The 71052-nt window shown below is 42.1% G+C and overlaps 2 protein-coding genes, 1 non-coding gene and 1 pseudogene across 7 annotated transcripts; 3 read left to right on the forward strand and 1 right to left on the reverse strand.

Annotated features, from left to right (window-relative positions):
- Nucleotides 1-6193: 6193 nt before the first annotated feature.
- TRNAN-GUU (transfer RNA asparagine (anticodon GUU)) lies at nucleotides 6194-6267 on the forward strand. Its single transcript has one exon. It is a non-coding gene; the product is annotated as a tRNA-Asn (tRNA).
- Nucleotides 6268-7641: 1374 nt separating this feature from the next.
- Nucleotides 7642-16051, reverse strand: LOC106831116 (low affinity immunoglobulin gamma Fc region receptor III-A-like). 2 transcript variants are annotated; one of them, XM_014841127.3, is made up of 5 exons: nucleotides 15589-16051; nucleotides 14902-14922; nucleotides 14299-14556; nucleotides 11121-11378; nucleotides 7642-9131 (listed from the first exon to the last, which is right to left on the reverse strand). In XM_014841127.3, exons 1-5 carry the CDS (start codon nucleotides 15626-15628, stop codon nucleotides 8953-8955), a joined length of 756 nt encoding a protein of 251 aa, XP_014696613.1. In that variant the 5' UTR covers nucleotides 15629-16051; the 3' UTR covers nucleotides 7642-8952. The 2 variants fall into 2 exon arrangements, with proteins under 2 accessions (XP_014696613.1, XP_070353318.1); XM_070497217.1 differs by having other exon boundaries at nucleotides 14299-14553; nucleotides 15589-15735.
- Nucleotides 16052-40626: 24575 nt separating this feature from the next.
- On the forward strand, nucleotides 40627-56913 carry LOC106831114 (low affinity immunoglobulin gamma Fc region receptor II-b). 4 transcript variants are annotated; one of them, XM_014841117.3, is made up of 8 exons: nucleotides 40627-40956; nucleotides 44993-45013; nucleotides 46260-46517; nucleotides 51507-51785; nucleotides 52510-52626; nucleotides 54268-54324; nucleotides 56262-56299; nucleotides 56413-56913. In XM_014841117.3, exons 1-8 carry the CDS (start codon nucleotides 40845-40847, stop codon nucleotides 56497-56499), a joined length of 969 nt encoding a protein of 322 aa, XP_014696603.3. In that variant the 5' UTR covers nucleotides 40627-40844; the 3' UTR covers nucleotides 56500-56913. The 4 variants fall into 4 exon arrangements, with proteins under 4 accessions (XP_014696603.3, XP_014696604.3, XP_014696605.3 ...); XM_014841118.3 differs by having other exon boundaries at nucleotides 51507-51761; XM_014841119.3 differs by lacking the exon at nucleotides 54268-54324.
- On the forward strand, nucleotides 47530-50178 carry LOC106831117 (polyhomeotic-like protein 1; annotated as a pseudogene).
- Nucleotides 56914-71052: the final 14139 nt, after the last annotated feature.

Genomic DNA, 71052 nt, shown 5'->3' on the forward strand with positions numbered 1-71052 from the left:
GCGGCAGGGCAAATCCTCGGGCCGAGTGAGGCGTCAGCTTTCCCGCCCGGCTCCGCGCATCCCGGCCGCCTCGCTCCCGGAACCGGATGGTCTTTGCTTTCTTGGCTCCGAGTCGTTAGCTGGCGGAATCGTATAAGAGGAGGAAGGACGGGATCCATCCTCACCTAGAGAAGGCTCCATGTGCCTCGGGATGGTAGATACAGAACTCAGCTAAAAGCGGTCGATAAAGCCACAGCTTCTACTTGTCTTATACACAAAATTCCAAAAGCTGGAGCGTCTGGCGTTGGTGGTATAGTGGTGAGCATAGCTGCCTTCCAAGCTGTTGACCCGGGTTCGATTCCCGGCCAACGCAGGCTTTTCCTTCTCGCGCTTACCCAGTCCCCGATGAGAATGACGGAAAACGCGCGGTGTTTTTTTAAGCCTGAAGGAAACCAGGAATTACCTGCAAACCACACTTTCTCTCCCGGTTTACTATATCTCGCCAGGGCCTCTTTCTCTGCCCAGCGACATTTTGGCGGCATAAGGCTGTGAAGGTTTTCTTCCTTCCTCTCTTTCCCTCCTGCCTTCCTTTTTAAACTTCCAGCTAGAGAAATCTTGGGGATCTTCTGGATTCTGGGATATCCTGCCTGAAGCTCAGCCTCGAAAGGGGCCATTGTGTGTATATCTGCGAGATTCATGTGGTAACCACGAGCTGCCGGGCACCTGAAATGGGAGAGTGCTCTGAGCAACTGCAGTTTCAAGTCTATTTAATTTAAATTAATTAATTGAAATAAATAATTGGAACATTTTAAACAGATACTCAATTCAGCTATTGGAGAACGTTTGATGATTACATTAGGAACAACTTGGGTATAGGAATCCATTTTTTCAGTTTTCAGTTTTATGAAATAAGTACTGATCAAGTTTTTCAGATGAAAATTTAAGGTCTGAGTTGAAGTGTGCTATCTGTAGTGTCGATACGACCCTAAATACGAAAAAAACCTGATTAATATTTTTATATTAGTTACACGTTGAAATAATATTTTGGATATATTGGGTTAAATAAGATAAATATTAAAATTATCACCTGTTTCTTCTTACTTTTGAATGCGGCTATTAGAAAATTTAAGTTACATGTAGGGCTCCTGTGATGTTTCAGCTGTAACGCGCTAAGATAGTAAAGGTACGACTTTGCCGGCAACCAGCAAGGCTTTACAGAGTAAGTTTGCTCTGACAGCTTGGCAGTTACTTCCTAAGCAGCAATTTTCAAGCCAGAGCTGCGGTTTTCCTCGTTAGTATAGTGGTGAGTATCCCCGCCTGTCACGCGGGAGACCGGGGTTCGATTCCCCGACGGGGAGACACTACTCGTTTTCCCTCTCTTCCCTTCTTCTAAGTTCTCTCTTACTGCCGAAACAGAAATTCTTAAATAACTTAAGGCTCTCTCCGAGAGTGTGTCTATCACATGCCAATTTCGGGGATGGCAGGCAAGAGTACTAGTAGGTGAAGTTTTTTTAACCCTAGTTCTGCGCTAAACGTTGTATCATTAATCCTGCAAAAAAGTTTCCTCGTGATCTGTCGTTGCACGCACCTATTACTGGGTGTATCTTCTCGTATCCCCATAAATCTCTGTCCACTGGAAGAGAATACTAGGATCCAGGCTCTGCCTTAAACCCTGTAATCCAAATTTCACCTTTCCTTCTTGCCATCTCCTGTACCGACGGCTCACTAGGCGCTCCTTCTTTTCTTTCTCCCGTGTTATTGCTATTCGGCCGTGGCCTGACTGTTCTCAAGCGCGCACTCTTTCCATTGCCGTGCTACACGAAGGTGTGCAAACTCGTGAAACAACCTCCTCTACAACAGGTGATGAGGATAAACTAAGATTTTATGTCTATACCAGATACGGAGAATTGAACACTGGTCCGACAAGCAGAAGACCTGTTTTTTGTCTCTTACGAAAGGTTTGTTTCTGCGCAAGTCATTTCACTTCTCTCGGCTTCCGTTTCTTCATTGTAATGCGCAAGAGCCAAACTCTGGTTTTTGAGACCCTTTTCGACTCCAAAGTCCTTGGAAGTAGGCACATAGTACCTGGCACATAGTATATGCTCATTTTTTAAAAGGATAATATTTTTCCTGAATATAAGAGTAACATATAGTCCTTGTAGAAAATGTGGAGAATAAACAAATCACAAAGAAATAAAAGGCACCCATTTTCCACCATCCAGGAAATCCCTATTAATATTTTGCATTTTATTAATATTTTGCATTAATATTTTTGGCATTTTTTGATGCAAAGTTGGAATCATACTGTGCATTTTGTTTTTTAACCTACTTGAATGTTTACTTAAAAATGTGACTATTTCCATATTCATTAAATATTAGCCTAAAACATTATTTTAATGACTTCATTGTGTTATGCTATACATCATAATTTCTTTAACAAATCTACTTTTGAACACTTACGTCGTTTCCAGTGTTTTTCTGTCTCCTCTGGTGAGACAGCTCTTGAAAACTCTGCTTAGTACCCGAGCCTTCCAGCTGTTATTTCCGCTCTGGCTTCCCTGGAATCTTTGCTCAGTGCATACCCAGCTCAAGGGAGAGCCAAAGACAGAGATTTATTTGCAAATTTGGTTTTCCCAAATGAGACCCCCACCTTTCTAAAATTTACTCTTTCATTCAATTTCCAGCCAACCTGGTAGCTCTAACCTCTACCTTGATGCATGAGGTACAGGACTGATTTTCTGCATGAGTTTATGTGCCTGAGTCTGATGGACTTGGGAGTGCCTTCAGAATGAGGATCCTACCCATTGTGGTTCCTTCTTCCAAGGCTTGAATCCTCTTTGTTTTCTGTCTAATTTAATTGTTCTCCAGTGCCTTTGAGCAGATATTTTTAAAAAACATTTTGTGGAGTTTACAATTATCTGTAAAGTAGTTAGTCCCATGCAAGCTACTGCACTGTTATGGAAACCAGAATTGCTTTTTAATTTTATTCATAGTGTTTTTGAAATTTGGAAGTTTCTAATTTCCATGTTGTCAAATATTTTCCCTGGTAGTTTCTGTCTTAACTTTTGTTATATGTAGAAAATTCTCTCCCACCCCAATAGCTGATCAGTTTTTACCTTTATTTTCTTTCATTTTATGTTTGATTTTGCTTTTTGGCGTTCTGTCTTCAATTCTTTTTGAAATTATTTTGAGATATAACATGAGGTAAGTCTATAACTCTGTTCCCATCCCTCCACCCAATGGTTCTCCAGTTTATTGAACAGCCCATCTCTCAATTGCTGGTATGAAATGGCATCATTCATGGGTACTAACCCATCCACCCCTCTCAAACAAAGCCAGACAAAAGCAGTGGGACATTCTTGGCTCCATTCCCAGCTTGGATCCATAAGATAATGGTGAAAGCAGACGATATCAAGCTTCCTCTTGGATATTGTGGCTGATGGGGAATCAACGGCTTACACTCTTTTACTCTACCGTCCCTTGTGTCATTTCCTGCCCAGGTTTTTTGATATTCAGCTATGTGAGTGATGCCCCACTCTGATTTCCAAGACAGTTTTGACTCCTTAACCACCTTGGATCATGAGATGTTATTCATGAACCCAGGAGACTAGCAAGCTTTCTCTTAGATATTATGGATGACTGGGATGGTATAAACATTTCTCTCTTACATTGGTTGGATCTTTTCCACAGGAATTTGGGAGGAGGAGTCCAACACAAGGACTTGGAGCCCCTCCCCTGCCAGCCCAGGTTGTCATTTAAGAACAAATGCATGAACAGACCCTTGCCACAGTTTATCACAATATACGCACATCCGTAGCCCCCTGCTGCCTAGTTCTTTAGACCTTTTCATCCCCTCATTCCCTAACAGCCCTATATTGGGGGTGGAGGTGGGAAGGTTATTTTCTTTTGTTTTAATTTGCCTTTGGTTTCATTTTATTTTTATTTTTAAGTTTACTCATTGCCGTGAATGTGTGAATTGGCTTGCTCTACCCCCCATTCCAATATATTCTGGTCCGCTTTCCTGTGCTGCAGAAACTGGAAAGCCTAAAACTACATTTTCTAGATTCCTCTGCAGCTGGGGCTCCGGTTATGATTTAGGTTTCACCAACCAGATGTACTGTAGTGAGATTTTGATTTGGGACTGAGTGACATGGGACAGAGGCAGGAATACAATTTTGCTGGTAAAAATAGTGGCCAGTGGAGCTTTGTTCTAGAGCTGGAGGTTGTGGAAGCTTTTTAATTCATTTTGTAGCAGGTATAATGTATACTGTGGTAGCCCAGGATACAGGCTGGAGTTTTGGAGGTTATTCCTGGAAGTCAGCCTGGAGTCTGTTTCTTCAGTTTTCCCAATGCCTCATCAATTATCTGTACCTCTCAATAAATCCTTTTGTATTTAAACAAGCTAGAATAGATTCTCTTGTTTGCAATTAAGAACCCTACTGTGCTCATCCTTGAATGAGAAGTAATCTAAATCATCTATCAAGATCTGGCGTTTGTCCTTAAACATAGAGATAGATTCCTTCTGCTTCTCCCTCGTTGTCCACTTAAATGCTATAATTTTCCTCCCGATCTTAAGCAAGAGGGCTAGTTTGCAATAACAAAGAATAAATTTTAACAAAACAATTCACACAGGTGTAAGCACATCATAAATATAAAATGTGGAAAATAATAAAATGAGCATCCTAGTATTTCAATACTCTGGTTAAGAAGGAAACAGAACAGAAGCCTCCTCTGTTCTTCTCTCTGATACATTCCTCTCCCTCCCAATAATGAGTAACCCTTATTCTGGCTTTTATAGTTATTACTCCTTTGGCTTTTACAGTAGTTTTACTACATGTGTATGTGTTATCGAACAATATATTATTTGGATTTTCATGCTTTTAAAGTTTATATAACTGGTATCCAGCAGGATGTATTCTATTGCAACTAGCATTTTCGTCACTAAATGTTATTTTTATGGGATTCATTCATGTTGAAACGCATAGCCAGGAATGATATTCAGAAGATTTAAAACAGTTACAGGAATATATATTTCAAATATTTCCTATTAGTCTTTAACTGTATATGTAGATATGTGTTTATGTAACTTATAAAACTGATTTCCAGGTAATGTAAGTTGTAGTGCAAATACAATGTCAAATCTTTCTAATCATGCCCCAAATTATTTGATTTTTAAGAATTGTTGGTTTTGTTTGATACAGCTGTCACTAGCTAAATGATCTCTCTACCTGAGCCTTGGTTTAAAGTGGGGAACTGCATCAAATTCCTCTACTTTCTTTCTAGCAAATTGATCGTCATTAGGTGACTTGTCTCAATAAGCGGAAATTTTTTCCCTAAAATTAGGAAAGGATAAGTGTTAATGATACTGAGTCCTTTGTCATCGTCTGTTGAACTAACAGCAATTGTATTAAAATTTTTTTCCAGCTTTTAAAAGATTGTCTGGGTTTTATATACCTGTTTTGTCTATTACACAAAAGTCATTTATTGGAATGACATGTAATTAGGTTGACCTCGGCCATTCAGGCTGCACGAGGCAAGGTAATGTGGTGGCTAAGTGCATGGGCTCTGTTGGGCTTCCTATGTTTGAATCTTGGCTTTCTTTATCTCGGTTTCCTCATCCGTAAAAGAGGATAATGATGATAATTATAATTCTCAAATGAGTTAATAAATGTTTAGAATGGTGTCTGGCAATGGACAAGCATAAATTATCCTTCTTATTACTAAAACAAATGTTAATGTCCATGGTGGGAGGATGTTTGGTGTTCAAAAAAAAAACTTGTCCCATGAAATGAAGATGAAATACAATACAGATGGGAAAAAGGGACGCTTGCACCTCAGTCATCTTTTAGCCCCAAATTTCCCCTATGCTCCAGTCCAACTCACAGCCTTCATCCTGTCACAGGATGGCCAGCAGTGCCAGCAAAGTCCACAACACCTGGCTGATGCCTTCAGTGTGACGCGTTACTGACTGCCTACTGTTTCTGTTATTCCCTGACTCTCTTGGTACCAAGGTTGGGTGAAGGCTGCAGTTCCCACAAGTGGCCACATGCTGTCATCTTCTGGGTTCTGCTTTGGCTCTCCTTAGACACCCTAGAGCCAGCGCCCACAGCACTGGTTCTTACGCCGGCTTCAACTACAGTTTTTAGCAGAAGTTGAGAGCACTGAGAACTTATTCTTCAGTGAACCGACTTGCCGGAAAAACTGCCCTATGCCTGTCTCTGTGGCGCAATCGGTTAGCGCGTTCGGCTGTTAACCGAAAGGTTGGTGGTTCGAGCCCACCCAGGGACGGGAGCTAACCATTTTGAACAGCTGGTTGTCTATCTTGAGACCTGTTAATCTCTCCGGAAGCGTCTTGCCCTACACTGTGAGGTTTTCGATTTCCCCACTTAGCCAGCATCCGGGGTCTTTTGCTAGCAAGTTTGAATCAGTTGCTCTGCGTCATTAGGGTTACAATTAGTAGTAAAGATTTTAGTTTCTTGATTTGAGTTCTACTGAAATGCATCATGAAACTGATAGTTTAAAAATATTTACTGACCAAAGGAAGTAAGTACTAATAATCCAAAGATGAATTCTTTTGTCAAACCTATGCCTGCCTCGCCTTTGTACTTGTATTTCCTAACTCCGGAAACGGGGATGTCCAGAACGTGGGCCCTGAGTCATGCGACATCCTACTGGTTCCAATTTTTGGAGAGTCCGGCTTCAATATACCTAATAGGCACCTTCCTCTGCAGCCTCGCTGCCATTTACTTCCTCATTACTTAGCCCTTGGGTACTGGAATAACCACCTAGCCACCTAGTCGGCCTTTCTGTCTTCAGTTCTCCTCTCCCTTCTATCCTCTAAGCAGCTGCCACAGAGGCTTTCTAAAATGCAAACCTGTGATGCTTAAAATCCCTCAGTGGCTTGCAGGGTTGGCTACAGTCTCCTTAGTTTGGAAGGCAGTGCCTTTCATGATCTGGCCCCTGAGCTCTGTCGGCTCCCTCACTAACTCTTTAGACTCAAGCAGAACCAACTACTTTCTTGGACCCCTACTCTGGCTTTTGAATCTTTTTCTCCCAAACCTTCAGCCTCTCCTCTTTGACTGGCAAACTCCTACTCATCCTTCACCACCATGCCAAAAATTAAGCCTCTTCTCTGCAGTTTTCTTCACTCTCTTCTTATTTACAGGTTATTCTCACTAGAATGAAAGCTCCTCCGATGAATGACCTTGTGTTGTTCATCTCCATATCGGTACCTAAACTCAAGCTTGCCACGTTGCAGGTACCAAATAAATGTGAGTTGAATGTTCAAAGTTTCCAAATGCACTTGTCTCAAGTCTGAATCTCATCTAATATTCATATACCAAGCTTGAATTGTCTTGGCATATAGCGCATAATTGACACAATTAGGCTGACCCTTTACCTTTGCTCAGCCCCCTCCCTCCTTCCTAGCTGAGCCTTCTCCTACCTGGCCCACGGTCTAAACTACTTGAATTTCCATTCACCCTCCTTTCCCATACCATCTCGAAACGTCCCCCTTTGACCAGTTGCTCAGTAAGATTTGGTGAATTAGCAAGCTGACTAATTCATGTGAGTTGTGGTGAGAAGGTTGGTGAGAGGAGAAGGGTTTTTCATCAACCCAAACCAATCCCTGATAGACTTTTAGATAACAAGAGGAAAAGAGGATTTTGTCATTCATGTTTTATTACCATGGTTTTTCCATCTTCTGAGAGTACCATGCAAAATCTTGTAAAATGCTTTATTGGAATCAAGAAATGATCTGTTTAAAGCTTCTGAAACAGAAAGAGATAGCTAAAGTATTCTTCCATAAGCAACGAGTGGCTTCTCCATTCCTGCTCCATTGTTACTGACATGCTGAAGGATTTCAAAGTTTCATAATTTAACTCGGCGGAGTTTAGTACATTTAGTGTTGGTTAGCCAACATTTGTTTAATGAATAACGTGAACAAAGCTATACCTGAATTTAATACTGAAGCTGAAAAGCAGGTTTTATAGTCCCTGCCCCTCCTTTCTCTAATTCTTACTGTCCTGGCGACAAAAGCATCCTTACCTCCTGCCCATTCCTTCCTGTGCAGTTGTAGTTGACTCTTTCTTGTTGTGCTTTCTCAGTTCAGACGCTGACATATCTCTGTTCACTGAGCTTAATCTGGGACAGCAATGCTGCTTTCCTTCATGTGGACACAGGCTTTGTTCCGTGTTTTCTTATCCAAATACCCCCAACCCCCAGCCCTCTTCCTAGGACCGTTTTCTACTCATGACATTAAAAAAGTTCATCATTATATACTCCCAGACTATCCCAATTCTGACAGGGCCTCCCCTGAAAAACTCCATTCTCCATCACCACTGTGATTTTCTGTTACCTCCCCCATGGCTCGTGTTCTAGGAAGACAGCCTCTGCGGGGATCTCCTCTGGTCTGTCCTGGACTACCCTGTCCTTTCTCAGCCACCCCCTTCATTGGTTCTGCTGTCTCTCCTAGACCCCCAGCAATCCCCACAGTCTGTCCGGAAGGAGTTTTAAGGTGCCTTGAAGGCAACTTGTCCTGCAGCAACAGATGCAGACCACTCCCCAGCTGGCCCTCACCATTGATTCTCTTACCTACTTATCCAATTACTTAAGAACAATGTTCATAATCAAGGGTCACCATCTGGAGGCTGTATTGTTGCGTTGCTGGGATGAACGGTTGGGACAGAGAAAGTATCTGTGTAGCTCTGAGACTTCAATTCCTGGTAATGTAGCTACTCCCTAGGGCTTCACTGTTGGCTCTTTAAGATCACAGACCTTTCCTTTCCATTGGAGACTAAGAGAAAATGCAGTGGGGTGAAGGACCTTCAGGCTATACTATGAGGTGTAGTTTTCCTTCTGCTCCCAGAGATGCCTGTTGGGGATGATAGGGTTGTGAATCTAGAGAGAGGTTCAGAGATGCTGCTTTATTACCCATTTGGGATGGGGATGCTTCTTTTATTACCCCCATTTGTCCTAAGAGCCCCGGCTCCATGTGACTTTGACATTTTTCTGGTCTCTCATTGAATTTCGAAGGTCTCTCTGCACAGAGACATACAGCCCCGTGCCCACTGCAAACAGGAGTCCCATCACCAGGCAGAAAGCGACTTGGATCCAAGATGGAAAAAGTGGTGAGTCGGGTGGAATTGTAGGACCTAACAGAAGAAGCAGAGGGATGAGAAAAATGACAGTTGTTAAGGCAGAAATTTGGATTAACAGTGAGGTCATCGGTGGAGTGTCTTTTTTTTTTTTCTTTTGAGGAAGATTAGCCCTGAGCTAACTGCTGCCAATCCTCCTCCTTCTGCTGAGGAACCCTGGCCCTGAGCTAACATCCATGCCCATCTTCCTCTACTTTATATGTGGGATGCCTACCACAGCATGGTGTGCCAAGCGGTGCCATGTCCACACCCAGGATCCGAACTGGCGAACCCCGGGTTGCCAAGAAGCAGAACATACGAACTTAACTGCTGCATCACCAGGCTGGCCCTGGAGTGTCTTTCTGACGCCTGGCAAGAGGCAGGTTCTAAGGAATGGTGGGGGAGTTGGTGGAAAAGCTTTACTTCCTCCCGCTGAGTCCTAATCATAGAGCTACAGAGCAGAGCACAGCTCATCAAACACAGCGAAACCGTCTTCATGTTTGATGGAGGTATATGACAGGGGGTGTTCAGCAAGTTACATTGTAGCTGAGTTTTGTATGAAATTATGAAATTTGTCAAAGTTTAAGCTGGTGTGAGAACATTATTTCTTAACTCAGCCACTTTCTCTTGTGTCTCAAAATTATGCTTATTGTTTTCGCCTCATATTGTTCTTTAACACTAAAGGAAATATGAAAAAAAAAGGTGAACCATTGAAATTTGCTGCTTATTGGGAGAAAAGTGCCACTATTTCTCTGTTGAGGCCCAGTAACTAATAACCCAAAAGGGAAAGAGGTAGAATTTGTTTGTTCTCAACCTCTTAGCCCTTAAAATTGTTAATTTACGGTCATTCTTTGCTGTGGTCTATAAGCTGGTAACATTAGAGTAAAGTTTTAGTTTCAATTTTTTAACTCTTAATTTTGATTTAATTTCAAATTTTAAAAAAAATGTTACCAGAACAGTGTACATAACTCTCATATATTTTTTCCTATATTTACTGTTTGCATTTTGCCCCCTTTGCTTCATTATTTGCTCTCTTTTTCCCCTGTTTGAGAGTATTTACTTTCAATTTAAATGGTAATGAAATTATTTTTTATACAAATTATGGCAGTTTTGTTAAAATCTCAAAAGGTAAGTGTCTATCTTGCTGTCTTACTACATGTAAATTGCTTCCAAGGTGTGTCTTCGTCTGATCACAGGTGGGAGCTTTGTGAAATCAGGAAGTCCACGAGTGCCTCGGTGGGGGGACCCTGGCCGTGGAGGATGGCGCTGCATAAACTGGAGATGTTTTCTACGTGACTTAATGAGATTCAAAATTCTACTGTAGGACATTGGTGCCTGTTCAATTTGTTCATTTTGTCTAGTGGTTAAATATACAGGCTTTGAATCTTTGGAGTGACCTAAGGAACAAATTAATTCCCTTCTTTTTTTTTTTTTCACTTCGGTTACTTCATCTGTAGAGTCAATATTTCATATGTTGTTGTGAAGGGTCACTCTGGTCATGAAACCAGGTGCGTTTAAAGAAGCACTTAGCACACTGTCCAGCACACTGAAAGGTGCCAATAAATGTCAGCTTGTGTTTGTTACAGAGGACGAAATTGAGGTTCAGAGACACTGAGTGTCTTACCTCTAATCACACAGTTATTTAGCAGCAAAGCCAGAACCCAGGTTCTAGGCCCTTTTTGTGAGGGGCTCCTTCCAGTTTGTCTGTTGGCTAAGATTCAAGGCTTGGAGAGGAGAGTAGGGCAGGTAAAGACAGGCCAGCACTATAGGGACACATAACAGTGTCGGTGTGGTTTCAATGAGATAAATAAGAACAGACATATTTATGGGAGAGGAAATGTGACTTCTGCTCCTGCTGTCACATTGCAGAGTGATGACACCTCTCAGAACCCCACGTAAAGAAATCTGTGGCACAGTCAGAAATCTCCTCCCAACGAATCTTCCCAGTGGGAAGGCATACTCCACACACAGGGGGCTCTGAACCTTCTAGGGCTGTTCATCTCTCACCTTTAACAATGACGTTCATAGCCTCTGAAGACTCGTTTCTACTAGGCCCGATAAGCGCCCTGCAAAAGTAGGAGCCACTGTCTTCTTGTCTTGCTTTTGGAATGTGGAACTCAGAATTCTGATAAGAAAACTTCCTGCCTCTGCCATCCTTGAAATATTGGACCTTGTGCACATGCGTGTTCTTCCAGCTGTGGCACCTCAGCACAATGGGATCCCCCTCCTCGTACACCCACCGAGAGGCCTGGAGCAACAGCCAGTCTGAAAGACACAAAGAGACCAGAGGCCCAGGAGGCCTCAGCAACCAGTGTAAAGCTTTTGTGAAAGGGACACTCACCACCCGGATCCTAGGACATAACAGAAAGCCAGACTGGGAGCCATCCCCACATAGCTCCCTTTGGGAGCTGCAAGAGAACTCAAGTCACCTCAAGACCTTTTGTCTAATGAGGAAGAGGGACAGACACACACATGATTGAAACATAAGGTTAGAGCGGAGTTACCGAGTGGTGAGGTAGGTGAGAAGCAATCTGCAGAATCCTTAAGTGCTGCACTTAGGTTTGCTATGGCGGGTAATAAGGAGCCACAGTAAGTTCTAGATCGAAGAGTAAAAATTGCACTTGAAAATGATAATTTGCTCCGTTAAAGGAAAGATAGACTTCAGAAGGAATAGGCAGTTGTAGGAATATTGATAGACTCTTGCAGCCAGGCAGGAGCAAGGTCATTGGGTGGGCGCAGGGCTGCCTACAGAACTCGTGAAGGAGAGCTCAATACAAAAGTCAAGGATGGGAAAGAAAGGCATGCCCGCAGTGCTCGTGGTAACTGATTTCTGAAGGGCTGCAGCGCCTCAGTGAGGCCATCTTCATTACCGAGCATTGCTTTCAAGAGAGAAAATTCTTGTGTCACCAGGATACTTCTCACAACTGTCTCGCCAAGTAACCAGACTCCGCACAGACAGAACATGAAGTCATGGTCAGGAGGTTGACCTGAATAATTAAAAATGATATTGCACGTAGGGGCCAGCCCGGTGGCGTAGTGGTTAAGTTCCCACGCTCCACTTCAGCAGCCTGGGGTTTGCACATTTAGATCTGGGGCACACACTGCTTGTCAAGCCATGCTGTGGCAGCAACCCACACACTCTCACACACAAAATAGAGGAAGATTGACACAGATGTCAGCTCAGGGACAATCTTCCCCAAGCAAAAAGAGGAAGACTCTATTGCCAATCTTCCTCACCGAAAAAAAGTAAAGAGACTGAAAAATGTCAAGCCCATTAACCAAAAAGGAAAAAAGGTTAAAGATAGTGCAGATAAGTTTTAAAACGACATGAGAAAAGACATTCATGAGACAATGTTAAGTTAAAAAGACAGGATACAAAAAGTATATATGCACAGAACAAAAAAGAAATATATATATGTAGTCTGGTAGCCTTTGGGGGAACACCTTCGTTTCAGTCTGTCCTGTCATGGACTTGATGTATGTCCATGGGTACGTCCATTCAATAAATATTTTATTTTATTTTTATTTTTTTTTAACGATATGCTTTATTATTATTATTATTTTTTGGTGAGGAAGATTGGCCCTGAGCTAACATCCGTTGCCAATCTTCCTCTTTTTTTTCTCCCCAAAGCCCCCCAGTACATAGTTGTAAATCCTAGTTGTAGGTCCTTCTAGTTCTTCTATGTGGGATGCTGCCTCAGCATGGCCTGATGAGTGGTGCTAGGTCTGTGCTCAGGATCTGAACTGGCGAACCCCAGGCCCCAAAGCAGAACACAGGAGCTTAACCACTTGGCCATGGGGCCAGCCCCAATAAATATTTTATTGAGCACTCACTATGTACCAGGTGTTGTGCAGAATGCGGATACCCAGATGGCTAAGACACATAAGCCCTAACCTCAAAGAATCTGTAGTCTAGACATAGAAACACACATACTCAGAAATAATTACAATACAATGTGACAAGTACTACAACAGGCTAAGAACAAAGGACTACAGGACCAAAGAGAACGGAACAAAGAAATGCTGCCTGAAGCAAGTAAAGAAGCCTTCTCAGAGGAGAAGATAAGTGAAATGGGTCCTGAAGGATGATCAGGAGTTTGCCTGGTGAAGTTAATCGTCATGGTCGCGGTTTAATACAGTCCTCATTGACTGGACTTCTAAAGCCAGTTTCTAGAGACAAGTTCAAGGCAAACTAATAACTCTTAGACTCGATTTTTCTATTGCTTCCTGTTGGTAATTCCCCATTTTATTTGGTCTTAGGTGGCCATCTCTCACCTACGTAGATAATAGACTTTCCTCCTTGTAGCTCTGTAGACTGGGGACCATGTCAGCTAAGTGGCCCGATCAGAGGCAAAGGAGCCACAGAAAAGTCAAGTCCAGAGGCCCAATTCTATGAAACTCTGCTGCAGGTCTGCCTCCGTTAGACCCTCCTTTCCCTCTAGGCTTGCTCTACCCATGTACATTGTACAAATGGGGCAGCCATGGAAGTCGACTCAGGCTTGCAAGGTGACACTGCAGGTACCAGGCCGTGTCGTGTGATTCCAGGGGCACCAGGAAAGATCCTTGCCTCCAAAATACTTCTCCTACCTGTGTCTGATGCCTGGATTCTCTTAACAATACCTGGAGACTTTCATGCCACGATTAATGTACAGGCTGAACATGTATATATTGTATATATCTCTATTAGGGAGATATCACATTGCCAAATTTATGCTGAAGTGTAAGTTTGAGTGTGGCATTGACGAGAAGAGAGAGATCAGTATGATACTAGACAGTTAGGGATAGTTAGGTGGGCAGCTTAGGGCATTGCGTTTCTGAGAGTGAGAAAGAGATTGAGGTCCTAAGAACAGATTTATTGATTTATTCAATAAATATTATTGAACATCAATGTCATACCCTGACCTTCAGATGACACCATTGGTGTTGCATGTATTCTATGTGAGTGGTGCTTCCTGAAATTATGCAGTGCAGCAGTCCTGTATCTGTTATATGTCAGGCTTTGGCATTTTCCCTAGGGCTTACTTGTGACTAGGACTACAACTTTGATATAATACACTGGGACCAAAGATCATCTCATCTCAGTTTTAACCCCCAAGCACCTCATCTTCTGGCTCTGCCCAAGCCTTTCAGGGTCCCTTGTTTCACCTTGTATTGGTGATTTCTCTCTTCCCCTTCACCTACTCACCTGTGTGGACTTCTAGTTGCACTGGGTCACTGAGTGGTGAGAGGGCTGTCTTGCACTGGTACACTCCACTGTCTTCAACTCTGGCAGCCGCGATGGAGTAGCTGGAGGATTGGTTTTCTATGACGGTCCCGTTGTGAAACCACTGTGTAAAATGGTCCTCTGAGGAGTAGGATCCCTGGCACCTCAGAACCACCTCGTCGTCCTTGAGCACCCTGTTCCATTGAGGGTCTAGGGTCACCTTAGCCTTGGGGTGATCTTCTGAGGAACCAAGAGAATGTGGATGAGGACAAGGAGATGAGCAGGCCCTAAGCTGGCATTCCCGGGGAGGCTCAAAGCCAGGGTGAACCCATTGCAAACCCACAGTTGGTGACTCAGCCTTAGAGCATCTTGGCTTGGAGGCACTTGGCCCTATTTTTGGCCTCTCTTTCTCTTGAGAAAAACTGGCCAGAGAAACAGAGGGCCAAGATCCACTGTGTTGGAGGAACTGCCCCTGAAAAACCCCCCATCAGCAGTTTCCCATGCAACTGACATTTCCCAACCCCCTGCGGCTGCTGCACCCTGTGTGCCTCACTCGGCCAATACAAGACCATGAAGCAAACTCACCTGCTTGTGTGCCAGCTGAAACTGCAAGAAAAAAGAGTGAAACCAATATTGAGCAGAAGCAGAGATCCGGGTAAGCGTGGAGTGAGTTTAAACTTCCCTGCCCACCACTGCGCTGAGAGTCCACTGTTTCCAAGAATCAAGATACAAGGAGTGGACAGCTCTCCTGCTGCCTGACCTCTGGTCTCCCATGTCTGTGCCTCTTGCCCAACTGTCCACCCAAATCCCTGCTTTCAACACCATTCTCCTACCCCTTGGTCCCTGTTCAAACTCCAAAATTAAGGGTACAGATTGAATTTCCCTGAATCAAACCATAGAAGCAACCTCAGCCCAAGTCATCCAGAAAGGGTAGAAATCAAAAGTCTTAGAAGGGAACCCTGGAATGCCAGACCTTGGGGAACACCTAGTCCATACTTTTCAATTTACAGATAGGGAAACTGAGACCCGGAAGGGTGAAGTAACAGAGACCTCACAGTCCCCCTTCACCTCCCCCTTATGCCCAAATCAGAGCCAGCGTTTTCCTTATCTCTAGTCCCCCAATGGTTTGTCCTAGAAGCTAAATCTAGGGCTATAGACGTGATAAGGGGTCTTAACCCCTGGTAGAGGGACCCGTCCTTGGCCTTAAAAGGGTACCCTGCTGAACCCAGGGCATCTTGAGCTTCTCCTTCAGCCAGGGTGATTCTGACTTACCCAGAAGTAGCAAAGCCGTTGGTGATAGCATCTGCCACATTCTGCAGCATTAGAGTAGACAAGTCACCACAGATGCCCGGAGCCCTGAATGGACCCAGCTGACGTGAAGAGAGGAAGTCAACAGCCTTTCCTTTAACACCCCAGCCCATTAAACACCAGGTTCCTTTTCCGGAACATCATCTGATTCCTGAAACTGAACTCTGACAAGTGAGCCCCGTGATAGGGTGGGAAGAGGAGGGAAAGAGCCTGAAGAGAAGCTGAGGTGTACATGCCCCCTTTGCTCCATGTAGGTATGCAGCGGAGCGTCTACTGACAAAGTCTGTCAGGAGCACCCTCTGAAATCTCAGGATCTCTTCCTCCACCTCCTGAGTTTGGATCCACCCAGTGCTGAGAATGGAATAGCACGACCCTGGGGATGAGACTCAAGAGGGAGGGCATTCCCTGAGGGGTCTCTTGTTCTACCTCAGAACTTCTCACTCTCCTGCTCAGCCCAGCCCTGTCTCTATCCAGCCAGGGCTTGCCTACGTACAAAAAGTAGTCATTTAAATCTTCAGGCCCCTAGAAGTGTCTCTCACCCCAATATTATCTCCACCAACATTTTCTTTCAAAATTCAAAATGCATACGCCCCGGCATTTGTAATCTCAGGAGCTACTATCTTCTTAGTGTGAATTTGGTCATGAGATTCACATCCTCTGTTAAAACAACCCCAAGCAATGGGAGAGAAGTGAGCCCTAGGAGGAGGAGATACCACTGTAAGGTTCAAAGGAATGGAGAAAAGGTGGGGTGGAGGGGAGGGGGCCACAGCCAGGTGAGGACAGCTGCTCTTTACCTTCATCCCAGTGTTACCAGGGCTGTGCTGAGCCACAGTAGCTCAGGTTAGCTTGGGTTCCTCAGGGACCCTTTGGGCCTGGGCTGGTCTGTGAACCTAGCAGCCAGAGTTCCAGGGCTCCTTGCCGGAAAAGGTGGAGGTGCAGTGGCCAGGAAGTGGTGAGACTGTTAACCTCTTCTTCTTTCTCTAGATGCCCCTTCTCCCACCAACACATGCTCACACTTACCCATCCCCACCGTCTCACGTCACTCTCATGTCAGTCCAGTTCTCAGACAGAAAAATCAAATGGGTCTGCTTGGCAATGCCACTCCCCCAGCAGGTTCCTGGACTCCTGGGACAGGTCTCAAGTGGAAAAGCCTTGGAAAAGCCCAGGAACTAAGCAGTAGACAGATGTGGGCAAGTGACATTTGGCAGGGGTAAAGTGGAGGCAGGGGCTGGCACAGGTGCCTGCTGACCACTGCTTTGGACTGATGCCCTGTTCCACTCCAGAGTCGTGTGAAAACCACTTCTCAGGTTTCTTTCTTTTTTCTTTTTTTTCTTTTTCTTTTCTGCTTTATCTCCCCTGTACACAGCTGTATATCTTAGTTGCACGTCCTTCTAGTTGTGGGATTCAGGTTTCAATTTTTGTTTTGTTTTGCTCCTGGGCAGAGTTAATTGATCCTCCCCTATTCCCACCCGTCCTCGCCCAACACACGTTCTTGCAGCAGCCCTTCCCCCACAGGCCCTTGGATTAGATGTCTGATTAGGATGGACAATGGAAACAAACCAGGCAGCCATTCTCCAGAACTGTGAGAAAACAAATTTCTTTTGCTTAAGCCACCCTGTCTGTGGTACTTTGTTATAGCAGCCTGAGCAGACTCATACAGGAAGCCAAAGAGTGGGCTGTGATCTAGGCTTGACCAATTCATCTCTTCTGGGATGCTGAATCCTGAATAAGTGACACTTATTCACTTATAAGGTAGGGAGATGGTTGGGTCCCAGGCATCACGGCAGTGGGATAGGCTGACCTGCCTCCAGTTTCCACCCAATAAATTCCTTTCCTTTACTTAATATATCCAGATCCCGATACAGTTGCTTGTCATCAAGAGCCCTGAGAGATACAGTAGGAAAGGGGACCAGAAGTTGGTAACTAGAGGCGATCAAGGAAAGAAAGGGAGATTTTGTTTTGTTTTAAGTGAAAGTCACTGAATTTGTTTAATGGCCATTAGGATGAATGGCTTCACTTTCCACTGAACTCTACTCATCAGACAGTTATAAGCTCACCCAGATTCAAGGGCAGGGGATATAGATCCAATCTCTTGATGGAGAGAGTGTCAAAGAATTTGTAGCCATGTTTTAATACTGCTGTAGCTGCCACTCTAATAAGTTTTTGAAGATTTCCTCATGTTTTGATTAAAGTGATTAAAGTGAAACCCTTAAAATAGAGAGGGCCTGTTAGACATGGATGGGAGACTGTAAAATGGAGGGACATAAAGAATTTTCATCCTATTCAAGGCCAATCACAGGAAGAAGGGAGGTAGTTGGTACTAACTGCAAAGAAGAAAGCCAGAAAGACACTATCCATCCGTCTCCTTCCAGACTTGAGTGTTTGGGAAAGATGATAATAGCAAGGAAACAGTGTATTTCATGACATTATCTTAGTTCAGGGCTAAAGTGCAGTGAGGAGAAAAGTAGGAAACAAGGACTTGAACTTGAATCCACAGTAACCTCTGAGTTCTTTGCAACTCAAAAATTGCCATGACTCAGTTGATTTAACAAATATAATACAATATATAGGAGGGGGTAGCACTGCCCACTATCCATCCCCCTTCATCCTTCGTAATACAATTCTGATTTTATTCAGGAAGCCACTTCATCCCATATGCAGAGGTGGATCCTGTTATGTCTAAGCCACTCAGAGTGTAGCATTCCCCTGCCTTTTATTGACTAGGTGGGGGAGAAAAGGAGACACTGTCCAAAATTGGTCTACTCAGGCAGAAAGGAATGGCTTTTACATGTTGTGTTTGCAAGAGAGAGTCTCTCTCTTCCACTGGACATGAGCAAGGACTCATTTTGTCTCAAGTTCTGCTGACAGCTTTTGTTAAGTCTTTGAGGGCAGCCAGCCTGAGGCCAAAGCCAAAATGTCAAGGAGGGCAGAGAGGAAAGAGGGAAAGGATAGAATGTGGCCTTGGTGACATCACTGAGCTTCTGAAGCAATCAATCCAGATTTCTTATACTTTGAGATATATTTCCTTTTTGTTTAAGCCTGTTTAAGTCCGGGATTGTTACTTGCAACCAAAGGCATCCTAATGGACGCATAGGTATTTACTGAGTACCTAACAAAAGGATAAAAAACTCTCTTTCTGAAAGGAGCGCCTAATGAATAGGGAGGGGAAACTTGGCATTTAATGAAGAATAAAGAATACTGACCTGGAGGCCAGGAGCTCTAAACCTAGCTATGCGACCCTGAGCAAGTCACCGAATCTGACTAGATCTCACCCTCTACATCCATGAAATGAGAAGGTGGCTGCATGTTTCCTAAGATCCCCTATGATTAAACGATTCTGTCTTAGTGAATGTCAACTCGAGGAAAGATGACTCCCTCACTTTTTTCTGTTAAGCATCACTGGTCCACAAAGAAAGGAACAGTTAAGGCCTACAGAAAGGCAAAAAGCAATTTAATTCTCTCTTAGGAAATATTTCTACTTATTCATTTTAAAGATTGGCACCTGAGCTAACAACGGTTGCCAATCTTTTTTTTCCTTCTTCTCCCCAAAGCCCCCCCAGTACCTAGTTGTATATTCTAGCTGTAGGTCCTTCGAGCTTTGGCATGTGGGACGCTGCCTCAGCATGGCCTGATGAGCAGTGCCATGTCCACGCCCAGGATCTGAACCGGTGAAACCCTGGGCCACCAAAGCAGAGCACGCGGACTTAACCACTTGGCCACAGGGCTGGCCTCCTTATTCATTTTAATAACAAAATATAGTAATCTGTGAACTAATAAATACAACAGATACCAAAAATCACTTAATAAAAAATGTTTGCTATTACATATCTAGTAAAGTGAGGAAAAGAAATAGGAAAGGAAATTGGTGGTATAAAAGAAAAGGGAGGGAAGGCAGAGAGTGAGACATGAAGACATTAAACGGAGACAGAAGATAGAGAAGAACCATTGCGGAAAAGCTGAGAAGGACACAGATACTGGGAAAGTAAACAATAAGAAGCAAGATAGCCAGGTTCACAGACACCGAGTCTCGACCATGTATGAAAAATACACTCAGAACAAAAAACACACACAAAGGCCTGGAAACAGACACTCCTGAAGTGACAAACACAAAGGCAGTTATGGGGCAGATGAGAAAACGACTCCAAAAAACAGGAAGAGATAGATGGAAGCAAGGGAAGAAAAATACAAGGAACTGAAATAGATTTTGTGGTGTATTCTTAAGCCACAGCCTGTTTACTTTGGCTGTGGTCATTAAAATAATGTAGCTTATTGACCTATAAGAGCTTCCCAGAAATTTGATGCTACCTGCTAGGATGACTTATAAATGCCCTACCTTGTTATCTCACATAGGGACACACTTAGAGTCCCCCAAAACTTACAAAATTTTCCAGTGTCAAGAGAAGAGTGTGGGTGATGTGTAATGGGGGGGATCTCAGGGGAGGAGGAAGGAAATCCAGGTTTTGGTTTCAGTCTGACAACTGCTAGCTATAGGCCACTTCACTTCCCTAAAACTCTGTTTCCTGCTTTGTAAGTGAGGTAATTGGGCTAGGTTATATTTAGCTCTTCCCATCTTTAATATTTATAGTTCTGAATGTGGACTTCTGATGGTAATTGCTGGACATTGCAGAATGTAGTTGTCTTTGTCTTCTAAAAACCATAATGAAGGCCATTGGACAACTTTTGGGAGCCAAAAGAATTTTCCAGCAGAGCTAGCAAATTAGTATCTCTAAGATTTAAAAGTTAATTATAAAAACTGAACTCACGCTTTCATTCATGTGCAAACTAGTGGGAACCTACTAGAAAAATAAAAAGCAACACCAGAAAGAAACCTTAGTTTTGAAAAGGAAATGGAAATACTGTTTTGTTTTTGTTTTTGTTTTTTTGGGGTTTTTTTTTGTCAGTGCCATCCTTTTGGAGATGAGGGGAAGTTTGGAGGCATCAATGAGAGCATGAGCAGAGCCCAGAACCATCTAGAGATTCAGTCCTTGTCCCTCTTACCAATGTTTTGTTGTTGTTTTAGACAATTTTTTGTTTGAAAATACACACATGACCTATAATATATTCTTGCTGTTAAATAAGGGCACAATTCAGAAAAACATAAGGTAAAAGTGAAAGTGATACTTAATGACCTCTCTTCCCCAATTTCACTCCCCTCCTTAGGGGTAACCACTGAGAAGTTCGTTTTGTCCTTCCAGAACTCTCCCAATACATGCATATTCATGTCAACATGTACCTACCTATACTTATTTATATTTAGTTCATTTTGTTTGTTATTGTTCACATATTATATTCCACGATTTTTCTGCAACTTGATTTTTTCCAGTACTTTCACATACACATAGGCACACAAACGCACACACCACTCAATGTTTTTCACATTTTTTTTTAATCAGAGAAGGAATGCTAAAAATATTTTTGAGGAATATGTGGAAAGGAGAGACAGTGTTACTCCTTTGACTTTCTTGTATCTTTGAAAGACTCAGGTTATTATAAGCACCAGAACAGGGGCTTTCTCCTGTACAGAGGTTGCCTACTCCACAGCCATGTCTCTGTTTCTTCCTTGCCGACAGAACATGATTTTGTTCAGATACATGGTGGCCATGAACTTGAGGGAAGACTAGACCTTTTCCAGTCCCAGGAGGTGACTTTTGGTTAGCCTAAGTCAGTGGTTCTCAAACTTGACCTACATCAGAGTCATCTGGAAGGCTTGTTAAAATACAAATTGGTGGGTCTCACTTTCAGATTTTCTGATTCTCGTGGGGCCCAAGAATTTGCATTTCTAGCAAGTTTCCAGGTGATGCTGATGCTGCTGGTCCAAGGACCGCACTTTGAGAACCAATTTGCTTGCCAGTGATTGACTTAGGACCGAACATATGCTATAGCTCTGGACAGTGAACCCTTAGGGGCAATCTACCGGGGGGATTCTGGGGCACAAGAAGTAAGGATTCCCTGTCAGTTTTTGGACATAGTGATGTTTAAGGATGTGATGCTGGGAACTGCTGCAGCCGTCTTAGTTTTATGAAGGAAGTGGCTGACGCGCTAACGATAGCAAAGCAAAGAGAGGGAAGAATCTGGGTTACCGATGACGTTATTGAGTTATAGATTAACCAACCCTGGAACTGCCCTGTCTTCAGACAACCTGACATGTAAGATAGTAAAATATTTCTTCTTGTTTAAGCTATTTGAGTGGAATTTTCTGGCACTTGCTGCAGAAAGTCACCTAACTGACACATAGACCTCTATCTCAGTGCCCAGGGAGAGTCCAGCCGATGCAGATGCAGAGCAATTTACCTAAAGCCAGATTTTGGACATTTTTACGTTATTCCGAATTTTCAATAATGCTGCAAAAGTAACAGTATTTAAAAAAATATCTTGGCATATTTCCACAGGTCATTTTCCCAGAAATGAAATTACAATGTCATAAGTATGCACATTTCTAAGTCCTTGTAGTATTTCCACATTTCTTCCCAAAGCAATTGTTTTAATTTACACTCCATTCAGAAATCTATGAGAATCCACTTAGTCGCATTCTTTTTCTTAGTCTTAGGTAACTGAATTGACGAGAAATGGGGTCTCATTGTTTTAATTTGCTTTTCTTTGATTACCAGTTGTCTGAACATTTCCCACGTATTTGTTTACTAGTTGCATTTCCTCTTTCTTACTTTTATTCGATGGAAAGCACTTAGCAGCGTCTGGTACCCTTAGCCGTTTAATGTTTGTTTAACCAGATGTTTTTGGATGTCTCTGTTGATATCCCTGCCCTTGCCTATTTATCGGGACTCTGTATTTTTCTCATTAATTGTTTATATAATAAAAATGCCTCTTTGGGGGAGTGTAATTTTTTAAAAAAATATTCTTTTTTTCTAGTTTGCAGTTGATTGTTTATTTGGGGTTGACTTTAGTTTTGTATGATTCAGAAATTTAAAAGTTTTATGAGGATCTTTTACTTTTTTCCTCCTAGGCTTAGAAATCTTTCTTCCTTCAGAGTCTTTGATCAGTATTTAGTTCTGTTATATTCTGAGTTTTCTATAGCTTCTGAATGTATTTGCGTGTATTCAGAGGAGTTGTGTGCCCCAAAACTGGCATTATTAAAAGGGACTTATTGATACCTTCAAGTCCCTGCTTCTTAGCTCTCTACTTTAAAAAAAGATTGCGGTAAAAAACACATAACAGTGGGGCCTTCCGGTGGTGTAACATTTCTCAGGGCCAGTCTTCCTCACCAAAGAAAAACAACAAAACCCCACATAACATTAAATTTACAGTAACTATTGTAAAGTGTACGGTTCAGTAGTGTTAAGTCTATTCAAATTGCTGCTTAGCAGATCTCTACAACATTTTCGTCTTGCAAAATTGAAACTCTATATCCACTAAACACTAATTCTCCCTCTCCCCTCTTCTAAGCCCTTGGCAACTACCTTTGTACTCTCTGTTTCTATGGCTTTTACTAATTTAGATACTTCCTATGAGTGGAATCATACAATATTTGTCCTTTTGTGACTGGCTTATTTTGCTTCGTATAATGTCCTTGAGGTTCATGAATGTTGTAGCATGTGAGAGGATTTCCCTTTTCTTTTAAAGGCTGAATAACATTCCATTGTACACATGTCACATTTTCTTTGTCTGTTCATCCATTGATGGATATTTGGGTTGTTTCCATATCTTGGCTGCTGTGAATAAAGCTGCAGAGAACATGGGAGGGTAGATATTTCTTCAAAATCTTGCTTTGAATCCTTTTGCTAAGGTGATGGTGGTGGGGTTGAGATATTTAGCAAGGAGAGCTGGCAAAATGGAATGTAAATTATAAAAGAGAGGAAGGAAACCGTGATTTCTGGCTTAGGAGGTGTCATTCCCTGGGGTGGGAAATATGACAGGAAGAAGTTTAGCTGGAACGGAGCTGGGGAGACGTGATAAGTTCAGGTTTGGATGTGCTGAGTTTGAGGTGCCTACAGGACGTAACAGTGGAGTGGTCAGCATCATCGGATATCTGGAAGGAGCGGTCTGGGCTAGAACGAGAGACATGGACCCTGAATTGTGCTTTAAGAAATAACTGGAAGCCGTAGAAGTGATTCTTTTATTTGCTGAGGCCTTGAGGTGGGTCTCTTTCCGCTGATGAGAAGATAATGTTGAATCACTTAGAACCTCACTTCAAATGTCCTTGCCAAATATTTACTTGCTACTGAGCAGGGCAGCTTCAGCCTCCCCCAGAAGCAGTTCCCAGCAACTCTCAGCATGTCCTGCTTAGGACAGTGTTCTTACCTTCCTGAATCTTCACCTTTGCTAGAGACCCATGCACTCCATACGGTTAAAGGACAAAGCAGGCCTGAGGGGGAGGTTCTAAGCTATGAGTTGCAGACCCTAGATGTTGGGTTCCAACTCCTAGCTTTCTACTACAACTTCAAATTCTACCCTCACCACTAAGGGCCCAAAGCCAGAGTACAGAGGAATGAAAGCAAGGCTGTTTCTGAATGTCACTGTTTTGGTCAAGAGTCGCTCAAGCAGAAGAGCAGAGCAAGTGGCTGAAAGCAAGAGCATCCCCAGCATCTCCTTGCTCCTGAACCTGACTCTTACTCCCCTGGCCCATAAGATGGCTGCTTTTTGTGTTAAACCACTCAGATCTTTCTTTAGTTTTCTTGAAAACTGGGTATCTTTGTCCTGCAGATGGGACTCACATTGCCCACTTTGTTTCAACAGAGGGCAGTAGAGAACAACAAACAGCTTACATTTCTAAGCCCAGAAAAAAGCAAAACAAGTCAGTCTACAACATTATCCCAATGTCAAGGTACCCAAAACGTGACACATTGTGCTTCATGTGTTCATGAATAAGAGAGATCTTTGTGGAGGCAGGGCAGCCCCTGGAGAGTCAACAACTTTTAGATGACACTTCCTCGTTCAAACAAGAGTTTAGCTATGTGCAAATTATAGAAGGCTTTATGGAGAAGGAGTTTGGTCTTGAAGAATGAGTATGAGTTGGTGAGATAGTTTGGTTCACAGAAAACAACATGGGTGAAAACATGGCAACACATGGCAAATTTGGGGAACAGCAAGAGGTTTGGTATTGGTGGAGCACAGGATTGGGGTGGGAACAGCAGTGATAGATACCCTCTCTGATGCTATGTGCCACCCTGAAGGGTTTACATGTCATCTTGAAGCGTTGAAGATCCTAAAGGCAATGGGAAGTCATCGAAGGATTTTGACCAGGGCTGGAACCTGGTCTGTTAGGCAGTTTTGGTTTCTTGTTTATTTTTTTGTTTTTAATTGAGGTATATCTTGGTATTGTCAGTCTTTTTAATTTTAGCCAATCAAGTGAGTGTATAATGATATCTCATTGAGTTTTAATTTGCGTTTCTCTGATAAGTGTTGATGTTTAGTATCTTTTCATGTGCTTATTTGGCGATTTGGATATCCTCTTTTATGAAGTGTCTGTTTAAATCTTTTGCTCGCTTTTTAATTGGGTTGTCTATCTTCTTATTGATTAGTAGGAGTTCTTTGTATAGTCCAGATATGAATCCCTTGTTAGATATACCCTTTAGAAAAACAGATATACCTATTACAAGGCCTAGTGTATGGCTGCTCACTTTCTAAATGATGTCTTTTGATGAGCAAAAACTTGATAAGTCTTTGAAAACAGTATAGAAGTGGGATTGGAATGAAGCAAGACTGAGGAAGGAAGACTAGTTGAGACTCTGTTTCAATAATTTAGGCAAGGAGTAATTAGGACATGAAATAATAATAATAATAATAATAATAATAATAATAATAATAATAATAGCAAGCAGTGTGTGCAGGCACCATTCTAAGCACTTTAACTTTTTTTTCCAATTATTTTATTGAGGTCATGTTAGCTTATAACATTGTATAATGTCAGATGTACATTATTATATATCAGTTTCTGTGTAGATTGCATCATGCTTACCATCAATAGTCTAAATTTTATCCATCACCATACACATGTGTCCCTTTACCCCTTTCACCCAACCCCTACCCCCTTCCTTTCTGGTAACCACTAGTCTATTCTCTTTATCCATGTGTTTGCTTATCTTCCATATATGAGTGAAATCATACAGTGTTTGTCTTTCTCTGTCTGGCTTATCTTGCTTAACATAATACTCTCAAGGTCCATCCATGTTGTTGCAAATGGGACAATTTTGGTTTTTTTTATGGCTGAGTAGTATTCCATTGTGTATGTATACTACATCTTCTTTGTCCACTCATCAGTTGATGGGCACTTGGGTTGCTTCCACTTCTTGGCTATTGTGAATAACGCTGCAATGAATATAGGGGTGCATAAATATCTTTGAATTGTTCATTTCATGTTCTTTGGATAAATAACCAGTAGTGGGATAGCTGGATCATATGGTATTTCTATTTTTAATTTTTTGAGAAATCTCCATACTGTTTTCCATAGTGGCTACACCAGTTTGCATTCCCACCAGCAGTGTATGAGGGTTCTCTTTTCTCCACATCCTCTCCAACAATCGTCATTTTTTGTCTTGTTAATTATAGCCATTCTAACAGGTGTAAGGTGATATCTCATTGTAGCTTTGATTTGCATTTCCCTACAATTAGTGATATTGAACATATTTTCATGTGCCTCTTGGCCATCTGTATATCCTCATTGGAAAAATGTCTGTTCCTATCCTCTGCCCATTTTTCGATTGAATTGTTTGTTTTCTTGTTGTTGAGTTGTATGAGTTCTTTATATATTTTGGAAATTAATCCCTTGTCGGATATATGATTTGCAAATATTTTCTCCCAGTTGGTGGGTTGTCTTTTCATTTTGTTCACAGTTTCCTTTGCCTTGCAGAAGCTTTTTAGTCTGATGTAGTTCCAATTGTTTATTTTTTGTTTTGTTTCCCTTGCCCAAGTAGACATGGTATTCAAACAGATGCTGCTAAGACCAATGTCAAAGAGTGTACTACCTATATTTTCTTCCAGGAATGTTATGGTTTCAGATGTTACATTCAAGTCTTTAATCTGTTTTGAGTTAATTTTTGTGTATGATGTAAGATAAGGGTCTACATTCGTTTTTTTGCATGTGGCTGTCCAGTTTTCCCAACACCATTTATTGAAGAGACTTTCCTTTCTCCATTGTATGTTCTTGGCTCCTTTGTCAAAGATTAGCTATTCATAGATGTATGGTTTTATTTCTGGGCATTCCATTCTGTTCCATTGATCTGTGTGTCTATTTTTGTGCCAGTACCATGCTGTTTTGATTGCTATAGATTTGTAGTACATTTTGAAGTCAGGGATTGTGATGCCTCCAGCTTTGTCTTTTTTCTCAGGGTTGCTTTGGCTATTTGGGTCTTTGTTGTTCTATATAAATTTTAGGATTCTTTGTTCTGTTTCCATGAAGAAAGTCACTGGGATTCTGATTGGGATTCTGATTGGGATTGCATTGAATCTGTAGATTGTTTTAGGTAATATGGACATGTTAACTATGTTTATTCTTCCAACCCATGAGCATGGAATATCTTTCCATTTCTTTATGTCTTCTTCAATTTTCTTTCAATAATTCCTAGATATTTTATTATTTTTGTTGCAATTGTGAATGAGATTGTATTCTTGACTTCTCTTTGTGATAGTTCATTATTAGTGTATAGAAGTGCAAATGATTTTCTTAAGTTGATTTTTTACCCTGCAACTTTGCTATAGTTGTTGGTTATTTATAGTAGTTTTCTGGTGGATTCTTTAGGGTTTTCTATATGTCGAATCATGTCATCTGCAAATAGTGAGAGTTTCACTTCTTCCTTTCCAATTTGGATAGCTTTTATTTCTTTTTCTTGCCTAATTGCTGTGGCCAAAACCTCCAGTACTATGTTGAATAAGAGTGGTGAGAGTGGGCACCCTTGTCTTGTTCCTGTTCTCAGAGGGATGGCTTTCAGTTTTTCACCATTGAGTATGATGTTGTCATTGGGTTTGTCATATATGGCCTTTATCATGTTGAGGTACTTTCCTTCTATACCCATTTTATTGACAGTTTTTTAAATAATAAATAGATGTTGGATCTTGTCAGATGCTTTCTCTATTTAACCTCCTTCTGCTGACTTTGGGCTTTGCTTGTTCTTCTTTTTCTGGTTCTGTTAGTTTAAAATTACTTAGAGATTTTTCTTGTTTGTTGAAGTGGGCTGTATTGATGTAAATTTCCCTTTTAGAACTGCTTTTGCTGCATCCCATAAGAGTTGGTATGTTGTATTTTCATTTTCATTTGTCTCAAAGTATTTTTTGATTTCTTCTTTGATTTCTTCATTGATCCAATGGTTGTTCAGTAGCATGTTGTTTAGTCTCCACATATTTGTGGCTTTCCCAGCTTATTTTTGTAGTTGATTTCTAGTTTTGAAGTGCTGTGGTTGGAAAAGATGCTTGATATATGGTTTCAATCTTCTTAGGTTTATTGAGGCTTGCCTTGTTTCCCTACATATGGTCTATCTTTGAGAATATTCCATGTGCACTTGAAAAGAATGTGTATTCTGCTGTTTTTGGACGGAATGTTCTATACATATCTATTAAGCCCATCTGGTCTAGTGTTTCCTTTCAGGCCACTGTTTCCTTGTTGACTTTCTGTCTGGATGATCTATCCATTGATGTAAGTGGGATGTTGAGATCTCCTACTATCATTGTGTTGCTGTCCATTTCTCCCTTTAGGTCTGTTATTTGCTTTATATACTTTGATGCTCCTGTGTTAGGTGCATATATATTCGTAAGTGTTATTACCTCTTGGTGGAATGTCCCTTTTTTCATTATATCCTGCTCCTCCTTGTCTTTCATTATCTTTTTTATCTTGAAGTCTGCTTTGTCTAAGTATGACAACATCTGCTTTTTTTTACTTGCCATTTGCTTGGAGTATTGTCTTCCATCCCCTCACTCAGAGTCTATTTTTGTCTTTATAGCTGAGATGTGTTTCCTGGAGTCAGCATATTGTTGGGTCTTGTTTTTTAATCCATCCAGCCACTCTGTGTCTTTTGATTAGAGGACTCGATCCATTTACATTTAAAGTGATTGTTGATATATGAGGGCTTAATACTGTTATTTTATCTCTTGTTTTCCAGTTGTTCTATATTTCTATTGTTTCTCTTCCCTTGTCTTTCTGATTGCCATTTCAGTTTCATGGTTTTCTGTGATGGTTTTCTCAGTTTTTTCCTTATTTTTGATTTGTGGCTCTGTTCTGATTCTTTGTTTAGTGGTCACTATGAGGTTTGTATAAAAGATTTCATAGATGAGATAATCCATTTTCTGATAGCCTCTTGTCTCCATTAGCCTAAGCAGGTTCCATCCCTCTTCTCTTCCCCTTCTGAGTTATTATTCTCAGAAATTATTCTGTTTTGTTTTGTGAGTTTGTCACTAAATTGAAGTGTTTATAGTTGTGGGGATTTTTTTGTGTGTGTGTGTGTTTTTTTTTTTTTTTTTTGGTCAGGAAGATTGGCTCTGAGCTAACATCTGTTGCCAACCTTCCTCTTTTTGGTTGAGGAAGATTGTCCCTAAGCTAACATCTTGCGCCAATCTTCTTCTATTTTTTTATGTGGAACCTGCCATAACATGGCTTGATGAGCAGTGTGTAGGTCTGTGCATGGGACCTGAACCTGCTAGCCCTGGACCACTGAAGCAGAGCATGTGAACTTAACCACTATGCCACTGGGCTGGCCCCTAAAGTTATTTTTGATGCTTTCCTTCCCTTTATCTTTTATGTTACAATTCAGTGTTTGCTAACCTGTTCTGATAGAAAGCTGCAAAATTTTCTGATTTTGTCTGTCTATTTATCTCCTTGCTCAAAGCTTTGTAGATTTTTGTTCAAGATATGAGGGTGTCCTTCATCATTTCTTGTAAGGGAGGTCTATTGGTGATGAAATCCCTCAGCTCTTGCTTATCTGGGAAAACTGTCTTTTCTCCATTGTATCTGCAGGATGGTTTCTCTGGATAAAGTATTCTTGGCTGAAAGTTTTTGTCTTTCAGTATTTTGAATATATCATCCCATTCTCTTGTAACCTGTAAGGTGTCTGCTGTGAAATCCACTGAAAATCTCATAGAGGTTCCTCTGTAGGTTATTTTCTTCTGCCTTGCTGCACTTAATATTTTTTCTTTGTCATTGACTTTTGCCAGTTTTCATGTTATATGCCTTGGAGAAGGTCTTTTTGCTTTGATGCAATTACGAGTTCTACTGGCTTCATGTACTTGTGAATCCAGTTCTTTCCCCAAGTTTGGGAAATTCTCAGCTATTTCTTTGCACAAGCTCTCTGCTCCTTCTCTCTCTGGAATATCTGTAATCCTTATCCTGATTTTCCTAATTGAGTTTGATATTTCTTGAAGAATTCCTTCTTTTTTTTAAAAAAAAAATCTTAGTTCTCTCTCTTCCTCTGCCTGTAGCATTTCTATATTTATGTCCTCTAATTCACTAATTCTGTCTTCCATAATATCACCTCTATTTTTTTTATGGTTTCTAGATTATTTTTTATCTCATTAATTATGTTCTTCATATCCAGAATTTCTGTTTGGTTTTTTTTTTTTTTTTAATAGTTTCCATCTCTTTGGTGAAGTATTCCTTCTGCTCATTAGTTTTATTCCTGAGCTACTTGGACTGTCTTTCTGAGTTTTCTTGTAATGCTTTGAGTTTCTTTATGACAACTATTCTGGATTATCTGGCATTTAGTTTGTAAATTTCTATGACTTCAGGATTTTCGGAGACTTGTTATTTACCTTCTATTCTGAAATGTTACTGTAGTTCTTCATGGTGTTTGATGAATGGATCCTTTGCTGGTGCATCTGTGATAGTATCAGGTCACAGGTTCCACCTGGCACCAGTGGGGCAGAGTAGGAGCTGTGTTTTCTGATCCCACCCTGTCTGCTGGAAGTTGTGCAGGTAGGGCTACTCTGCATTTGCCCATGTTTGCTGCAGCCATTCTGCTGGTTGCCCTCATGTGGCCATGGCCTCTGCACCGGGCAGGTGAGTCAGGCACCCTAGGCAGCGCCTCTGTGCTTGGCAGGGGGCCTGCTGAGATACTGTGTGCTAGATGGGAGAAGTGTCTACGTGGGGGCTGAGCCACCACTCGGTAGGTCCCATGGGCTGCTGTGCTCTATGAGCAGGGACGCCTCTGAGTGGGCAAGGTGCATTCCACCTATGCCCTGCTCAGGGACAGGCACCTTCACAGTGGCTGAGCCACCACCACTCAGTGTAGAGAGTTCCCACCAGCATGGCTGCTACGGCTCAGTGGGTGTTCCTGTTGGCTGAGCTGCAACTCCAAAAGTGTTTGTGCAAGCTGGGCTGTCCCTCCCTCCTCTTACAGTCATGAAGGCAACAGTGTGAGGATCGATGACCTGGCTTGCTGCCACCAGGGAGGGGTAGCAGTGAACTCACCTAGTTCCACTGCCTCCTGGGGATCCAATCCACCAACCTTCAGATGTATCTGAGTGGATCTCTCGGAAGTCCTTTTGTGCTGTACAGGGAGTGCTCTGCTGGTTAGTGGACTTTCACTGTAACTTAGAGGGGAAAGACTAAGGGAACAACTCAGTCTGCCATGATGCTGGCATGACTCCCACTTTAACTTATTCAATCCTCACATCAACCCTGTGAGGTAGTTGTACTATTATTGTCCCTGTTTTACAGATGAAAAAAACCAAGGCATGGAGAGATTAAGTCACTTACTCAAAGTTTTATACTGCTAACAACTGGCATGAGGGAAAGAAATTTGAGAGGACTTAATTATTGATTGGATGGGAATGATGAAGGAGAGTCAGGGACCTAGGATAATTTGAAGGATTTTGACTTAGGTAACAAAGTAGATCATAGAGAAAGAAGTGCAAGTTTGGAAGAACAAATGAATTCCATTTTGGAAAAAAGTTTTGAAGTAGAAATGCCTAATAAGTAGCTAAATATTTTTCACTTTTCTAGAATTCAGGAGAAAAGTGTTGAGTAAAGATAAAGACTTGGGAATCATCAGCATATAGGGAGCAGAGCAGAGTTTCTTAGCCTCAGTGCTAGTGACATTTGAGGCTAGATAATTCTTTGTTGTGGGGGCCATTCTGCCCATTGGAGGACATTTAGCAGTATTCTTGGCCTCTACCCAGTGGATACCAGGAGCATTTGGTTTTAACAACCAAAAATGTCTCTAGACATTGGCGAATGTCCCCAGGGAACAAAATCATCTCACTTGAGAACCACCAGTATAGAAGTAGTCACGAGTGTGAATAAAATCATTTAGAAGAAGTGAGAAATTTACAGGATCATGTTTCTCAATACTTTAAAGTCCATTCTCAACCTTTCAAGTGTAAACATAAATTTTTTTCATTTTCCTTTAATTTTATCTGAAGTTTCAAAATTGGTTTGTCAAATTTACAAGTATAAAATTGATTGTAATGCTGAATAAGCTTTTCAGTCTACACCCCTACTTCTCTTTCCCCCTCCTACTCTGATATACCCCATGGAGGAGTCTCTCCTTATTTAGATAAGTACACTGAGAACAGAAAGCTGAACAAACACCAATATTTGATGAGTCAGTGAAGATAGAGGAACATTCAAGGAGAGTAACAAGAAACATCAGAAGGGCACCAGGAAGAGAACCCTAATAAGTCTTGATGAAAGGGATGATGAACAACATCAAAGTATTTTGGCCCTGAAAAGTGCAATGATATTTCACAATAGATTATGTCCTGCCCCTGGGGTTCATAAGTTACTTCATAGAAAAGTGAGAGGATTCTGAGTACTCCCTGGCCTTAGAGTGAAAGGAGCATTTCCTGTGACAGGACCCAGGGCTGCATCTAGGACAACTCAGGAGAGGAACCCTTGAAATTCAGAAAGAAAAGTGACTTCCTCTTCAAGGGAAGAAATAAGGAAGACTGTAGAGCAGCCACCTGGAGCCTGAGGAGATGGCCTAACGTTTTAATCTTGAAGGGAAGACTAGAAAACCAGCTCTGGGCTCCACTGAGGTTCTCACCTATTCTAGGAGAGTATTGTTGCATGGCATGCATTAGAAACTGGGCCCTGCCATTCTTCTTTTGCTCATCTCCATGTCTTTAAAAAAGTGGTTTTTAAAAAATCTTCTAGCCAATTGTGAGTTAACCAAGAGAAAGATTTAAATATCTCGACATTTCTGCTAACATAGCCTCTGGAGCAGTTATGCCCTTGGTGGCTGGTTAGAGTAGTAGCACTGATACACTAGCTCTCCAAGATTTTTAAAATAAAGGTCTTCTGGTAGTTTAACAGTTTTCTCTTTATCTTTGGTTTTCGGCCATTTGAATATGATGTATTTGGGTGATGTGTGTGTCTGTGTATTTATTCTGCCTGTGGTTCTCTCAGCGTCTTGGATCTGTGGCTTGATGACTTCCACTATTTTTGAAAAATTCTTGGCCATTATTTCTTCAAATGTTTCTTCTGCCCTATTCTTTCTTTCTTCTTTGGGATTTCAATTACATATGTATTAGACCATTTTATATTGTGCCAGTTTTTGGATGTTCTGTTCTATTTTCTCTTTTTCACTCTTTTTTTCTCTTGGAATTTCAGTTTGGGTAATTTCTGTGAACCATCTTCAAGGTACTAATTATTTCTCAGATGTATGGAGTCTACTGATGAGCCTAATGAATATATTCTTCCTCTCTCTTACCATGTTTTAAAATTTTTTTAACATTTCCTTTTGATTCTTCTTATGGTTTCTATCTCTCTGCTGAAATTCCCCATCTATTCATGTTGTCTGTGTTTTCCACTAGAGCTTTTAACATATTACTTATAGTTGTTTTAAATTCCCTGTTTGATAGTACTAACATCTGGATCATCTCCGAGACAGTTTCTATTACTTGTGTTGTCTTTTGACAAGGTTGTTTTTGTCTTGCTTTTTTTGTGTATTTTTATCATTTTTAATTGAATTCTGAACATAGGATGGTAGAGACTGAGGTAAATTGTATTCATGCTTGGACACGGGCACCCTTTTCTTCTGTTAAGCTATTAGTGCACAGGGTTGCAATTTAGTCAGGAGTTGAGCCAGGCTTGGATTTTGTTGTTGCCATAGTTACCTTTGATTCTGCTAGTGTTATTTTGTGCTTGGGGTGAGAGCTGATTTTCCTGAAGGGTTTTTCTCCATGTTCCTGCTCTACCCTCAACTTTAGGCCTTTCCTATGTGCCTGTACCTCAGAAGGTCTCTTTCCAGGGATTGCATGCCATTACTTCTATTGAAAAAAGAGACAACAAGCCCAAAATGGAGTCACTTGTACTAAGCCTATGTCACCAAACCAAAACTTCATACCTAATTTAATTGCAGTTTTCATCTTTCTCAGGAATGGAATCTTAACCCAGTCAATCTGGAATTACCTGGCCAGCACTAGTGAGTTAATCTACCTGATAGACCCCTGCTGTCCCCCAAAGGAAGGTGACCTTGTCTGAAACAATCCACTTTTTTACTAGTAACTTCCTTGTCTCACCCTCTTCTGCCTCTAAAGTTAAATTCTTTTAGGCAGTTAGGGGAGAGATCAAAGTTTCTTCTAGAGTCTTCTGTTCTTAAAAATAATCAAGTCAAAGAGACACATTTTTGAGTGGCCAATTCTGATCCCCCAGGATACTTTCACTCTACAATCAATAATCATTTTTTCTAACACTCACACTTTTCTTCATATTTTAATTCCAGTCACAAACTCAAAGCTCCTTTCTGCTCTGCTAATACAGGTGAAGGACAGGATGTGTTCTTGTTGTTTTTATATCTGTCTTCTGCATGTATCCTGTCTTTGTCATTATAACAAGAGTTCCTCAGGGCAGAGACTCCTGTCTTTTCTTACTTCTTCATCTTCTTCTCCCACCCCAACCCCATCTCTTTTGTCAGTAGAGTCAACAAATAGTTAGAACACTGGGTGTTGATTGAATCACCAAGTCTCTAATTGGCCCCTTCCCCTTGGGCAAGTTCTCCCTTGCTCAGTGTTTGGTGCTATTGCCAATGTCAGGGAGGGGGAAAGTCTCCCTTCTACCCTTCTTGTGTTCTTATGGCTGGACTCATAATAAAATTGACAGAAGACCAGATTAACAGGAGAAAAATCCAATTTAATGTGTACCCATTGGAGATAATAAAAATAGTGCTCTCCAAGATAGGCAAACCAGGCTGCTTTTATGTCTTTTTACACACAAAAAACCCCAATAAATTTGTGAGGAATGACAGGATAAAGAAACTTACATTGGGGGTTACCTAATAAGAGAGGAATTTAAACAGACTTTAGGCTTGAGGTAGTACATTAGTCAAAGTAACAGGGTTTGTTTATACAGGTTTCCCAGTCCTGAATTCCCTAGCTCTGGTAATAGGACGTCTATCTTCTGGTGCAAAGAAGGTACCATTCATATGGGAGATTTATTCCACTTTTCAAGGAGAATAGAGAGACGAGGGTCAAAATGCCTTTCTAATTTTTTTAACATTGGCTGCTTCTCAAGTAACTTTACTTCAAAATAATCAGTATGCCATTGTAGGATATTTAGGGGTGCACTGCCCTGGGTCCCAACAATAACCTCAGTATCATCTCTCTTCAGTGGTTCCAGAAGACCAACCTTCACTTCAGCAATTCTGCTAGGGCCCAAGTTCATTCCAGCCTGCCCACTTGCTCTGTACCTTTGCCATAGTAAACTCTTTTCCTGAGGCCTCTCCTGAGACTGGGACCCACAGGAAAGAACAGGTGCTGATCTGGGGACTCCCACTGTCTTCTTGCACAAAATAACTTTTCCCAGTTTCTAAACTGATAAACTGAGGTGCCATAGAGGGACTTTTTCATAAGGCTCCTCAACGAGCAACAGCACTAACTTTCATATTTGCAACTTTACTCAAATGCTACGGTCAGAGATCTCCTTTATTTACATTCCTGTCATTTTAGGATCTGTCCTTCCCAGTAATCTGTCAACCAATGCACAAGAGGAATGAATGGTGGGAACTTGGTATTGACGAGATTTGTTCCAAGCTGAGTCTGGATCTACCACACCTACATCTGTCTCTGACTCTTCATCTTCTAGTACTTCTGCTCTGAATACTTGATTAATAGGCCTCTCTGGCTCCTGATTCTTCTGCTTTCTCCCCAGGCAATGGCATACCTCTCCCCTCCTGTCACAGCATCTGTTTAGGACTACACTCAGGGTAAGCTATCTCTTTGTCCCCACCCTTCTGTATGTTGCCCCAGAGAACAGCCTGCCTGAGTGTGACCTAGGGTCCTGACTCTCTCTTTTCTCTGACAGGTCATGAAAGACTGGTCATCCTTAGCCTGGAAATCATCACTGAAGAGAAAGTAGAGTCTGGATCTGGAACTGTGTAAAATTGGAAATGAGTCAATGCTCAGCTTCATTATTAGCCTTTTAGACATTTGGGAACATGGTGGCTAGAACTGGAAGAGCTCCTAAAGAGCATCTGGTTATTGGCAAAAGAATAGACAAATCAATGGAGCAGACTAGAGAGCCCAGAGATAAACCCACATAAATACAGTCAACTGATCATTGACAAAGAATCAAAAGCAATACAATAGATAAAATCTTTTCAACAAATGATGCTGGAACAACTGGACATCCACATGCAAAAAAGTAAACCTAGACACAGACATTACACCCTTCATAGAAATTAACTCAAAAAGGATCACAGGCTTAAATGTAAAATGCAAAAGTATAAAACTCCTAGAAGATAACAAAGGAGAAAAATCTAGATGACTTTGAGTTTGATGATGACTTTTTAGATACAACACCAAAAGTATGGTCCATGAAAGAAATAATCGGCAAGCTGGACTTAAAATTAAGACCTTTTGCTCTGCAAAAGACATTGTCAAGAGAATGAGAAGACAAGCCACGGATGGGGAGGAAATATTTGCAAAAGTCATATCTGTTAAAGAGCATCCCGTCCACCCCCCTCACTTTATGGAGGTCCAGAGAAGCAAACTGCCTTGCCGAAGACCCCACAGTGGCATAGCTGGGTCTAAGATCAGGTCTTGTCTCTCCCTCCCTGACCTAGGTCCTCAGAGATAAATAGGCCTCAGTTGTCCCTTACGTTGTCATGAGTCTTGGCTTCCTGGGAAATAGCCCTTCTCCCATATTATTTCTCTCTCCTCTTCTCATCAAAACTCTTCAGCACTCTGCTGTTCTAAAAAAGAGTGACTGGTGAACAAATTCACACTCTAAAATTAATGATCCACATAGCTTGGGATATTGGCATTTCTAAAAGGTTATTAAAGACAATACTTTAACACAAAGACATGAATTCCCTAAGGAATTTTCCTGGTGAGACTAGTGATGCTGGTGCATGGACCTGGCTGAGACCCCTCAAGCCAGAACCTCCATAACTCAGTCATTTTTTTCTCCTTTCTTCCCCTTTTGTGGTTGCCTTCCTTCCCAGACTTCCTCCTCCTTTGCGATCAGGCGCTGATTGTAGTGTTGTCACAGGTGGCTCAGCTCTTGGGGAAAAGCCATAATGAGGAAATCCTAGAGAGGACTGATAAAACAATCACAGGGATCCACTGAAGGGTGGTCAGGGTACTAAGAGAAAGAGAAACAAAACCCAATGAAGCAGAGAAAAGAGAAAATAGCACCTTCTGATCAAGCAGCTGCAATCTGAAAGTATCTAGAGCTGGAATCATTTGAGGTTATAGCATTTATCTGTTCTTTCCAAACTGGGTCCATAATCTCCGGTCCCCACTGGAAGCAGTGGACTAGACTCTCTTAGTCTTTTAGTAATAGTGACAAAGACAAATCTATATGTCAGGTTCTGTGTTAAGTGTTATTTGTGGATTTTCTCATTTAATCCTCACAACATCATAATAAGGTAAGTACTAATGTAATTTCCATTTTACAGACAAGGCAATGAAGCTCAGAAAGGATGAGTAATATATTCAAGATTACACAGTTAGTAAGAGATGAGCCTTTTGATCTGAGTCTATGTCCAAAGTTCGTGCTCTTAATCACTGAGCTTTTCTGATTTTTTTAATTCTTTATCCCTTTCCCATTTCCAGACATATACATTTTATATGAAGCTGTCCCTTCCAAAGGATTCTGCTTTCTCATTGACATATTTCAGTTTTCACTAAATAGTGTGCCCCCGTTTTTGTAATCCTTTTCTTTTAGAAACCTCTCCTTGTGTTTTGTTCTTTCTTTAATCTTTTCCTGGTGTGATGGGAAAGAGAGACTCCTATTTCTGTTTTGGTTTTGTGTCCCTGGAAATGCCCTACTTGACTCTGTGAATCTCTCCTTTTCTACGTCACCCTAAAGATTTTGTCTGGCACTTTTATCTCAGTGAGGCGGCAGTAGTGGTATCTGGTGCCTGAGACCGTTCAGGGTGCTAGCATGTTCCGTGCAGTGCTTCTGGATGGTTAGCACATCGTGGCACACACAGAAAATCCTACGTGTACTTTTGTAAGCAAACAAGGCGATTGGCCCCACCCAGTCATCCCAGACCCCAGGGAGACGCAGTGGTTCAGCCCGCCTAGAACTCACACTGGCACTCTTTTTGTTGTGATTGTAAATGGAATTGAATTCTTGACTTCTCTTTCTGCTAGTTCATTATTAGTGTATAGAAATGCTCTGATTGGGTTGCTTGGTCCCTGTACACTGTTGAGGAACCTCTGGTGTAGAAAGCATGAAGGTGTTAGAGTCAGGCAGACCTGGTTTCTCATTCTAACTCCACAACTTACTAACCACGTGGCCTTGGACAAATCATTTTAACTTCTCTTCAGCTAAGCTTTGTCAAACTAGTTAAACCAAGAAACCATTAGACTGATGGGCTTTTGATACCCTAGCAGCCCATGTAAGCAAACCAAAACCTAAGCCTGTGAATGCCTCAAAGGTTAAGAAATCAAAACCTCAGGACAACCAATCACAAACAGCCAACTAGGCTTTCCCGAATAATGCAAATGCTTAAGTCATAGTCAATCAAATGATTTCCTTGCTTTGCTTCCACCTTTTCTCTATAAATTCTTTCTCCTGGCTCCTGTTGGTGGGGGACTCTTCATCACTTCTGGTTTGGTGATATGAAATTCGAATTGATTTTTGCTTAAATAAACTCTTAAACTTTTTAATATGCCTCAGTTTATCTTTTAACAGTTTCTTTGTGTGCAAATGAGGATGATATAACTTACCTTTTGAGATTGTTGTATTAGAGATACTGCAAGTCGAGCGCCTCCTCCATAGTAAGCATTCACGTGGTTATACAGTATTAATTGTGGTCTCAGTGTGTTAATTATATATTGCTCTATACTTTTGTTCCTAATGATATTTTCAAAGTACTGATGTCAGCTTATTGGCGTCTTGTCACTGATAAAAACATTTCTCAGGCAACCAGACTTTTTTTGCATTGTGAGCACAATATAATCTATACAGAAATCGAAATGTAATGATGTACAATTGAAATCTACGTAATGTTATAAACCAACGTTACCTCCATAAAATAAAAAGAATAGGGAAAGAAAAATCAAATAAAGAAATTTTAAAGGTAAGGAGGGGAGAAAAACAAGAACATTTTTTATTTTTTAGGAAATTATAAATTTAAAAAGCAAAGCAGTACTCAACACCACCAAACTGTACATTTAAAAATGGTTAAGATGGTGAATTTTATGTTATATGTATTTTACCACAATAAAAAATTTAAGGGCCAGCCTGGTGGTGTAGTGGTTAAGCTCACGCGCTCTGCTCCAGCAGCCCTAAGTTCGCAGGTTCAGATCCCTGGGGCGGACCTACATACTGCTCATCAAGCCATGCTGTGGCAGCCTCCCATGCAAAAAATAGAAGATTGGCACAGATGTTACCTCAGGGACAATCTTCCTTGAGCAAAAAGAGGAGGATTGGCAATAGATGTTGGCTCAGGGCCAAACTTCTTCACCAAAAAAAAAAAAATTCTCACCTGAAAATCAGAAAAAGGCCAGAGGTAGATTGGGTGGCCCAGGATAGAATGCAGCAGGTAGTAAAATCATGTGTCCCGAGGGTGGGGCTGTTGAGGTTTCTGAAGACCACAGAGTCATTTCCTTGAGTATTACAGCTTGCTTCCTGAGAGGGCATTTGGGAAAGAGGCTCTAGCAGAGGGCCCCAAGAGGGGTGCCAGCATATCTCATGTTTTAGAGGTGTGAAGGGTGAACAAGTAGTGGTGAAGATGATGACAGAAAGCAAGAAAAGGAAATTAGTAATCACTGGCTATGCACTCTGCTAGCATAAACATTGGCTTTTTTTCCCAAAAACCTTGAGTGTAGCGGTTCTTAACCAGGGGCGATTTTACCCCCAAGGGAATGTTTGCCAATATCTAGAGACATTTTTATTTTTGCAACTGGGGGGTGCCACTGATATCTAGTGGGTAGAGGCTAGAGATGCTGCTAAATATCCTACAATGTACACGACAGGTCCTCACAACAAGAGTTATTTGGCCCAAAACTTCAAAAGTGCTGAGGCTGAGAAATCTTGCTGGAATGGTAGGCATGATAATCTTCATTTTTATGGATCAGGAGCCTGAAGTTCTGAGAAGCTACCTGGCATTCAAACCTGGACTTACACAGCTCCAAATCCATGCTCTTTCACCATGCCGTAGTGATAAGAACAGTGATGGGAACGAGGGTGGCAAAGACAAAGAACCAGGGCACAAATTGGTGCTCAATAGATATTTGTTGAATGAGTAAAAGAGTGAATGAGGGAAGGGAATAATGAGGATGAGTGTGATCATCCACTTGCCACCCTGACACACCTCTTTGCTCTTGTTCCACAATCCAAAAGTGAGTCAGGGATTATAATAAAGAAAATCAAACAATGGTGGGTGGCCTCAAGCTCCCATGCTCAGTTTCAAGAAGAATCCAGATTCCAGGGTCCAGGCCCCCAAATGGAGCTATAAGTACAAGAAGTACTACAAGTACATGGAAGTATAAGAAGACTATTGCACACTCTCCTCCTTCACCTTCTCTAAAGAGTTAGAGACAGATAGGGGGTTCTGAGCTGAGTTGGGGAGACCATTCCCCTCTTTCTCCAGAGGCCCAGCCCCACCATGACTCCAGAGGAAGAGGAGGAAGTTGTCTCCCAGCTTCTAAGATTTCTGTGAATTTGGAGTTGGGCTGAGCCAGATTCATTCTGGGAAGCCCTGAATCTTCTGGGAGGGAACAGTTGAAAGGAAAGAGGGTGGAAGGGGAGGAGCCTGTGATAAAAGAACACTTCTTTTCACTTCCTCTTTTGGACTCCAGAATTTGTCCTCTGGGGTGATCTGTCAAGCCTCCAGAGAAACCTGTGCCTGCCACGCGGGTGCTGCAGAGCCAGCTTACTCCAGGAGGGGATGGAGATTCCTTCATTCCTGCCCATCCCTGCTGCTGAGAGTGGCTGGGCCGACTGCACACTCTGCCATCCTTTGGGCCACATGCTACTGTGGACTGCTCTGCTATTCCTGGGTAAGTCAGAGTCCCCAGAAGGGAGAGAGGAGCAGGAACAGAGGCAGGTGAGCTTTCCTAACTCAGCCGCTGCCACTTGGTTGGAGCTGAGCTTAGGTGAGGATGAGGGGTGGCATAGGAAGTGTGTGAGGAAAGTCAGGAGGGTGAAGGCAGGCTAATGAAGAGCAAACTCTGCCAATTTTGCTGGCCTTGGGAAATTGTGAAATTGGCAGCGTTTGTTTTTGTTTTTTTTTTTTAAATGTCTTTTACCCAGTCTCACTGGGCACCCAGGTCCTTGATGCTCTGCCACCCACTACACCAGAACCTGCTCTGAAGAAAGTCTAATGACCTAGACTTGAATGACTGATGAGTGGCCAGGATGTTTCCCTTCCTTAGAAATTTGTGTTTCACAAGGACCAAATCTTAGTTGGGAGGGCTAATGCTGTCTTAGACAAGCAGTGGAGAGGAAGCTATAAGACACATTTGTGGGGGAGGCAGAAGCCATTCTCTGTGTCACTGAAACCACTTCATGCAGAAGAAGCCTATTCTGTTTATGTATAAGGAGATTCCCCTGGGGGGAAGCACAAGCGGGTCTGGGTTATCTAGGCAACAGGGGCTCAGAGGATAAACAACCTGGGCAATTCTGGAATTACAAATTGTGGGACCAGAGAAGTCACATATGCCTCCTTGCACTGCACAAGCATGGGGACAAGTTGTAGCTCTGATCAGGGAGAAAGCCAGGGTCTTAAGCCAAGATGGAGGGCTATTTTTCTGACCATGATCTTAGCCTGGGCCAGGGGCCAGGGACAGATGGTGCTGGGTGGGAGGAAGAGTCTAGGGGAGGCAGATGAGGGGAGCCCTACTGCCAGGACTGTGTCCTCCAGCTCAGTTCCTGGAGTTTCCACCCTCACATTCACAAATGATGGCCCCAAAGGAAGGCATGTAGCCACTCTCCCATGTTATGTGCTATGACTGGTGGTACAATCTGGTCAGTTCTGGGAGCCCTAGGCCCTCAATGCTGGATGCTACTGGGACAGGAGGTGGAGGTGAGGAAGAGAGAGTATTCCCCTATGAGCAGGATGAAATGGATTGAAGCAGAACAGCATGTAAAATGAGCACTCAACTACTTCATTTTTCATGTCAGGAAGCTCAGGCCTAGAGAGGTGATATGCTTCTCTGTCTCTGCTAATAGTGCCACCAATGTGCCAGTCACCTGGGCAAGACTCCTGGGAGAGATTCGGTGTTTTCTTCCATGTATCTTTTTGCTAAGTCACAAAGGATCAACTCCATCTTTTCCATTCTTATTCGGGCCCCCATATTTAGGTCTTCATCACTCCAAGACTCCATTTTTACAGCACCCTCTGACCTGGTCTTAACTGCTCCTGTCTCCTCTTCCCTGAATTCATGCTGCACACTGAGACAGTGACATCTTCAATACAGCTGTGGCTGAGTCATTGCTCTTCATAAACGCCTTCAGTGTTGCTCCAATGCCTACTGAATAAAGCTCCGGTTCTACCCTCCTAACCATGTTCCCCATTGCATCCTAAGTGGATCTTCCTCTACAGCCGGGCGATGTGTGCACTGCACTTTCTGCTTTCACAGATTCCACAAACTGCCTTATTTAAGCACTAAGTGAATGCTACGTGCAGACACAAGGTCTAGGACTTGGGGGTTTATCAGTGACCAAGACAGACAGCCTTCCTGGCCTAAAGCACAAGGTTTTTCTCTCTCTGAAAATGACTGCATTGGTTGTGACCATATTTAGTATTTGCTACTGTTTTCTGAATGTGGAATAAATAACTGGTGACTTCTCTCCTTTTCTCATCTCTTCCTTGTTTCTTCTTTTCCTTCTCCTCCTTTTAGTCACTACTTCTTTATCCGCTCTTCTCCTGCACTGTCTCCCTTGTCAATCTTGCACACTGAGGGTTTTAGCTACCGCTTCTATGTCAATAACTCTCAAATCTATCTCTCTGGCTGGTGTCAAGTACAATTTCATATTTCCACCTGCTGGTTGGACACCTCCAAATTGATTTGCCAGCTCAGAATAAAAAACATGTTCAGAATCCAACTTATGATCTTCCCCTTTTAACTGTTCTTCTTCTTCTAACATTTGTATTTGTCTGAGCACAGCCAACCCTTTTCCTAGTCACCCTCTTTTACCACCCCAAATCATATCACATACCAAGTTCTCGAAGTTCTGCCTCTTAAGTTTCGCTCATGTCTATTGTCCTCTTCTTCACTTCCTGTTGTCAACACAATTTTGGGCTCTTTTATCTCCCACCTAGATGCATTCAATGAATGATTTCCAGAGCATTGGCAGTAAAATTAGTTTGGCTACTGCGCTCTTTGAGCTTACATTCTATGGAGGGATATAACATTAAATAAACAAAGTGGCATAAATATAAATTGGAAAGCGCTATGAAGATGTAAACAGGATCCTCTGATAAGAATAGTTGTTGGGGAGAAGTGAGAGCAGCCTACTTAAGCAGGATGATATGGAAAGACTTCTGAGGAGGTGACATTTACGCTGAGAGTTTAAGCATAGTAAGAATTTAGCCATTTGAAAATACAAAGGAAGCATGTTTAGAGTAGAGGATCGGTGTACCCAAAAGCCCCAAGTTTGAAGAATTTAAAGACGGCTGGTGTTACTGGAGCTCAGTGAGTAGGGGAAGAGGATTTTGAGATGAGGCTGGAGAGGTGAGCAGGGGCCATGTCAGGTGGGGCCTTGTAAACTATTTACATTTTATTTTAAGAGCAAGGGAAAGCCATTGAAGGCTTGTTAGCAGGGGAGTGACATTATCTGATTTGATTTTTTAAAAAGAACTCTAGCTTCTCTGTGGAAAATGGATTGTAGGGAAGACAAAAGAAGTGAGGAGACAAGTAAGGAGATTGGAGAAAGCATGTGGTGGGTGACCTAAACTAAAGTGGCCGCCATGGAGGTGGAGAGAAGTTGATGGATTCAAGACCTGAGTTGGAAACAGAATAACAAGATTTACCGAGGGATGAGGCTTGGGAGACAGGGAGGGTAAAAGGTGACTTGCAGGTTTCAGGCGTAAGTGGGTAGATAGTGAAGATAGATACTTATTTGGGGAAGACTGGGAGAGAAATAGAATGTGTCTACTTGATTGGACAACACGGGGTTCATTGGTGATTATGACACGAAAAGCTTTAGCGGACTGGTGAGGGCAGAGTCCAAATTGCAGAGAATTAGTGAATGGGAGGAGAAGAAATGAGGACAGCGTATGTAGGAAAAGTGTTGGACGAATCAGGCTGCGAAAGGGAGCAGAGAAATAATTCTGGAATTATAGGTGGCGTTAAGGGAAAGTTTTTCTTGTTTGTTTGTTTTTTTAATTAAAGCTCCTGAAATATATTTATGTTAGTGGAAAAGATCCAGTTGAAAAGGAGAAGTTGGTGATGCAGAAGAGAAAGGGAATTACAGAGAGAGGGAAGTCCTCAGAAGGATGATAAGGAATGTGTTCTGAATTCCCTATCACAACCTGGGGGCTACCAGGACAGAGACTGACGATGGATGGGAGGAGAGAGACTTTCCCCAGGGAAAAACAAGAAAGGAAGATGGGTGGAGATGCGGAGAGGTAGAAGATTCAGTTGGAGAAGATGTGAGATCTCCCGTCTAACAGCTTTTGTTTTCTCTGTGAAGTGTGAAGGAAGGCATCAGCTTTAAGTGAGAGGGGACTGGAGGCAAAGGACGGGAAAGTTTGGGGAGTGAGGAAAGGATGAGTTTCACCACCAACAGTAGCAGAGCAAATTTACTAGAGAAAAGGGGCAGAATGGCAGCTGAGTAACCTCCCTACCTCTCAGGACTAGTAGCGGGGCAGTGTTCCTTTTGAATATGGTGACCTTAAATTTACCGACACCTTTCTTTCTGCCTTTGTGGTAATTTCAGGAACACACAGCTAAACAAGTAAAGATATGGACAATACAGGTGAATTTGATGCAGATAAGGGCAAGGGAGTTAAAGAGCTTTGCAGGGAGGTGATTATTTATAACGATGAATCATCGAATCTTTCCTGGCTGATCTTTGCTTTCTCTCTTACAGCTCCGGTTGCTGGAACAACTGGTAAGCACTCTACCCACATCTTCTCCCTCCCCCAGCTACCATCTTCTTTTACTCCCAGTACCCTATCTGGACTGCTCTGAATGCACAAGTAACCCAATGCTGAGGTAGAGCCAGGAAAGAATAATTGCTCCCAGAAGATGCCCTGTCCCCTCTCCCTCTCTCCTTCCTCCTTCTCCTCCTCCCAGGGAGTCAGGGGAGGGGCAGCCATGATGCAGAGGTGCTTCACCTCTTCTGGTTCTGTTATAGTGAAATGTCACAGACATTGTCACAGAATGTCGCTCTGTGCTGTCTCTCAATTGCCTTCCTCTCCAAATAAAATTAAGAACCCAGGCAATTTTAAGCCAGCTGCACGCGAAATCACATACGCTGCTTAGGTTGTCCCCATGTGTTGATCAATCCTCTACTTTGCCGGTATCTGAGGGCTTCAGGGCCTGTTCCCCTGAACAGAAATAGGAGAAGATAGCCCCGGTTGCAGCTTGGTGGTGTGAGCTCTGCTGGGCACTTCCTTCTCTATACCACTAAGCTCCCTACCTCCCAGGACTGGTCGGGGCCAGGGCTCTCCCTGGGGCACTGAACCCAGGGCTCCCTAGACTGGCCCTCCAGCCTTTCTCCCACTTTCTTTATCCTTCTGAAGCCACAGGGACTCCTCTGTGGGGGGTGTGAGGATAATCCATCCTGGCCTCCTTTCTAAGGGATAAAGAATGACATCAGGTCAGATCTGAAACTTGATGTCTGACTCTTATGCCTGGTACCTCCACCAGATGCCCCCACTTGTCTTCATCCAGCTCTGGAAAGAATTTATCCTCTAGTGTCCAAATGCCTCAGTTTGGAGGGGAGGAAAGTGAGTCCCAAGAGGATGTGTGTGTGTGTGTGTGTGTGTGCACGCATGTGTGTGTGAGAGACAGAGAGAGATAAATAGAGAGAGAGAAGAAACTGGTTAGATATCCTTCGGTGAGGTATACATATATTTCTAGAGTGTTTACCTTGCCCCCCTCCCTGTCTTTTACCTTTTGCCCTCTCCTTCTGAGGAGCAGTCAAGTTCTCTGAGAGGATCTGGGATCTGTTAGACCCCTATGGTGGGATGTATGAGTAAGAGGAATTGCCTCCAGTTGCAGAACAGTTGGGGGCCAGGTTCCACTCTTGATGTCCCCAGCAGGACCACAGTTTTTCACTGTCTGAGATTTGGGGCCTGCTTAGACTCTTGGTGTCCCCTTTCCTTATGCTGCCTCTTCTCTCTGCCCCTCAGAAACTCTCCCGAAGGCTGTGGTGAGCCTTGAGCCCCCATGGATCAACGTGCTCCGGGAGGATTATGTGACTCTGAAGTGCCAGGGGGCCCATACCCCTGAGGACCACCCCATTCAGTGGTTCCATAATGGGAGCTCCATCCCAACCCAGGTCCAGACCAGCTACAGCTTTAAGGCCAAACACAATGACAGTGGAGACTACAGGTGCCAGACGGGCCAGACCAGCCTCAGTGACCCTGTGCATCTGGATGTGATTTCCGGTCAGTGGAGGAAAGTCCGGGGAAGGTCTGGGAGGACAAGGAGAGATGAAATCTGCCGACATGGCAGAAGTTTTTAGGGAACGGGTGGCCTGTTTATTGAGCAGCATCGCTGTGAGTTGTTTGAAGTAGTTTTTCCTCACTCATTTCCCTTTTCACCAACCCCCTTTGCTTGGTGTGTGTGGTCGGGGTGGAAGTTCCTAAGAGATTCCTCAGAACATGTTAGGCTGTTTGGCCTCAGTCCTGATTGAGCAAGAAGGTTAAAAGGCCAAAGACAAGCAGCCGGGGTTGAGAGAAGCAGAAGGAAATCCCAACTTCATAAAAATCCTTCTATTTTTATGGCAGTCAAAAAGCACAGGGAGACCCACACCTGAATCCTAGCCCTGGAAATTATGAGCCATATAAACATGATGAATTCATTTACCCTGAGTCTCAGTTTCCTCATCTGATCAATGGGGATACTAATGCCTCCCTCATCAGATTCTGGTGAAAATCAGCGTTTTCCTGCCCTCCTACCCTCTATGCAACTTGAGGTGAAAGTTATGTTTTGACTGTCTTTGCATTTCCAGCCCCTGACACGGGGCAGGGCTTAATAAATGTTTGCTAAACAGATCAATGATTTTACAGAGCCCCTGGCAAAAAGTAGGTTCTCCATAAAGAAAAGCTACAATGTGATTTATGATGAATATTGTCACTGTTACTCTTCACTTAGTCCCCTTCTCTCACCTGATTTCCAAATTTTCCTCAAAAGTACATAGCAGGCCAGGGGGGCCCACAACCCTGGGCTTGCCGCCTTTTCTCTCTCAGCCCAGCAGGAAGTGACAGACCCAGACGGAAGCCCTGGAGGCCTGGTAGAGCCTTGACCTCAGTGACCCTGCCCCTCCAGGAAGGGGAGAAGGTCAGGGAATGCCGCCATTGAGATGGAATGAGACCCCACTCAGCTGCCAAGCCTGGCAACTGGGGACCCAGCTTATGAGGCAGATGCTCCCCTGGAGGACTTGGGTGCAGTCAGACCCTGAACTTGGGTGCAGGGTCTTGAGCCAGAGCACCAGTCTTGCAGACCCTGGGCTACTACTATGGAGACTGAGAGCCAACAGACCTCCAACTCCACCAATGGGAGTTCCAGGTCAGGAGGCAGCTCTCAGCCCCAGATAGCGCAAACGTCACTCTATGAACAGCAAGCAGAGAAGGCTCTGCAGGCACTGCTGCGGGAGCCCAGTAGGCTCTCTATGAGGTCACGCTACAGCAGCAGCTCTGCAATGCCCAGTTGCATAGCTGGCTGCTGTCCAGCAGGCCACAATTGCTGCCAGTCAGCAGCCCAGCTCCCCAGACACCAGCACTACTCAGTAGCAGACTACTACCACCCATGCCTCAGTCCATCTGGCCACCACATCAGCCACTCAGCTCATCAGCTGATCCCAGAGTGTGAGCTTTCCCAGCATTACTGCTTTAACCCAATCTGTGCTACTGGGGACCAACTTCTCCTTGCCCTCTCGACCAGTCGCAAGCCCAGAGGTATCTAAGGCCATGGCTGGGAAACCTACTGCAGGTAAACTGGACCCTGAGCCAGAATGTGCCTCTGGCCTCCCAACTCACCCTGACGCCTATCAGGGCAGTAGCTGCAGGCAGCAGGAGGTGCCATCTGCTCAGTCTCCTGAAGTCTATGCAGATGCAGATCAGGTGCAGAACTTGGCAGTGAGGAACCAACAGGCCTCAGCCCAAGGATCTACTCAGAAGGCCATTCTCCTGTCTTTAGCCTCCTCCATCTCTAGCCAGGCCCTAGCTGTGACTCAGGCTTCCACTGGCACTTTAGGCTAGTCCTCAACCTTAGTGAAGCTGAGGGAGGCAGTGAGAATAGCATCCCAGGGTTCACGAGTCCAGGTGGCGGTGGCCAGGCATGTGGGCGTTTGGATCAGTTGCCTTACTCAGGAATGGGTGGTGGTGGGAGCTGTCCCAGGAAAGGCATAGGAGTTGTGGAGCCCTGGGCTGCAGCTCAAATAGTGACTGTGAGCCAGGGCAGCTAGACAGAGGATGAAAGTGCAGCAGCCAAGAAGGTAGAAGCAGTTGGGTATGGACAGCAGGACACGGTTATGAACCTGACAGGGACAGCTACAGCTGCTCCCAGCCAGTCTCTTATTAGCTCAGCCACCCACACACAGATCCAGCCCCATTCATTGGTTTATCAACAGCAGCAGATCCAGCCCCAGGAGAAACAGGTGGTGATCCAGCAGCAGATTGCCATCCACCACTGGAAACAGCTCTAGCACCGTCAATCCCAGTGCTCCACACAGCTATGCACCTCCAATTGGTGCAGCAGCAGCAGCTGCAGCCACAACTCTCACTGTCTCTCAGCCACCGGAGCCCAGGTCCTTCTACATGCAGTTTGTGCACATGCAGGCAAATCCAGACATTGGCTGTTAAATATAAGGCTGAGTCTGAGGAGAAGGGAGACGATTCAATGCTTCCTGCCAAGGCATCTCCAGTAGCAGAAAGCCCCAAGGCCATGGAGAAGAGCAGTTTTGGAAAGAAATCTGAACCGGTAACCAGTGGGAATGCTAATACCCCAAGCAGTGAACTGGCAGCGGTGGCCCCTGCCCACCAGCATCACCTCCTACACTAACCTTGGTGTCCAGACAAATGAGTGACTCAAAACCCCCACAGGCCATTGTGAAGCCTCAGATTTTCACCCATATCTTTGAAGGCTTTGATGTCTAGGAAGGAGCAGAACCTTTCCTGGTGGGTTGTTCTTCATTGCTGGAAGAGTCTGAGAAGTCACTATAGACTGGCCTTTTGATAGGGCTGAACGAGAGTCAGCCAGGTGGCCCTTTGGGAGGGGACAGCCCATCTGCCAAGTAGACAAGAAGGCGAATCTCCTGAATTGCAAGCACTGTGGGAAGTATGCCCCTGCAGAGCAGTTCCGTGGCTCCAACAGCTTCTGCTCCATGAGTTGCTCCAAGAGGTATAATGTGAGCTGTACCTCTAAGAGGTATAACTAGTTTTCAGCCACTTCTGGATGAAAGGGGAAACAATGAGAGTTTTAGAAGCCAACTATGCTCATGTTCACAGCATGGACCCCACTGCAGTTCCTCTGACATTGCCCGTGCCAAGACCTAGGGCAAACACCATTGGGGTCAAGAGGGTTCTAGCCGAGGTTCAGAGAATTCCAGTTATGATGAAGCACTCTCTCAAATGTCTCCTGGGCCTTTATCGGTGAGAGCTGGTCATGGAGACTGTGACCTGGGGAACCTCCATACATCTCTGCCTACACCAAAATTACATGACATCAACCCTGTGTTCCTGTCCAGTAATCCTAGCTATTGGAGTGTAGAGCAGGTATATGAGTTTTTGCTTCTCTACAAGGCTTCCAGGAGATTGCAGAGGAGTTCTGTTCCCATGAGATTGATGGAAAGGCCCTTTTATTACTTAAAGAAAAACATCTCATAAGTGCCGTGAACATGAAGCTGGGCCCTGCCCTCAAGATCTGCACCAAGATAAATGTCCTCAAGGAAACCTAGGGTGGCCCTCTTGCACAAACCAGCCTAAGGCAGACATTCCTCCCTATCCAGGTTATAACCTGGCGCCAGCAGAGACTTTGCAGGGAAGAAAGAACTGTTCCAATGATGTAAATCTTCTGCAAAGGGGACTATCCAGACAGGGAAGAGAAGTGCAAGAATTGGCTGCTGGTGCTACATGGCAGCATCTTTGACATTTTCTCTGGGTTCTACTTTATTTTAAAAAATTTTTACAATTCTCAGCATTCCCACCTACCCTAACCCAATCTTTATAAAAGAGGCAGTCTAGAGAACCAGGATTGCTCAGCCTTGTTCTCGAGTGGAGTGTCTAGCCAGGGTTTCAGTTCTCCAAGAGGAGGAATATGCAGTATGGTAGGCAAGAAAATGGGTGGAAGGTAGGAGTGCCTCCTCAATGGGAGAGGTAGTGACACAAGTGGCAAGATCTGGTGCTCCTCCTTCTTCCCTCTAGATTTTCCTACTGTAGCTGTGGCTCAGAGTTTTCTCCTTGTTGTCACTCCCTCCCTTGGTATGGAACATTTTCTCCTGCCTCCGTGGCAGGGTCACCAGCCAGTGTAGAGACTTGGTTGGACTCATTCTGATTCACTGCAGGGACTGCAGGGACTGAGAGTGTTCAACTGGCACGTATGTGGCTGTTGTCATTCTGTCTGCATCCCCTGCTCCCTTCCGATTTCTCTGTTGTCTTCTACTCTACCTTGCCTTCCAATTCCAACTCTTCTCTGTCCTATAGGTTTAGAAAAATGGAGTGTGTGGGGCTGAGGTCAGGAGTGTAAGTACTTGCCTTAGGCTCTATGCCCTTACAACAAAAATACTAAATATTTTTTTTAATGCCTCAGTGAAAGGATGAAAATTGGGGGAAAAAAATGTACACAGCAGGCTAATGATCCACCCATGACACTGCTGCCTTCAGATGAAGACCCCACTGAAGCAAAGCTCCACATTTACTAACATTCATCAAATAAGCTAAATATTTGTTGAATGTCCATGACTTCCTCCCATCCCCAAAGACATATGTCTCTGCTGTGTCTCCCTCACATGTCATCTCCCATGTCAGAATGGATCCCTCCCTCCCTCCCCCAGGGAAGGGACTGCACCCAAGGGTCTCTTGTTAGCCTTCCTGTGGAGGCCTGTTGGGCAGGACAGCACGGCAGCTGTCTTCTCCCAGAAGAGGAAAGAGAAGACAAGCATATCCTGTACACCTACTATGTGCCAGGAACTATTGTAGATGCATGGTATTATTATATCCATTTTCACAGATGAGGAAACTGAGGCACAGAAGAGTTACGTTACTTGCCCAAGATTAGAGAGTTCATAAATGATGGAGCCAGAATTAGAGACCAGGATTGTCTGATTCCAAACTTAAGCTCTTTCCCCTACATGTCATGTCCTATCAGTAAGGATGGTGTGGGTTCAGAGTTCAGTCAAGACCACCTGGGTCCTGTGGTTCCTTTGTGTCTTTCAGACTGGATGCTGCTCCAGACCCCTCGCCTGGTGTTCCAAGAGGGGGAGCCCATCCACCTGAGGTGCCACAGCTGGAGAAGCAAGCCTCTGTACAAGGTCACATTCTTCCAGAATGGAAAATCCAAGACGTTTTCCCATGTGAATCTCAGCTACTCCATTCCACAGGCAAATCTCAGCCACAGTGGTGCGTACCACTGCACAGGAGTTATAGGGCAGATGCCGCACTCGTCACAGCCTGTGAACATCACTGTCCAAGGTGACACCTCTGTCAAGATGGAAGGTGGGGAGAAAGGGGATGGACAATTAGGGCTAAGGTCATGTAGGCCTACATGGAGATCTAAGAAATGCCACAGCAGTGGGGCATTGGAGCAAAGAAGAGAGGTTTGAGGGCCTTGCTAAGCATTGGCCAGTGGGCAAGAGTAGGGGCCAGAGCTTGAAGCCCTCAGCTTCCGGTAATAAGTGACAGGTGACAAGGCTGTTGTGCTACTTTGAAATGCAGGCCCATACTAAGGATGGCAGCGGAGCAGAGCTTCCTCAATGGCTCAGGGGTTCCCTAAGCTCCTGGACATTCCTGAGAACTGAGGTTTTCCTCATTTCTTCTCAGTTCTCGTGTTGCACCCATTCACTCTCAAAGGCATAGTATGTCCCGCACAGTTCAAGGCTGTGCTGGATCCAGGGGTCTTGCCTCTAACTATGGGAGGCTTCAGGTCCCCCTCCCTGCTCTACCTGAGGGCTAAGAGGAACCCTGCCCTCTGTGCCTACACGCTCAACAGTGTGTCTTTGTTAGAGTAGTGGAGAAAGCTGGGTATGGGGGAGGCACAAGTCCAGGCACAGAAACCCTGTGCAGGTAAGGTTGGGGAAGGAAGTAAGTGTTGCCCCTGTGAGTGACCCAGACACAAAAGAGCTCCAGGGGAGAAGCACTGGGGTACAGCATTGGAGGAGGGCGGGGAGGGTGGAGGCGGGACTGGGAGAGTACTGCCTCTCCTGAGATCTGTCTTCCCCAGGGTCCAGGGAGTCCTCACTGGCGGTGATAGTCATGGCTGTGGTTGCTGTGATGGTTGCAGTGGCCATTGGTGGTGCCGCAGTAGGCTGGTTCCGCCTCAGGAAAAAAAAGATTTCAGGTTTGTGGCTTTTCTTGGTCCTTCTTTTTATTAGTTCCTTTTTTGGCCAAGGTCCTAACCCTAAACATTGCCAGAACCCTCATCTTTGGGCTAGAGAAATCCTTAGCTTTCAGGTAGAGCCCTGTATTTTATTCATTCATTTATTCATTCATCCATTCAACCAGGCTTGAACAAACTTGCTTATGTGTCAAGGACTGTGCTAGAAACTGTGGATGACAATGAGATAAAGCCCAGCCTCTGTCCTCAAGGAGTTCACAGTATTGTGGGGAGGTACAATAGTCAGAGGAGATGAGAGCAATGAGAGAGAAATGCAAAGGCTCTGATGAGGGGAAGAAGAGCCCACATAACCCAGCATGGGCTGGGGCAGCTAGAGAAGCTTTCAGTGGGAAGCAGTGTTGTGTTGCACATGTCGTGGGGCCTGAGTCCAAATCTCAGCTCCACAGCTCACCAGCTATATGATCTTGGGTGAGTTACTCAACTTCTCTGTGCCTCAGTTTCTTCATCTGGAAAATGAGAACACTAATAAAACCTACCTCATAGAGTCATTATGAGGATGAATGAGGCTGAAGTTCTTAAAACAGTGCCTAGGATGTAGCAAACAGCACATAAGTACTAGCTGTTATCATTACGGAAGAGGTGATGTTCGAGGGTAGCGGTTAGCCAGACAAAGAGGGCTGGAAGAGCATGGGGGCCACGGCATGGAAATGAGCAGTGTTGTGGCTAGGATGGGGGTCGAGGGAGGCATAAGGAGGATGCTATAAGCAGTCTGATGAGACTGAAACCATAAATTGCAAGGCAGAAAAAGAGGAGAGAGGAAGCAGGGCAGAAATATGGGCAGGGACCCGGTTACGCAGACCATGTAGGTCACATTAAAGAACTCAGCTGTATTCCAGCGGCGTTGGCAAGACCACAGGAGGGCAGTAACCACGTTTCCTCATTCTTCATGTTTCCCCCCAGCACGGAACACAGTGCTTGCCCTGCAGCAAGATGCTCAATAAACATTTGTTCACTGACTGATCAGCTGAAGAACTTCAACTCTTGGAAAGCAGCTTCTCTCCCCTTTAGTACTAATGTGAAAGAGCTGAGAGAGAGGGGAGGATGCCATAGAAATCCAATAAGCAAATTGTCATAATTCATCACACTGAAAAGCTAGCCTGGTAGAGAGAGAGAGCACTAAAGACACCCAGACACAGAGAAAGTAAAGGGAAAAAGAGACTCGGAGCCATTGAGAAAGAGAAAATAGTACTACTAATACCTGACAAAGCACTTTGCAATTGGTTCACAGCCAGGACCGCAGATACTGATGATAAGAAAATGTAGAGATATGGAGAGAGATACCACAAGGGAGAAAGAGGTGCTTTTTAAAAGAGAGCAAGCCTAAGAAAGATGCAATAAAATGGCCTTTCTGACAGCCCAAGGAGCCCTCACGGTTAGCCTACTTGACTTACATCTCTCTAGACCAGCCCCCTTACAGGCGAGGTCAGTCCCTGGGCAGCAGAGCTGGGGAGGGGGGAGGAGAAGACACGTCTGTGTGGGGAAAGGGTTTGTATTGGTTCTAATCCAATCCTGCCCCTGGTCCTTGGTTCTGAGGACTGAGGCCTCACCCCATAATCCTACTAACCTCCTATGTGCCCCTCCTAGCTCACTCAGGAGCCCCTGAGCACAGGGAAATGGGAGAGACTCTCCCTGAGGAACCAGGTGAGTGCAGCTCCCCTTCTGGGGGCTCTGTGACACCCCACCTGGGGCTGTCAGATGGATTAGAGCCAGCAAGAAGTGGCTTGTGTGAGTTCAGCTGGGGGCACAGGAGAGGGAGGGGGCAGTGGGAGGAGGGCAGGGGCTCAAATCGCTTGGTCAGTGCTGAGACTAACTCCTGGCCTAAAGAGGACCTCACCAGAGATGAGAAGAGGAACACCTGACCCAGATAGAGAGGGGAGGGCTGTGTCTGATGCTGGGGATATTTCCAGAACAGGAAATCAGAGATATTTGGGTCTTTCTGTGGAGCTTTCGCAGAGCTGGCCCAGGGCAGGGGTTAGAAATTGTGACTGAGGCAAATAAGATTAAAGGGGTAGTATTCTAAGAGGAAGGGAGGAGGCCTAGGGAAAAACCCTGGATTTGTTGGCGAGGCTGTCTCTGTGGAGTGATATAGGTAAGGGTAATAGGGCTCAGCTTTTCAGGGAACGTTAAGAGGAGATTTTGGCTTGAGAAAGTTCTGGGGGACCAGAGGTATTAGTGGGTTTTGTGGGCAAAGCTTGGTTCTAGGTTTATTGACTATGGGCCTGATCCTAGCTTTGCCACCATTGTACAATGGAATCTTTAACAAGTCATTCCCGCCTCACGGGGTTCAGTCAGTTCACTGAGGAATTGAGTGGGTTGGCCTGGATACCCTCTAAGCCCTTCCAGGTCTGATAGTCTGATAGACAGTTACCATCCAACCCCTGGGCCAGGTGGGAGTGTGTAAAAGGAACAGGAGTGTCCCAGGAGACTTCTCGACTGTAGTGAAATCCAGAGCACCAAGGAACCTGGAGCTTTCTCTCGGGGCTCCCGGACGGCAGCAACGGCCAGGAAAAAGAGGCCTCGAGGACTATGGCTGGAGTATGACTCAGAGCAGAGCCAACAGATTTGAGAGCATGAGCAAAATGGCACTCGTCCAGCTGCGCTTTGAGCAAGGCCCCTGTGTCCCTTGGCCGGGCCAAGTGGGCATACGGGCCTGAGTCCGCGCCAGGGCCAAACCAGATCTAGAAAACAAAGCCTAATAAACATAATTGGATTAGCTGCTTTGATGTTTGGTTTGTCTATACTGGCACAAATATATTTCACAAGTCACTTATGCAGCCAGCCCCAAAAGGCAGAGCAAGGTTGCTGGGATTGTTGAAGTGTGAAAAAGAGAATTCAGAACCTGATTTGTTCCAGAATTTGGAGCATGGCAAACAGAGACTCTTTGTGTCCAGGGGATGAGTTAAGAGACTAGATGCTTTGTCTCAGACCCCTCCCCCACCTCCCGAGGAATGCCGCTTTGCAGATCCTGAGGCTGCTTTTCACATTGGCAAAGTCAATTTACTGGCAAAAACATAAGGGAATTCGGTGTGTTTTAGATATTTACCAGGGAAAGTACTGGCTTGCTGGCTTGCTTCCTTCTTGCCCTCCCTGGCCCTCCCTCCCTCATTCTCATGCTTTCTTTCTTTTAATGTCATGGAGTATCAGATTCTTCAAAGTTCTAACAAAGACGTGCTACAGCCGGCCAAAGTGGAAATGGCCCTCAGTCTTCTCTCCTCGAAGTCTGTGGCTGGCAAAAATCTGGACTTGACTTTACTCTGATACTGAATACCCCTCGCCTCTTCCCCATTATCTCAGATCCCCGAAGCTGCCTTGTTTGCTTCTAGGAAAGCTCAGCAATTCTCTGAAAAGAATGCGGCACAAATACCTGCCTCCCTTTGCCAGTATGGTCAGTGGAGGAGGCCGTGCCTGGGATGCCGAGGGTGGGTGGGGAACAAAGCTCTCGGCCTGCAGGTCTGAGTTGGGGTTGGTGGTCCTTGCCTCAGGTCTGGTTTGGGGCTTGGCTGTGCAGCCTCAGCAGCAGCGTGTGCAGGCCCTCTTCCACAGCAGTGCCCTGGCTCATCTGTTCTTTTTGTCCACAGCCAACGTCACTGGTGCTGAAGAGGCCGACAAAATTGAGGTGAGCCATCCCAGCCATCTCCCTTTCGCCCCTTTTCTCCTGCTGCCTCTTCTGCTGTCTCCGTTCCAGAGACTTCTCTGTGGATCCGCATTGCTCTTTTCTGCTTTCTCTAGGCTGAGCATACAATCACCTATTCACTTCTTATGCACCCGGAAGCTCCAGAGGATGAAACAGAGCCCCCGGATTACCAGAACATTTAGTCTCTGTTGTCTTGCCTGAGATTTGGGGAAGAGAACCGGAGAGGCCAGGATCTGGTGTCTTGTGGCCTGAATTCCCTTGAGGGAGGACGAGAGGACGCTGCAGTTCCAAAGGAACGGGACTCTTCCAGAGTTATCGACGTGAATCCTGAAGCTCCTTGTCCTGAAAGCCGTAGACAGTATGATCCCAGATGACTGACTGTGCTGAATTCCTCCGTGCCTTAGCACTTCTCACCATGAAGACTCTTCTGTTACACATCCACGCAGCCAATAAAAATTACTTTTATTACGAGATTGTAGCAACCTGAGAAATGCTTATGTTACATGTTACATGAGAAAAATTATATAAGTATATATGATTTCAGAAATGTTGGAACAGGCTAACATATGCCAACATATTAAAAGTGATTGTTTCAAGGTGATAGTGATGGAATTATTGGTACTTTTCCTTTTCTTTCTCTCTTTTTCTCTACAGATCAAGTATTACTTTTATAATAAAACACTGTAAAAACAACATTTCTTTTACCTTTTAAAGGCTGTGTTGGTTGGAGGGTGGACTGATCTGGGGTCTGTTTTTCAACAATATTTTTGTTATATTTTCTCAATAGTAAAAACCCTGGGAGGGTAGAAATGGGTAGGAGGTGGGAGAGAGGGAAGACGGGGAGTGTAGAGTGAATGTCTTTCTTCTTAAAACTGAATACTCTTCTTCCAATGAGTTTGTATTCTTGTTGTCATGTCTTCTTCCTCTTCCTCCCACGGCAATGAGACAATCATTTTGTTTTGCAAGACCGCTTCTCAGGAAGCTGAGCTTCCAATGAGTCCTTAGTGGAGATGGCTCACTCTTCTTGCCCTGCTGTTCTCCTATCATAGTTACTAGAAGGATGTGGCCTTCTCAGAGAAGCCATCCCAGCAGGTTAGAAGCATGACTGACAGCTTCCTTAGGGGTTTGGTGGATGCCCTTGGAGAAGCCTTGTTTTCCTGGAACTCTTAACACAGCTTCGTTGTGCGACATTCTTGTATTCAGGATTTAGTAGACTTCTTTGTTGGGTAGTTTCCATAGCTTTCTATGATACTTACGTTTTATAACCCCACAATCAGATCCCACACTCAGATATTGTTATAATAACAGGGAATAGTAATCGCAATTACTGGGTCATTAAGGGCTTACTTTATGCAAAACTATGTGCTTTAGAATTAGAGAGTTGAAGAGTATTAGCCATTCTTATTTCTTCTTTGTGATTTTCCTGTTCACATACTTTCGCCCATGTTTAGAGTAACACTGTATTTTCCTTGATTTATAAGTTACATAGTAGCAACTAATTTCCTTTTATTTATATGTAAATTATTTTACAACACTAATGTTCTCTTTATAAAATTAAAATACAGATAAGAAAAAAAGATAAACCCACAAGCTAGAAATAATCAATACTAACTTTTTTTTTTTAAAGATTTTTTTATTTTTTCCCTTTTTCTCCCCAAAGCGCCCCAGTACATATTGTATATTCTTCGTTGTGGGTCCTTCTAGTTGTGGCATGTGGGATGCTGCCTCAGCATGGTCTGATGAGCAATGCCATGTCCGCGCCCAGGATTCGAACCAACGAAACACTGGGCCGCCTGCAGCGGAGCGTGTGAACTTAACCACTCGGCCACGGGGCCAGCCCCAATCAATACTAACTTTTAAAGGATGTCAATTCACATTCCTGTCTGTAGCAATATGTGTATGTATTTTAAAAATTGGATCACATTGTATTTTTACATGTTCATAAATATACATCAGGAAATATTCATGTTCATTGTAAGCGTGTAACCTCAAATAATACAGAAATATATAGAGTAAAATGAAAGTTCCTTTTTGTCTGCACCACCACCCTCTCCACCCCCCGGAATCCTCTTTCCCTTTCTATGGGTAGCCACTGTTGAACATTGGATGTGTATTTCAGGATTTTTTCATATACATATAACACATATGTATAGTTTTTTAAAGTCCATAAATGGAATCATACTTTACATATGTTTCTGCAGTTGTTTTATTTTGATTAACAGTGTACTATAGAGATATTTGTGGAAGTATTTTCTTTTTAATGATTATATAGCATTCCATAGTACAAATACAATACTGCATTTTATTTAACCAACATTCTAAATGTTACCGATTTTCCATTGTTATACACAATACTGCAATGATCAACATTTTGGGATGATATTTTTGGCTGTGTGTGTATTTCTGCAGCATAAATTCCTAGAAGGCAAATCATTGGCTCAGAGGGTACTCTCATATTGTCTTTGACAAAGCAGTTTACATGTCCTCCCACAGTATATTAGGGAGCCCATTTCCCAACACACTTAATGTTGGACGTTTTTAATTTTTGATTTTTGCCAATCTGATTATGATCGACTATGTTGCTATTCCTTACCCAGCGTGAATTTCCCCTGGTTCCAGTAACAGAGCCCAATTTAATTTTGGCAAAATGGTTCTACCCTCCCTCTCAGTCCATGTGGGTAGGTGGGCTGACTTCATCCCTGATTCCAGAGGAGGGCGTGCACTCCGAGCTGGCCAACAGGTGCTGTTTCCCTGGAATTTAAATCCTGAGCAGAGTGACACTAGGACTGAAAGCAGGTGAAGTTCATTAGTCCCAGTGGCACTGCCAGGGTGAGATCAACTTCTATATCCCTGAATCTGCCCTCTTTCTTGTAGTTTTGAAGGTCCTTCAACTTCTCCTTATATTAATTTATATTTGACAGAATTCTCCTACAATATTACATGGACTTGATACACTTTTTAGGATAGATCTTTGACAATTTTTTTTTCCTGCATTATTGGTCTGATCAGGCTTTTCTATCTCTTTTGGAGTCAATTTTGAAAAATTTTACTTCCTAGGAAATCATCTCTTTTATCGGTATGCAGCTGTACCCTGTATTTTCTTCCAATTTTTGTAATAATTTGTGTCTGTACTTACATCTCCCCCCACATATCTAGCTTTTGGGCATTCTTTCTTTTATCATTAGGTGATGTCAGCTGGAAATAACAGGAAGTCATGATTCAAATTGGCTTAAACAATAAGGAAATGTATTATCTCACATAACAAAAAGCCCAGAGACATGGTGTCTCCAGTGCATCAGAACTCTGGGTCCACTTTTCACAATTCTCTGGGCATGGCTCTCAGGCTAGCAGCGAGATGATTACAGCAGTTCTAACCATCATACCCATATATCTAGGGGAAGAAAGGGACTACTTACCTCTTCTATGTGTCTCTTAAAAGTGAGGAAATCTTTTTCTAACAATCTTTCCATCACATCCTATTGGCCAGGGCTGGGTCACATGCCCATTCTTAAAACAATCACTAGAAACTGAAATGAGATTATTACCATAACTTACTTAGCTTAATCATTTAGAGGTGGAATGATTGCTGGAGAGTCAACTATCTTGACCACTATATCTGTTTATCTTAATCAGACTTGCCAAAGGTTTGTCTGTTTTATTAGTCTTGTCACAGCTTTTGACTTATTGACCAAGACTTTACCTTTTGTTTGTTTTCCAACATATTATTTTTCTTCTACTTTATTTTGATTTACTGTATTATTCATTCATTTCTAAATTTCTGTTTTTAAACAAATTTACAAAAGGCTATAACTTTTCCTCTTATTGCTATTTTGGCCATATCTGTTAGATTTTGATATGTACTGCTGTCATTGTTATTTGTTTCTAAATAACCCATAACTATAGTTTTATTTTTTCTTAATTCAAGGTTTATTTAGAACAGTGTTTTATATTTTTTTTTGGTTTTATTTCCAAGGGGAATGAGCACTATCTTTTTTGTTATTTTCCACTTTTGTTGCACAGTGATGTGGTCTGTATGATTTTTCTGCATGTGAATGTCTTTAAATGTATATGTGAAGACAATGCTTTCTTTTGTTTTTAAATAATTTTTAAATTTTCTTTTAAAGTAACACACACATAATTTGAATTGTATAGTAGAATACAAGGCATATAATAAGAAATAGCTGTTTCTTCCCCCTTCCCTCACATCCGTTCAGTCTTGTTCCCCAGAGGCAATCATTTTCAGCAATTTTAACTATGTCTTCTGTTAATTTACCTCCATCTTTCCAAATAATACAAGATGCTATTCCTTGATTTTTCAATATTAGATATTATCTGTTTGATTTCCTACAAAAGAATATGAAGACTATTCTTATTATTCCATGATACTTGCTTTCCACTTTTCTTAGCCAGTGATCCAATATAGCTTTATCACAATTTTATGACTACTGTTGGTTACTAAGACAATAGTGTTCTCTGATTACATTTCCTTTCCTAAACAATCTTTTTTCCCCTCTAAAGATAATAACTGTTTCATTTTTGTTATTTGTTTAGTTTTCTATGTACCTATTATTAGCTTTTCCCAAAATTTTAAAAAACATTCGGAAGCAGCTTAATACTATTTCCCATAGGGTCAAATATGCCAAGTAGTTTTTCGGTTTCTTTTTCTTTTTTTCTCTTCACCGAGAAGTCCCTCCTGGAATTCTCTGTACTTCAAAACTAATTTGGATTGTCTGATCCGTAGGCCTTCTGCACAGCTGTTGTCCTGGGATTTCTCCTCATTAGTCTTTTGTGTTAAACCTCTGTTTTTCTGAATCTTATGTCTTCTTGTTTCTTGGTTTACTTCCTTGCTTGGCTGGAACACGTTTGCCAGGACGTCCTCAGACAGGGTGCATGAAAGGCACAACAGCTGCCATTGATGCTCCACCTCATATTCAGTGGACTCACCTGAATTCACCTGCACCTACGGACTGGTTCAATTTCTCCTGAGAATTAAACTATTGTGGGGGAAAAGTAGTCACCCGGAAACACCTACTCCCCTTGGGTAGGAGAGAGGCCCTAAGAGTCTAAATTCTCCTTATCCTCTTATTTTCAAAATCATTCTTGATCCATATCTTGTATTGTGTCTCATTCCTCTAATTCCTGAACATTTCACAGGATCTTTCAGGAAAATTATTTTGCTTTTTATTAGCATTCTCCTCTTTGGGAAAATAAACTCAATTCCTTATAACTCAATTTTCTATAACAACATGACCGAGATTTGTGGTCATCCCAACGTTACTTCATAAATATTAAACACAATATTGTTGTTCAGAGGTTGAATACTAAAGAGACATCTTCATACTTCTGTTTATCTTAATCAGACTTGTCAAAGGTCATTTTATTGGTCTTTTCACAGATTTAGTTCTTGTTTTTTTGGTCAAGTCTTCTGTTGGCCTTCTGTCTTGTACATTGTAATCTCTTCTGTATTTGTAATAATTTTTGAATAATGTCCCCTTTCTTATTTCTAATACTTTTCATTTTTAATACTAAAGAATATGTATAGATTTAAAGTCATCTAAGATATTTGCCCCACCAGAATAGTCATTTTTTTTTTACTGTACTCCTGCGTCTGCTGGAATTAAATATTCCATATTTCTCTTCTTTTGTTTTTGTGAGAAGCACAATGTCATCAGAGTGTTTAAACTATATAGGTATTTACATCAACAAGATTACTTAAGACTTTTCATCAAACACCTTGTAACATACATTTCTATAACTATTCTTGGTAAAATACATTAACTGTGTCAATTTATGATTTCCACATATCCAGCGAAAAGTTCTGTCTTTTAATAGATCATGCTTTTGGCATTAAATCTAAGAACTCTTTGCCTAGCACTAGATCCTGAAGAAATTTCTCATGTAATTTCTAAAAGTTGCATAGTTTTACATTTTATCTTTAAGTCCATGATCCATTTTGAGTTCATTTTTTATGAGGTGTGAGATTTGGGTTGAGGTTCATTTTTTTTTCCTGTGGATGGCCAATTGCTTCAGCAACTATTTGTTAACAAGTCTGTCTTTCTTCAAGTTGAATTACTTTTTCACCCCTGTCAAAAATCAAGTGGGCATATTTGTGTGGGTCTGGTATTTCTGGTTCTCTGTTCCATTCCATTAGTCTGTGTGTCTATCTGTCTGCCAATACCATATAGTCTTGGGTACTGCAGCTATGTAGTAAGTTTTGAAATAGAGTAGATTGATTCCTCCCACTTTATCCTTCTTTTCCAAAATTCTCTTAGCTATTCTAGTTCCCTTGTCTTCCCATATACATTGTAGAATAATTTTGTTTATATCTACAAAAAACATCTTGCTAGGTTTTTGACAAGAATTGTGTTAAACCTGTATATTAGTTTGAGGAGAAATGAATTCTTTACTATGTTGAGTTTTCTAATCCATGAACTTGGTATATCTCTCCATTTATTTAGATTTTTAAAATTCCTTTCATCATTGTTAGGTAGTTTTCATCATACAAATCTTGTAAATGTTTTGTTAGATTTACACCTTTTGTTTCTTTTTAGTGAAGATAAATGGTATTGCGTGTTTGATTTCAGAGTCAATGTGTTCATTGCTAAATATGTGGAAATACAATTGAAATTTGTATGTTTATCTTTATCCTGCAACTTTGCTGGATACTCACTTATTGTTTCTAGGAGTTTTTTTTTTTAACTTTTTATTAAGATTATGATAGTTTACAACCTTGTGAAGTTTCAGTTGTACATTATTATTAGTCATGTTGTAGGTGCACCACTTCACCCTTTGTGCCCTCCCCCTACCCCCCCTTTCCCCTGGTAACCACCAATCAGTTCTCTTTGTCTCTATGTTTAACTTCCACCTATGAGTTGAGTCATACAGAGTTCGTCTTTCTCTGTCTGGCTTATTTTACTTAACATAATACCTTCAAGGTCCATCCATGTTGTTGTGAATGGGACGATTTTGTCTTTTTTCTGGCTGAGGAGTATTCCATTGTATATATATACCATATCTTCTTCATCCAATCATCAGTTGATGGGCATTTAGGTTGCTTCCACAACTTGGCTATTGTAAGTAATGCTGCAATGAACATAGGGGTGCATGGGACTTTTGGAATTGCTGATTCCAAGTTCTTTGGATAGATACCCAGTAGTGGGATGCTGGGTCATAAGGTATTTCTATTTTTAATTTTTTGAGAAATCTCCATACTGTTTTCCATAGTGGCTGCACCAGTTTGTATTCCTACCAACAGTGTATGAGGGTTCCTTTTTCTCCACAACCTCTCCAACATTTGTCACTTTTTGTTTTGTTTATTTTTGCCATTCTAACAGGTGTAAGATGATATCTTAGGGTAGTTTTGATTTTCATTTCCCTGATGATTAGTGATGGTGAGCATCTTTTCATGTGTCTATTGGCCATCCGTATATCTTCTTTGGAGAAATGTCTGTTCATGTCCCCTGTCCATGTTTTGATCGGGTTGTTTAGGAGTTTTTTTTATAGATTCTTGAGATTTTCTATGTAGATGATCATATCATGTACAAGCAGGGATATTTTTGTTTCTCTTTTCCTAATCTGAAAGCCTTTTATTTTATTTTCTTGCTTTGTTCCACTGGCTAGAACTTCCAGAATTATGTTGAATAAGAGTGGTGAGAGCAGACATCTCTCCCTGGTTTCCCATCTTAGGAGGAAAGCATGCAATTTTTCACTGTTAAGCATGATGTTAGTTGTAGGTCTTTTGTACATGTTTTTTATCAAGTTGAGGAAGTTCCTTTGTATTCCTTTTTTTTTTTTGAGACTTTTTATCATGAATAAATGTTGATTTTGTCAATTGCTTTTTTGCCTTGATAAACTTGATCAAGTGATTTTTCTTCTTTAGCTTGTTAACATGGTGAATGACGATGAATAATTTTAAAATATTGAACCATCCTTGCATCCCAGGAATAAATCCCATTTGGTCATGGTGTATAATTCTTTTAATGTGTTGCTAAATTCTATTTGCTGTATTTTGTTAAGGATTTTTTGCATTTATATTCATGAGAGATATTAGTCGGTAATTCTCTGTTTGCGTGTGTTAAACCTGTATTTGTTTTTGGCCTAGGATGCTGTCTATCTTGGTATATGTTCCATGGGCTCTTGAAAATAATGTGTATTACTCTTTGTCTGGCTTTAGTATCAGGGTAATACTAACTTTCTAAAATGAACTGGGATGTGTTTCTTTTTATTCTGTATTCTGGAAGAGATTTGTAGGGTTGGTGTTAATTCTTCTTTAAAATTTGACAGAATTCTCCAGTGAAACCATCTGTTCCTGGAGATATCTTTTGGGGGAGTTTTAAGATTATGAATTCAATTTTCTTTGTCATTATAGGACTATTCAATTATCTGTTTCATTTTGGGTGAATTGTTATAGTTTTTACTTTTCAAGGATTTGGTCCATTTTATCTAAGTTCTTGAATTTGTGTGTATAAAATTATTTGTGGTATTCCCTTATTCTCCTTTTGATATCTGCAGATTCTATAATGATATCCTATTTCATCCAAATATTGGTAACTTACGTCTTCTACCTTTTTTTTTCTTTGTCAGTCTTGCTGGAGGTTTGTCAATTTCATCAATCTTTTCAATAAAGATCAATTTTCTCTTTTTTATTTCATTGATTTTTCTCTGTTGTTTTCCTACTTTCAATTTCATTTGTTTTCTGCTCTTCTCTTTGTTATTTCCTTCCTTTGGCTTGCTTTGGATTTATTTTGCTCTTCTTTTTATAGGTTCCTGAGGTGGGAGCTTAGATTATTGATCTGAGATTTTTCTTTTTCTAATAAATGCAGTTAGTGCTATAAATTTCCCTCTCAGCACTGCTGTAACTGTGTCCCAAATTTTGATATGTTGTATCTTGATTTTCATTCAGTTCAGTGTATTTTTTAATTTCTTGTGAGACTTCCTCTTTGACCCGTGATTATTTGGAAGTATATTGTTTAATTTTCAAGTGTTTAGAGATTTTCCTGTTCTCTTTCTTTGATTCACTTCTAATTTGATTCCATTGTGGCTGGAAAACACACCTGTGTTTGATTTCAATTTTTAAAAATTTGTTGAGGTTTCTTTTTGATCCCAGGTGTGGACTATTTTACTACATATTCCATGGACACTTGAAAAGAATGTGTGTTCTGTTATTGATTAGACCCAACACTGCTATTGGGTGGAGTAATCTGTATATTGATTAGATCCTGTCGGTTGACGGTGTTGAGTTTTTCTATATTCTTCTTGATTTTCTGTTTAGTTGATTTGTCAGTTATTGAGAGAGGGGTGTTGAACCTCCAACTATAATTGTGGATTTGTCATCTTCTCCTTTGCATTTTTGCTTCACATATTTTGCAACTCTGTTGTTTGTTACATATACATATAGGATGTCTTTTAGAGGATTGATCTTTTTATTATTATATAGTGTCCCTCTCTGTCTGTGGTAATTTTCTCTGCTCTAAAGTCTTCTTTATCCGAGGCTTTTGTGGGTGCTGGAGGAGCAAGTTTTTCCTGTGATATTGCTGGAGTAGAGCACTTATTGTCTAAATGTTTTCAGTCATGCTAGGCTGTCCCTTTCCTAGACCTTTGGCTAGAGAGTGCAGGATTTTACTGGTGCTTTTTATTTTTATCTGTGCCATTGACACTTTTGGGTTGCTGGCTTTTTCAGCTCCAAGTCTGGGATGTATAAAGCAAAAAGAAAACTCAAGGAATTTGCCATCGTGTTGTTCACTGGGTCCCAAGGTCACTAGTTGGTCTGCCTTCTTCTCTAAATTTTTTTCTTTTTAAAGATTGGCACCTGAACTAACATCTGTTGCCAATCTTCTTCTTCTTCTTCTTTTTTTTCTTCTTCTTCTCCCCAAAGGTCCCTTGTACATAGTTGTATATTCTAGTTGTAGGTCCCTCTGGTTGTGCTATGTGGGATGCCGCCTCAGCATGGCCTGAGGAGCAGTGCCATATCTGTGCCCAGGATCCAAACTGGTGAAACCCTGGGCTGCTGAAGTGGAGCATGTGAACTTAACCACTTGGCCATGGCGCTGGCCCCTCTCTACATTTTTTAAGAGTCTTATTTTTGTATATAATGTCCAGAAGTTTTAGTTGTACTTAACAGAAGGAATATGGAAAATTGCCTCTACTCCACATTCCCAGAAGATATCTGGAACTTTATGTTTTTAATATACACATTTAAACTTGTATTTTTTCTCAACACATAGAATTAATTATAGTCTATATTTCCCCCTGAGCTTGTTGGGGGAAAAATATCCAAGAAGAAAATAAGCCAAACTTTCAATAAGAAAAATCTCTGGGTGGAAGATTTATGGATGATTTTTTTTTTTAAAGATTTTATTTTTTCCTTTTTCTCCCCAAAGCCCCTCCAGTACATAGTTGTGTATATTCTTCGTTGTGGGTCCTTCTAGTTGTGGTATGTGGGACGCTGCCTCGGCGTGGTTTGATGAGCAGTGCCATGTCCGCGCCCAGGATTCGAACCAACGAAACACTGGACCGCCTGCAGCGGAGCGTGCGAACTTAACCACTCGGCCACGGGGCCAGCCCCCTATGGATGATTTTTAATTCTTTATTTCTTTTTTCCATGTTTTCTACAATTAGCATGTATCACTGTAAATAACATTTGGAAGCTTGACACTCTATGAGCCTTTCATTATTATTCTTAAGTAAAATCCTACTCATTTTTACATCATTTCTACCAGTAAAACAGAGTTTTACAGGCCTTCTTTTTGCTTACAGTGCTAACCAATAAAACTGCAGGCTCTAACCTTAAAATGCAAGCCTTCATAACTAATAAAAGGAGTCTTGGAAAGAGATGAAAAAGATGTACCCTCTCACCTGAATCAACAGAGGGAGCATTATCCTTCTTCACCACAACGCTGGCTCAAAGAATCCAATTTGATGAGGTGTTAAATTAAGGACTTTTGTAAGAATATCAATATTGCTTTCCCGAGCAAAATAGAGACTTGTGTGACTATTCATAATTGTTTACCAACTTGTTCTGTCCATATCAATCTGTTCTTGGAAGTAAAATTTGACTAAGGGGGACTTGTAGAAAAACTTCTTAAAAACTTGCCATGTACTATGGAAATTACCTTCAAAAAGAAACCCATAATTCTATTTGGTTATCTTATTTCATAATTTGTTGACATCTCTGTATTCCTTCACAGAATAAATACTTGTAAAATTGTTCTGTCAATAAGAAGCACTTATTGATGCTTTCATTTTCTCAGTCATATATGTTGGGGGAAAGAAGACTATGGTTTCTTTGCTAAATAGTCTTCAGCAAAGAAATTCAGAGATTTACTTCAATTAATTGACAAATTACAGCAACAAATCCACAGAGAGGATGAGAGCTGAAGGCTGTGCTCTGTGCTGATAGGCCCAAATAAAGCAGCAAAGAGATAGGAGATAGACCATCATTTTGGGCCCCAGCAGGAGCCTGCCTGCCTCTGTGATGTGCCTCTTGCCAGTTTAGAATAACTCTGTTTTACTTACTGAATCCTCTGTGGCCAACGAAACTCAAGCAGTTTCAATTTCTCAAGAAGAAAGAGCCCAGGGCACTATCCTCTATGAAATATCCTTAATTCTTTTATTTGCTGCCAGCAATCAGGTTGAAGGAACAGCTTAGGGCACTATCCTCCAGGAATATGTGAGTTTTCTTTACGAAAATGAAGCCCATCTGGCACCAGGATGAGTTTCTCATACTTCTAGTGTCCTAGGAGTAAGAGATTGGCTTTCTTTAGGAACTGGGAGCCACCACCTGGAAAAGAAACGATAGAATGAGAGGTCTGGTGCATGAGAGACTCAGAGCATCTTTGTGCATACTTTCTGAATGTGTGTTCTAAAACTTTCACTGTGGGTGAAACAGGCATCCAGAGAGGGGCATGTCAGTTCATGTCTGGCTTGTCTGGAGACTTCTAGCTTCTACCTGAGCAGCCTGAAACTATACCTGAGTGTATTCTTTCTTTTCCTGCCCCTGCCTCCATCCCTCCCCTCCTTCCTCCTCCCCTCCCTCTTCCTTCCTTCATTCTCTTGGAAGAAATACACAAGTAAGCCAAGTCAAGATATGAGGAATAACTGGGTACTGCAGTACATTTTCAAATCTTAGGAATGGGACAATTGGCATCATCATAGATACTATAGATTTGCAACTAGCCATATAAGCACTCAATAGCTGCAGTGCTGCTGTAGACAGTAAAAAAGATAATAAATATTTTGAAAAACTTTATGCCGATAAATTTGACAACTTAGACAAAATGGACAAATTCCTTGATAGACAGAAACTACCCAAGTGTATTCAAGGAGAAATAGATAACCTTGAAAGCCCTTTATCTATATCTGTTAAAGAAACTGAATTTGTTATCACGCTTTGCCACTAAGAAGACTCGAGACTCAGACGGCTTCACTGGTGAATTATAACAGACATGTAGGGACTAAATAATACTAATTCTACACAAAGTCTTCCAGAAAATAAGAGGCAAGACCACTTCCCAGTTTAGACATCCAAGCAAAGACATTACAAGAAAAGAAACCTAGACACCATATCTCTTATGAACGCAGATACAAAAATTTTGAAAACAAATTCAACAGTATAAAAAAGGATAATACCTCTTGACCAATGCAAGGTTGGTTTTATATTGGAAAACCAAGGAATGTGATTCACCTTATTAGCAGAGTAAGAAAGAAAAAACATAGGATCATTTCGATAGATGCAGAAAAGGCATTTGATGAGATCCAACACCCATTAATGATTTTGAAAAAGAACTAGGAATAGAAGGAAACTTCTTTAACCTCACAGAGGGCATATACAAAAAACCTGCATCCAATCTCATTAACGGAGAAAGACTGCATGCTTTCTCCCTAAGATTGGAAACAAGATGATGTCTGCTCTCACCACTTTTATTCAGCATAGTGGTGGAAGTCCTCACCAGTGCAATAAGGCAATAAATAATAAAATTAAAAATGTACAGATTGGAAATTGTCGCCATTTCAAAACGACTTGATGGTCCCTATAGAAAATCCCAATGAATCTATGTTTAAAAAAACTCATATAGCTAATAAGTGAGTTCAGCAAGGTGACAAAGTCAGTATACAAAACTCAGTTGTATTTCTATATGCCAACAATGAGTAATCACAAATTTACTTTTTAATAATTATTTAAAACAGCATCAAGAATATAACATACTTAGGGATAAATTTGGCTAAAGTGTACAAGATATATATACGAAAACTGCTGAGAGAAATTCAGGAAAACTTAAGTTGAGAGATAGGTTGCTCGTGAATCAGAAGACTTGATATTGTTAAGACGTCAAGTTTCTCCAAATTGATCTGTAGAATCAATGTAGTCCTAATCAAAGTCCCAGTAGGTTTTTTTTGGGAAATTGACATGCTGTTTCAATAATTTGTGTAAGTATAAAAATATTTGCATGGAAATGCAAAACTTAGGTGAAATAGTTTTTGAAATTTTGAAAAGAAGGACAAAGTTGAAGAGAGTCCAGACATAGGATCACATACATATGGCCAATTTCTTTTTGATAGAGATGTCAAGGCAATTCAATGAAGAAAGCGTAATCTTTCCAACAAATGGTGCTAGAACAATTGACAGCCATGTGTAAAAATTAAACCTTGACCTTTAAGTCATACCATGTATAAAAATTTACTTAAAATCGATCATAGATCTAAATGTAAGAGCTAAGCCAATACAACTTCCAGGAGAAAACAGCAGAAAATCTTAGTGACCTTAGGTTTGGCAGAGATCTCTTAAATAGGATTAAAAAAGGATCTATAAGAGAAAAAACTAATAAATTAGTCTTCAAAAAAATTTTAAATGTTTGCTTTTCAAAAGACAATGATAAGAAAATAAAAAGACAAGCCACAGATTGGGAGAAAATATTTGCAAAACATATACCTGACAAAGGGCATGAATCTGGAATAAAAACAAACAAACAAAAAACTCTTACAGTCCTCTAATAAGAAAACAATTCAATTTTTAAGTATAGGCAAAAGATTTGAATTGATACTTCATCGAAGTATATATACAATTACTAAATAAATACATGAAAAGACGCTCCATATCATTAGTCACTAGAGAAACGCAAATTAAAACAATAATGAGATACCATGACACATCTATTTGAAGAGCTTAAAGTAAAAAGACTGTCTATACCAAGTGTTGGAGAGGATGTCTGGTAACTGGAACTCTCATATGCTGCTAGGAGGATTGTAAAATGGTTCAACAACTTTGAAAAGACAGTTTGGCAGTGTCCTAAAAATTTAAACATATTAGACCTAAAAGTATTAAAATCTTAGAAGAAAACGTAGGGCAAAAGTTTCATGGCATTGGATTTGGGAATGATTTCTTGAATATGACACCATAGGCACAGGTGACAAAAGAAAAAGGCAGACAAAGTGAACTTCATGAAAATTTAAAAATTTTGTGCATCAAAAGACAATATCAACATAATAAAAAGACATCCTATGGAATGAGTAAAAATATTTGCAAATCATAAATCTGATAAGGGATTAAAATCCAGAATATAGGGCCAGCCCCAGTGGCTTAGTTGTTAAGTTTGGCGCACTCTGCTTTGGCAGCCTAGGTTTGGTTCCCAGGCACAGACCCACACCACTCATCTATCAGTGGCCATGCTGTGGCAGTGGCTCACACAAAATAGAGGAAGATTGGCAACAGATGTTATCTCAGGGTGAATCTTCCTCAG

This window comes from Equus asinus, chromosome 25 (assembly GCF_041296235.1).
Source record: "Equus asinus isolate D_3611 breed Donkey chromosome 25, EquAss-T2T_v2, whole genome shotgun sequence".
Taxonomy (NCBI): domain Eukaryota; kingdom Metazoa; phylum Chordata; class Mammalia; order Perissodactyla; family Equidae; genus Equus; species Equus asinus.

Coding starts and splice junctions, on each gene's coding strand:
- LOC106831116 (XM_014841127.3), bottom strand. CDS start 15,628: ATGTGGCAGATGCTATCACCAACGGCTTTGCTACTTCTGG. Junction 11,379..14,298: donor GCAACTAGAAGTCCACACAG/GTGAGTAGGTGA, acceptor TGTGTCTTTCAG/ACTGGCTGTTGCTCCAGGCC. Junction 9,132..11,120: donor TATGAACGTCATTGTTAAAG/GTGAGAGATGAA, acceptor TTCTTCTGTTAG/GTCCTACAATTCCACCCGAC.
- LOC106831114 (XM_014841117.3), top strand. CDS start 40,845: ATGGAGATTCCTTCATTCCTGCCCATCCCTGCTGCTGAGAGTGGCTGG. Junction 40,957..44,992: donor GACTGCTCTGCTATTCCTGG/GTAAGTCAGAGT, acceptor TCTCTCTTACAG/CTCCGGTTGCTGGAACAACT. Junction 51,786..52,509: donor CACCTCTGTCAAGATGGAAG/GTGGGGAGAAAG, acceptor TGTCTTCCCCAG/GGTCCAGGGAGTCCTCACTG.